Source organism: Pleurodeles waltl, chromosome 1_2 (assembly GCF_031143425.1).
Source record: "Pleurodeles waltl isolate 20211129_DDA chromosome 1_2, aPleWal1.hap1.20221129, whole genome shotgun sequence".
NCBI classification, from domain to species: Eukaryota; Metazoa; Chordata; class Amphibia; order Caudata; family Salamandridae; genus Pleurodeles; species Pleurodeles waltl.
In genome coordinates, this window is record NC_090437.1 from 1,209,826,924 (window position 1) to 1,209,899,012 (window position 72,089).

Below are 72,089 nucleotides of genomic sequence, written 5' to 3' on the forward strand. Positions count from 1 at the left end.
AAACAAAAAAGGTCAATTGATATAAATGAGAAATCAAAAATTCAATCTTAGAGCCCGATTTAGAGTTTGGCGCGTGGTTACTCCATCACAAATGAGATAGATGCCCTGTGCCATAGGATACAAAACACTTGCATTATTGCAGATGGGATAACTTTCACTTTCGTGATGAAGTAGCCCATCCTCCAAACTCTAAACCGGGCTATTAAGTGTGGAGACCAGGACTTGGGCACCCTTTATGGCCAAATCACAATAGACTTTAGTCAGGTAAAAGTGAGTGGTTCTTCTTGGTCAAAAAGTCTACTTCCAGACTTCGAAAAACAGAGGAGCAGATTTATGGAAAGTGGTGCTGCACTTTCCCTGCGCCCCATAGCACCCCCCTAATGCCACCATGTGTGCGTCGTATTTAAAATACAGCGCACCATGGTGCAGGGTAGGGGGCAATAGCGTAATTTCACATGACGCTATTGATGTACTCTGCAGGAGTAGCATCAAAATATTGGAGCTACTCCTGCAGAGTACACAGGGCCCCATTCAAAAGAATGGAAGCCCCCTTTTAATGCCTCCTCTTAAGCAGGCGTTAAAAGTGCCGTATGAAATTATGTCAGGAAATCTCATACATTTCCTTGCGCCATTTTTCCGGCTCCCCTAACAGGGGAACGCCCCCTTTTCCTGCATTATGCCTGGCGCAGGCAATATGTAGCGCAAAGGGTTACAGGGTGGCGCAATGCATGCATTGCACCACCCTGTAAATACGGAGGGGAGATTTCGGCCTCATTGGGCCACATTAACATCATAAATAACGGCGTTAAGGTGGCACAAGGTGGCGCTAGGGAAATATAAATATCCCCCTTAGGTTGTTAAAAAAAATCTGCAGGGAAACGCTTGCAGTTGTATCCAAGAAAGGCCCTACAAGACTGGACATTGGAATAATGTCGCAGTGGTGATAACCTCTTTTCCAGGAAGGTTGTGCACCTTGTCCCAGTCCTTCAAAAATTAATTTTAGAAGGTTCTGTAGCTAGGTTTATAGGTGTCAAAAAACAGCTATAAATCTGTAAATAAAGCAAACAGGAAAGCTCGCATTTCTTCCTAGTTCTTCCTCACTTTATACTGAGACGGAATCAAGCAGAGTAATTTAAAGGGTAAAACTAGTCTGCGATAGGTGATGATCTTTAACAAATCAAAGTTGCAGCAGGGTGACTGAGGTCCTGGTCCTGGGTAGTAGGCATATTGGTTGTTCTAGCCCACCCTCAATCAGTTGTAAACAAACTGTCACTATGCCGCGCTTTTTGGGTGCCTGCCTGAAAATTAAATGAACTCTTTGTTATAGTTAGGTGCACTTAGCTCTAGTGCAGAGCACTGTGCTTCCTTCAGGCTGTCAAAGACCTGACATACAGCTGTTCACTGAACTAGCCCTGGTTCTGTCATTGAAGTCAATTTTATCAAGGGTCCTACAATTCTCTGATCCCTCCTGTAACATCCAATGAGACCTAAGAATTCCCTCACTTGTATGGTACTGGGGAAGCTTACAAGCTGCAATAGCCTGGATCTTTTGCCTGATACGCTTTCCATTTATCCACCGCCAAACTTGGCGCCTATGCCTTTTCTATACTTATTCACCTTTAAAGTCAGATCTTCTTGTGCAAGCTCTGAAGGACAGGAATGCTTTTTCAAGTGATTGCAAATAGCTACGAATAATTCAAATATTTCAAGTATTCGTTCCTTCACCGTTTCGTATTTATTTCTTTCAGCCTCGAGAAAGAAAAGGATACACAACATTTAAATAATGATATAGAAACACGTACCATTGGAGTGAACACAATCCCATAATAATAGATGACCCTTACTGTACTCGTCGAGTCATTCCAATACTGTTAAATATCAATTGACCACTAACTGAACAAATTAAAAACAATAAATGATCTAAATCATTGCTATGGAATTTCCTTTATCTCCAATTCATCATATTTTCTAAATATGGGGCTCCAGTTGCTCCTTTCTGCAGTAGTATTCTGTCTCCCAATAATTATTCCCAGCTCAATAATTGTCTCACATCAATACACCACTAATGACTGTTAGGTTGTTTGCAATTTTACTAACTTCTGCCAATTAGTTTTCTAACTCACAGAATTGGTAAATATACCATATTCCTTCACATGTTCCATTTTCCCTTATAATGGGAAACTTCGGGGGAATTATAAATACTGTTGTCTTTTCTGTTCTCACTCTCTGCTCAAATAAAGATTTTGCACATGGATCCAGATTTCTTCACTGTGTAACATTCCACGTTAAATGTTCCCAACAGCCGGCTTCCATATGTCTTGGAAAGGTTCTCACTGGTGTGTAATACAATTGAATTCATATAAATCATGATAACCACTAATTGTTTGTGCCACAGGTGAGGTTTTAACAGAGAATTGACTGCGTTCTTTTTTTCATCCAAGAGTTAAAATGACATCCTCTCCCATAATTATTGTGTTTAGAAAGGTTATTAGTGTTTTAAAGCTTTCAGTGCATGAGGTTCGTTCATGTTCATGACTGGTTCATAATAGGAGATTAATGTTCAAGATAGCAGCTGAGATTGTAGTGATGTGTAAGGACCCATTAACTTTTATTATCCACCCTATTCCTCTCTAAGCCTCTCCAATTTAGAATGAGGAGGGGCTTAGAGATGGCTACGAGGAACTTTAAGAACAGACAGGTACCCACCCACAAAAGAGTGAATCCATTGCTATCACAGATGGAAGTTCTAAAGTAACTACAACCAAAAAGGAACCAAATCAGTAGTAAATATACTCCATGTCAGACTTTGAGTAAGTCCAGTACCACACATGGCCAACCAGTGGTATTGCAACACCATCCTATAGAAAACAACAGAGGTGGGGGCTTAAAATAGAACCCTGAGGAGCTAATGTTAAAAGAAAATAATGTATTTCAACTTTTTAAAACCATATATGTGTAATTTATTGTTTTTAAAATATATAAATAAAGAATGTAGATATGTTTTATGGGAGATATTTTGATAACCTTTTTAATAAAAACAATGACGTTTATTTGTTAACTAAATAATTAATAATGAAGTTAAATTATTCTATGCATACAGTTTTGTAAATATAAACATTTTAATTTAGGTGGAAATCTGTAATACACCTTTAAATTTTTTAATTTTAATATATTCAAATTAATTCAATATTTAAATACAATTTAAGATTATATTTCTGTAACATTTTTTGTTTAACTTTGTTCTATATTTGAAATAATTCAATCAATAAAGAATTATATACTATTAATTTACAGTAATGTTAATTTAAACATTTTACTACTTTAAAAGAAAATATAAACATCTACATTTTTCCTATAATTTACCTCAGGAAGATCTTTGCCCCAGTGGTAAAGATGGTAGTAACTTTACACTATTAATTTAATTTTGAGCTAAATATTTAATTACTTTAAATATATTAAATACATTTAAATTATGTGTTAAGATGCATTTAGAAATCCCATCCAAAGCATAATATTTTATTTGCTTTTTATGTATTGAAATTACAAAAACGTTATGTACAGAAATTATTTAAATTAATTGAATTATTTGGAAAAAGTTATTTTTGTGTTTACTTAAAAAACAATTATTAAAATATTGAATCATAAAATAATTTGTATTTTTTATTGTAAATATTTATTTAGCATTACATTAAATCTTTATATATATAACTTTAAAAGTCAAAATAAATTGATTTGTTTTAAAATTGTTTGTTATGGGATTCTATTTTAAGTCCCTGTCTCCATTATTTTCAATGGGAGGTTGCAAAATCAGGGTTGGCCGTGTGTGGTGCTTGACTGAGCTACTTCTGTCACTGGGTGTAGTAACTATCAGTAGAAACTTTACACTCATAAATGTAGCACTCCCGTTTCATTGAGATGTGATTCTACATTTTATAGTACATTTATCCATGGAAATAGTGAGTCACCAAAAGTAGTATATTTAGTACAAAGCATAAGACTACATTTACCCATATAGATTTACTTGTGTAAATTTACCTTTGTGAATAAGCTCCAATGTTTAGTCTGTTCACATTCAATGTCACAATCTTAAAATATTTTATTAACACCTGAGTATCATGAAATTATTCTCTCCCGACATTTAGCTCCATTTTCTCTCAAAATCTTGTTCTCTAACCCCTGAACCCATCACTCCACCCAGTATTTCTGCCCAACACTGGAAGTCCCCATGCACTTTTTAATCAGTACAGTTGACAGCATTCAAAGTAGTAGCAGTGTTGTTCTGCAACCAGCAGACTCTGGGCCTCATTTTGAGTTTGGCGGATGGGAAAGCCTGTCTGCCCAACTCCCAACAGGGTGGCCGCCGCTGTAATGGCGACCACCCCGCCAGACCTATTAGGTGTTTCCCGCTTGGCTGATGGGTGAAGACATCTGTTTCTGCCCATCAGCCTAACAGGAAACAGGTGGCAACATTGTCTCCGGCTCGAAATTGAGCCGGCTGTAGTGCTGTCGCCTGCAGGATGGACCAGCACCCTCACAATGTTCACTGTCTGCACAGCAGACAGTGAACATTGCGAGGGTGCTGGGCAGGGGGACCCCAGCACAGTTCCCTTTGTGGCCCCCTGCACCTGTTCTCTGCCTGTGGATAGGCCTCTGTTTTCACACCTTCTGACCTCACAAGCATTCCTCCTGTAAAGAATATTACCTGGCTGGCTGTGGATTTGTGAAAAATAAGTGCCAAAAATCATGATCTCCTTCATAGGGAAGAACAGATTCCATTTTCTGGATGTTGAAAGAGGGGCTAAAGTAATTCAGAGATCCTTATCTGTTGTGTTTGGATGTTGTCTCAGTTGTTCTTCTCATGTCGCAAGCTGCTACAGGCAGTGTCTGGTTTCGGCTGTCCATGTGCAACTGTCCATTATGTTTGTCTGCTCTGCATATGTTTGCGTGCTGTGTGCTTTTATGGGGTGTTTGTATGGCGTGTTTGATATTGCACGATACCTGCATTTTTGCCTCATGATTTGCCATTTTCTGAATGCATATTTGCATGGAACTATGGGGGTCATTATGACCCCGGCGGTCGGTGATAATGTGGTGGTGGTACTGCCAAAAGGATGGCGGTAGATACCGCCACATTATGACATTGGCGCGTTGGTTGCAGCCAACCTGCCAATGTACCATTCCGACCGCCATGGCGGTAGCAGCCGCCGGGCCAGAGAAAACAATCTCCAGCCCGGCGGCCACTATTGTACCGCCGGCGGCATCATGACCCTGCCTACCGCCATGGTTTTTGTAGCGTTTGTAACGTCGCGAAAACCATGATGTTAGCCCTACCAGTGACATGGAATTTCTTCCCTGTCACTGGTAGGAGGCCCTCCCACCCCCCCAAACACTCCCCAGACACCCCCCCACTCCATCCACACTCCCCCTTCTAGTCCACCACCCTCCATTCACACACACTCACAGACACGCACCACGCATACACACACTCACTCACACAGGCATACACGCATTCATTCACGCATACATCCATTCATTCTCGCATCCGTACACACATTAACACTGACATGCAGACATGCATTTACATTACCATTCATACATGCATTCTCATACATGCATACACCCATACAAACAACACTATACACACATCTGCATTCACGCACACATTCATGCACACAACCCCCCCCCACACACACACACACACAACACCCCACACCCCATCCCCTGTCGGAAACCCAACTTACCTGCATCCAGGGGGTCTTCTACAGGGAATGGGGCGCTGCTACCGTCAGCAGCACCCACCAGCAGATCACCGCCAGGCTGTATTATTTGCCATAATACGGCTGGCAGCAGTCTACTGGCGTGGCGCTGCTGGTGGTAGCAGCACCACCTTAACACCATCCGCCAGCATGGTCACAGCCGGATTTCCGCCCTTCTTGTGGCGGAAATCCGGCTGTGGTCATAATTTGGCTGCGGCGATGGTCTTTTGGCCACCGTCGCCACAGCGGTAGGCGACATTTACCGCCAATCTTAAAATGACGGCCTATGTGTCTTTGCACTTTGTATGTGTGATTTCAAATTTGTGGGTGCATGTACCCGGGAATCCTACGACTCGGACGAATGCCACAGCCAGTCTGCTGTATGGTGCCTGCAGACCCCAACAAGATGTAAGACCGCTTGTAAGGTCTCTCAACTCCCCACACATCAGACAAGCTGTACTCATCACTACTTGGCAAGTCTCGCCTGAGGAAGAAAGCCAGGGTGCAAAATTGCAGGGCCATTATTTGCCCAACCTGCCAGTCGTCTTTTAGGCGTGTGTGTGTGTGAGAGTGTGTGTGTGTGTGTGTGTAAAGATGCAGAGCCTGTGAAAAATGGACTAGCAAAGTTATGTTTTTTTATTATAGAGTGAGCTGTGCCAGAACAAGATCATCTGCAGCCTGTATGATTATTATTCTAACATAAACCGCGCATGGAGACCTGTCAACTGGACTCTGTTAGGGCAGGAAGAGAAGAGTCAAGAGTTTGCATGTCATGAACGGTGATGAGACAGAGGTAGAGAAGGGATGAAGGGATGTGCAGAGGAGAGACAATCTAGTCAAATGTGGGCTTGACGGGGAGGGTTGCTGACACACTCCCAGAAAATCTTGATTTACGCTACACCTGTTTGCCAGCCAGCCATTCCTCTTAATGCAGGGGAGTACACATTCGTCCCTGAGAAATGCTTGGAGTGTTAACGTGCCTGAGTTGAAGAATCGAAAAATGTGGGGTGTGATTGTTTAAAAGGAGGCCACAGTTACGTGCTTCCTAAGATTTATGTTAGTCGATGGAAAGAAAAATCAAAATTTCAAAACGTTACCGTCATGTCCTTTCAGTTGTGACAACAAACACACACATGTGGTAACTGGTAATCGGCCATTGAGTCAGGTATGGAAATGCGAGCGAATGCACTTTTCATTCATTTTATTATGTGATTTTCTTAAATCTTCCAAATATGTGCAGATAAAAGAACTGAGCTACAGGATCACACGACGTGCCCATGTGATGGAGCCTGGATTTCATGCAACAACATGGCTATACAAAATATTTACATCGTCGCTAAAGTACCAGGTCGTGCATGGATTTAATAACATACCTGCTCCCCATGTTGGTTAGTTACGAGTTGCCCATTCTGTTAATATGTTGTCTTCTGAAAAGAAAAAATATGGCCAGAGCATTGTCCAGTAATAGTGTTTCTCCCTGATGAGATGGAATAGTCTGATAACCCTGCTCATTCTGAAGACTAATCCTTGCAGTTTCTTTTTCATTTGGGAATTTTAGTTACAAAAGCATTGTTAAGGGGAATGGATTCCACTGTTGAACATTCGAGTTTTCTCCATACTGGCAGAGGCCTCTTGTCACTTGGAACACCTCCAGGCAGGCCTGGCTCTGAAGTCAGTGGCACTTTGCATCCTCAGAGTTTCGAGTGCACGCCTGGCTTTTAAGTCAGTGGCCCTTTGCATCATCGAGTTTCGAGTCAATGTTTGGTTTGCAGTATTAAAACCAGCATAGAAGTCCAAGAGGCATTGTGCTGCTTCCAGGAAAGCCAGGACTGGCTGGAGGTTTCACAACTGTCACGGTGCCACTGGGCACCTGTGAATGATAAGCTCACATAGCGACACCAGCAATTGGATCACCGTGGTTTACATTTTGTTATGTGATGCTGGTAAAAAATGGTAAGAACCGGTTTGATAATACCTATTACTGTAATAATTAATCTTGGAGAAAGAAAGCCCTGCCTTGTCTTTGATGTACACACTGCTCACGTGACTATAGACTTGGCCTATGTGCAGCTTCCATTCTGGTTTTGAGGGTGCTGATGGGAACTGCAGCGCTTACCACAAGCACTCTGAGGCCCAGAATGGAAGTGCGTGGAAAAGATTGTCGCGCCGGGGCCACCAGTGCTACAGCCCGCCCTGGGCGAGTCTATCCAGGGGAGTAGCTTGGCCAGTGAAATTGGGGGGGTTGAGCACACCCCACATAAAATACATTATATGAGAAGCACAGCATGAGGTGGGCTTAAGCGGCAGTGGCAAGGGAGAGGAGTACGGATTGTTAGGGATACTTATAACTCATTCTGAAAAATAACCAACATGTTTTAAGACCTTCAAAACAGAGACGAGAGAGTGTATACTTTTGTCTGTGTGTGTATGTAAGAATTCCAGGTGAAATCTGACAGACACCTCACCATACGAGACTGAAAACAACTGTACCCAACTATTTATGAGACAATACATTTATTTGGGCTGTAATACCCCAAACACCCTCGTTGAGCTATGCCCCTGGGTCGATTACTCTGGCATAAAATGGTGCCTACAGTGGTACTGGAACAATTTTCAGAGTGCGGCTGCTGACTTCAGTGTTTAGTGACTGAAATAAAAGGGATTATAAAAAATCCAAAAATAGCACTAGGATCAAGTGTCGCAAATGAGCTACACTGATTTAGCAGGAAAATGTTAAGTGTGTGATATGTAGCTTACTCTCACAAATATATTACTAAACTGTGGTGCCATAGCACATTGCTGTTTACAGATAGCATAAGACATGGGACAGTTTTTAATGTGTGCCAATACTTTAAGGCTGCACATTTACAATTGCTTGTAATCCTACTTGCTTTCTCAAACTTGCTTTAAAATACATTTGCCCACTCTCTTTTTCAAATTGTATTCGGGGTAGAATCCCTTCTACTAAGCCCTTTTATAGTGGTTGGGGTTGCTCGCTTTGCTTGCAACATAACAGTAATCCCCAACTTTACGCCCCACTAATTTGAAATGTCACCAGCCACCACTGCCCACAGTCATAGAGCTCCAGCGTGCTGCTGGGTTGGCAAAGTGTTATCTGATGTTTCAGACCAATGTTTTTTTACTGTCCTGTGGTGCTGCTTGACCCGACAATAGCTTTGAGTCGGCTCCCACTCTTGATTGTTAAAGCAATGGGCAAGGATAAACTTGTATCGAGTGATGCTTCAGAAATCCACACTTCTTATTTTTACAGAAAAATGTTCAGGCACTTAAACCCAAAGACGCATACTGTTATTTTCTTTTCCTTCATTGCATTTACAGCACTTTTCCTACAGCTCAGACACCGTGCTCCCTCTCAGCATCTTGCACGGTGTCCATCTTCTCTTGACACTGGTCTTTTAGGTATTGGCATTCCTTCCATCGCTTAGTAGTGTGTCATAGAGCCAGAAGCACTCTCCGAAGGTGTACCAGGTGGCCCTTTCAACTAGAATTGTAGACTGTATTGCCATCTGGACATGCCACTGCAGGCTTCTAGCCAACCAAGATCAAGTTGAAAAGCTTCTTGAAAGTGTTGGGCATATTCTTCAGTTCAAACGACTTAATTTAATACTGAAAGTAGCCATGGGAGTTGGGAACGTAGATCACTCTTTTGTTTCGGGGGGATCTTGCAGTACCCTGGAGGTAAATCAAAGGCAAAGAAGAACTTGGCTATTCCTAAATGAGTGCTGGGCTCATCAGCTTTAGGTATGGGATGAGCATCATTCTTCGAGCATGAATTGAAACAATTGTAATCCATACAGAATCAAAGTTTTAGGGACGAGCCTTGCAGGGATGGCATTTGGTCCCACCAGACTTGGGTTACTGGAGGCTTTTATCACTTTCAGGGTCAGGATTTGGGGTACTTCCTCCTTGTTTTTGGCCCTTACCTTATCTGGCAGTCTAGTGTCATTCTTGACAGGTATGTCATGTGTGCTCAACTAACGATATAATACAATGACTGCCACTAGTCTCAACCTACCACTAAAAAGTATAATAAATATTGGGTAGAGTAAACACGTAGCATTATTTTATTAGCATTTCATCACTGCTTGAAAATAATCTGCCAAGAACACTGTAATATTGCCAACCCATGCACACAAATTCCCAACATTCCTCATTTGCCTGGTGACAGGGAGCTAGTGTTGCATCCAGCAAACAAACACATGCACTCTATATTTCCATTACAGCTGCTCTCTGCTTCTAACCTACAAGATTTGCATTCTCTCTACACCATGTGAGGTAGACACTGACATTGGGAAACTAGGTTAAAGACTAAACACTCTCAGAGTTCTGAGCAAACAACTATCAGTCATAACATCTTCAAGGTTCAGAGCCGACTAATTTTCATCACAACTGCTAGCTAAAACATGCTCAGAGCCAAATTTGGGTCAAATATTAAACACCGTCAGAGCAGAGCTCTGTGCAGCCGTTAAAGAACACATTCTTTGAGTGATGAAACTGCACTCAAGACTCTTTTATTGCAAAAGGAGAAAACATTAACAAAAGAACCAAAAAGCACAATGCATATGAAGGTTGAGACGTCAACAAATGTACTAATGCATACTTCATATTAATCTAATTCATGTATGAAGCAAACTATTAATCAATATATGATGAATGAATCGATCACTGTGATAAGTTCCTTTCAAAGGGCAACAAACTAACAAATGAAGCATTTAATAAATAAATGTATAAATTCGAGCATGACAATAACACAGACCAATGTTGATCCCATAATTTTTGTATGGTCATGAAATCTGCGTGGTTCAAGGCATTCCTAAAAAATAGTAGTGATCAGGAATAAAATATGGGAGAAGGGCTGCATCTAACCCGGGTCTTCTACAAAAATGTACTGGAGGAAACAAACTAGTCTTCATGAAAGAAATCTTGGATTTTTACAATGACCTTAATGTGTGCTAGTCAAAGGAGATTTTGATATTGAGAAATCAAGACACAGCTCTTCTTGAATGGCAGAACAAGATAGTCCAAGTATAGATTATCAACAGTCTTGCAATGTTTGAGCCCTGTGAAGAAATGCAATCATGTCTTTAACCCTTGGCACAATAAGAAATGGGATGCCTCTTCACTTGCTAAGTCAGATTTATTGGAGTCAAAACCTTGTGAAAACAAGTGAAGAAAGAAAACATACGTATGTCCACCACTAGGAAAGGGTGACTCAAAAAACTCCCCCATATCTTCTGCTGCTCTCCTTGATGTGGGGATTGAAGAAATGTGTTTGTCGCCCAACTGAATTGTACAATCTAGCCTGTGTTTCCGAATGACCAACAACATGCAAGGAAACACCACTGAAATTCATGGTATATAAATTGCCCTATAAATAGCTTTAAATCCTGCCAAGAGTTTCAAGTTGGGAGTTTACATTTTGCTGGGTAAATTAGCCAGGAGCTTGGAAAGTGTAGATGGTGGCAGTATTATGCTGGTAAAGGTATACGCTTAATCCTGTCTTTTTCAGGATGGTGGTATGAGAGAGAAAGACATTAACTAGAACTTCAGCTTCACCTTACATTTAAAGCACTGCGCTGTGCCTGATGACTCCAAAAAACATATTCAGGACTACATGACTTTAGGTTTCCTAGATTGAAGGCTACTGCAGTAGTTTTGCGTTGTCTACTGGGAAGACAAAGAAGTCAATTACAAACTACATGATATTCAAAGCTGCAGATACAAGTGGGTTAACAGTCCATGTTACAAACAGTAGAAGGAAATAATAGTTTCACATTTTCTAGCAATATCAGAGAAAATCTGGGGTAGAAGGAAGCTGTCCCAGTCAACTGGGAAGAAGCTAATTACACTCCTCTTAAAATCTTGCAAACTACTAAATGAATCAAGCTCCGAAAGGCCGCTGTCACTGATTAATTTTGAATGTAAAATTCTGTAGAAGAGTCTATCCAACAGCTACTCCCTTTGTTGACCATGCTAGTTTTGGTGGCTTTGTTGGATCAGGTAAGATTCATCCTTAGCAAGTCCACCGTGTCTAACCTCAGGGAAATAGTCACAATAATATGCCAAGTAAGCATAAACCTTAAGGTAGTTTTGTTCACACTAGATGCACAGGCAATACAGTGTTCTTTTCTCACTTAACAATTAAGAATAATGGGGTCTGGGCACTAATTATTTCTTTAAACAGGCTGATGTATACTATTCAGTTGGTTAGATATTATCAAAAATAAGTCTATCAGATACAGCTTTGCTGTCTACGGAGAAAATGCAGCAGGGGGACATTCTGCACAGGGTTGTCCATTTTCCCCTTTACTGGGCCCTACCCATAAAGGCTTTGTTCTGCAAGTTGCAAGAGATAAAAGGGATCAAAGGTGTCCGGTGAGAAAGACCCACTGCAAACTGTTTTATATGTTAGTAAATGATATACTGTTGTTTGTCAAAAACCCAAAGTTGAACATTTGGCCATTGGAGGAGGAGTTTGACAAATTTTGTGGTCTGCAGATCAACTAAGAATATGGCAGCCAAAAAGGAGTAAAACTTCGTGTCTGGAGCTCCTTCTAAGCCGGCCATTCTCCTTTGATGATATCTGGCAACATACTCTGTGGAACTTTCATTTCTACTGCTTGTGCTGAGCCGAGAGGAATGGAAGGATTTAGATACAATGTTCACAAGCAGTTATTTTGATGGGAATTGATGGGAATTCGGCTTATGCCTAATAGGAAGCCCACATATGAATGATCTTCCTTCAGAATTTCATTAAAAAAAAAAAAAAAAATTGGTGTGTCTTGTTTGCTGAAGCTGCATAATTTGTTGCTTGAAATTGGTCGTTGTCCTCCTATGACCCACAACCCTGTAGTGGTAATCTGACTGTGCTTTACTGTATAGCTCTTTGTTTCATCCCTCACGTATACGGAATACAGATCATTGCAAGATACTGGCAACAACAAAAGCGACGAGGCTGAGGAGGGTCTTCCCATCTTTAGCCCAGACAGATCAGAGTTGTTTCATCTCAAGCCACCTCACATTGCCTAACTTGGGAAGGGTGTTTTGTGTTGTTCATGGCCTACCAGAGGAGAGCTGGATGACCACAGTGGCTTTGTTATACATCAAAAATACAGAAACAAATGCCTGGTTAGTAGATGCCAAGAAATTTCTAATAGTTGGCAGGTGTAGTGCAGTATCTATCTAGACTGCCCACTCTTCCCTGTGCTATTTGCGTAGGCCATGGAATCTCTTGCCTGTAGAGCGAGCTCGCAAAATTGGTACAATCTTGGCATTATTCCACATTATCCCCCTATATGTGGATGATGCCCTCTGGTACCTGAGTATTTAGCATTAATCTCCCACACTGTTTAAAACATCTGTGAAGGAAAGAGTCATGTCAGGGTTGCAAGAATGCATAGAATTCTGAAGATACGTGTCACTCATGGGTGAAGGGCCCCTAGCACTGTCAAAGATGCTGGTGCACCTGCACTTACTGCACTACTTCACAGACCTTGTGACAGTCCCACACAAGAGCTTCTTTTGAACATTACAATCCCTACTGATTTATTATGGGGCGGTGGCAGGAAAAGAGTCACCTGTGGAGAAAGCTCACAGTGCCAGTCAGGCATGGTAGTCTGAGAGTCTCAACATGAATTATTATTTCCTTGCAGCACTTCTACAGGTTATAGTATGCTTGCCCGACCAAGCCATAGACAAAGAGACAAGATATCTAGATGGGTCACCAGCACAGGTCTCCCTGACGGCCTCCATCGGGGCATAACAAGTATAATGGTGCCACTTCATAAGTTACTATATACAGCATGTTGGACTGGCTGAATCTGGGACTTACAGCAGGCAGAAAAGCATATGCCCTAGCACTTCCTTTGTGGTGTTTTCCAAGATTTAGATTAACAGGACAGATGACTTGTAAGGCACTTTGCTCTGCTGTGGGAATATGGACTGTTGGGAATCTGCTTGAGGCTGGCTCTCTGGTTAGTTTTGGTATACATATACATAGATACCTTGGCTCCATTCCTACTGTATTGTCACTTGACCAGACGAGTGTGCCACACCTGGGGCTGGGAGTACTCACAGCCTCTCATGCACAGAGTCCTGTGAATGTTCCAGGTGCTGGAGGAGTGGGAGAAAAGCTGTGAGGTATACACACCCCAAGTTGCAGTAGATGAGGTGAAGACAATGCTGAAGACTGACCTAGGAAGTGACCTCTCTGATAAGGATTGGGACAATGCCAAGGAACATATTGCCCGAGTTACAGTTTAACAACTTACACCAAACATACCTGACACTTAGCAACTTACACCAAACATACCTAACACTTAAGCAGGTAGGTAGAATACATCGGCATGTGAATTAAAGAGTACCATGAGTTTAAGGTGTACTCTTTGGTAGGCTAGGCTCACTAAGCTTCCTACTGGTTTACAGAAGGAAATAAGGGCCAGATGTAGCAAACTGTTTGCGAGTCGCAAACGGCGAAAATCGCCGTTTGTGAGTCGCAAACCTGTGTTTGATATGCAGAAATGCATTTTGCGAGTCGGAACCGACTCGCAAAATGCATTTCCGACTCACAAATAGGAAGGGGTGTTCCCTTCCTATTTACGACTCGCAGTGGTATGCAATTCCATTTGCGACCGCGTACGCTGTCGCAAATGGAGTCGCAGTTACCATCCACTTGAAGTGGATGGTAACCCACTCGCAAACTGGAAGGGGTCCCCATGGGACCCCTTCCCCTTTGTGAGTGGACCCAAAAATATTTTTTCAGAGCAGGCAGTGGTCCAAGGGACCACTACCTGCCCTGAAAAAATCCGAAACTAAAGGTTTCTTTTTTTTTTTCTAAGTGCAGCTCGTTTTCCTTTAAGGAAAACGGGCTACACTTGGAAAAAAAAAACTGCTTTATTTAAAAGCAGTCACGGACATGGAGGTCTGCTGTTCCCAGCAGGCCTCCATCCCCGTGAGTGTCCATAGTCGCTATGGGGTCGCAAATTGCGACCCACCTCATTAATATTAATGAGGTGGGTCTTTGCAACCCCATAGCGACTCGCAGACGGTGTCTGAGACACCGTTCTGCATAGCAAATTGCGAGTTGCAATTTGCGAGTCGGAAGGACGCGCAAATTGCAACTCGCAATTTCATATCTACCTACATCTGGCCCTAAATCCCTGCAGTTGCACGTGGAGGTGCACTGACTGTACAGACTGTGCAGGAAGTGTCTTTCTTGTGAAAGCCATCAGTGCGTAGTAATAATTAAAACCCCTGGGCTATATGTGGGTAGGCTTTTTTCACACAGTAAAATATGGTCAGTAAATGAGATAATAGGGGCGTGTCCTCCAGTTGATCAAGGTTGGACTGGACCTACGGGCAGACTGGCAGCCTGGATGGCAATAGCTGGATTGGCAAGTTTGAAAGGACCAATGTATGGGTTGTTCTTTGGTCCCATGAACTGTGAGGAGAAAAAAAACACAGCCCACATGCTTGCCATATAAAGCTGGCCCATCTGGCTACGCCAGACTGCTCAAAAGGTCAGTCCACCACTGTTCTTTTTGCCATTGCACCCTGTGCCTGGCTTCGCAAGTTCAATGTAATTAATTGTATTTACAATTGAAAGGAAAGTATTTACAAAACCTTTATTCACCCAAATCATACCGGGCGACTGTACCGTTCCAAGTGAATTTCAAATGTAAAAGGCTTCACAATTCATGTTGCTGGCCTGGTTGCAAGAAGGCGTAGAGAGGGGTTACCATCAGGGGCATGGGAACGCTTGGCAGAGATGCATTGCTGCTCTCTTTATGGAGCTGGACCCTGGCATCAGATCACAAATCACTGCTGTCAGGCTTTCCCTGCTGGTATTTTACTTTAAATATACACATTCTGTGTATTTTTTATTTTCACACTAATTCAAACAACTCATGTGCATCTGCCCCTCCACCCAAAATCACAAAGGTGGCGCTCCTGCCATGCACAGTGTTATCACCAATATGTTATTTCTGGTGTCATCAGTGACATTACCAATGGTTAGAAAGAAAATGTCATGAGCAATGTAATATGCAGTGCATGGCGAGGGTGTGAACTATAGCTCCTCGAGTAACTATAACTGTTGAGATTCAGTGGTTTTTAAAAAAAAGGTAATGTTTTAACTGACATTTTCACTTAACTATGCCATCATTTTAGCCTTTGTTTTTTCAGTGAATTTCTAGAGTTTTTAACGTAATGTAATGAAAGTAATACTTGATTATCATAACCAAATAGGCCTACCCTGTGCCCTATACAGAACCCCCTGTGGGTGGCTAAACCCCCTTTGAGGTCCAACCAGCACAATCACAGAACAACCCATGGACACCGACCCAACTTGTTTTTGTTTTTTTGTCCCACAGTAAACTTGCAGTATTTTTGCTGCACTCCTGCAAATTTCCACACTGAGGGAAATGAGTCTGCAGTGACAGGATTTTTTTTTCCACTTTGACACCAGGGAGTCCCGCAGTGCCCCTCTGCCCTCTTATTTTTTTTGTTTTTATTTGCAGGATATGAATACTGAGTCCTAAAATGGAGGCCACAACATTTCTCTTCATGTTGCGGCCAGCCAAATACACAGCCCTCAGTCCTATTGCTTAAACCTATCATTACATAATATTTTTTTTCACTTTGACCCGAGGGGGTGTTCCCTCATGGACCCCACCCTCCCACCCACGCACACAGGCCAGATGGTCAGAGTAAACCTATAGAATGGGTTTGCACCACATCACAAAAATCAGGCTTTCTGAGTAAACATCTAGCTTTCTGAAAATATGGAGCAATTATGTTTAGTCTGGCTGTATCATCCTTTAGGTTCCTATGGGAAACTGCCTGGGGAAAATGTGTTTTGGGGCCCCACCCCTTTTTCATGGCTCCAACTTGAAGGATTACCCAGTAACGTTTCAGGAAGGTGCTGAGATGGCTTACATTTGTTTTGAAGAAAGTTTTGTGAAGATTTGGTAAATGCTGTCACAGTTATTGGCCCAAAAAAAAAAAAAAAATTCTTATGGAAAAGTGGTCCTAACTATAACTACCCAGCGACAACTGCCATTGGATAGTGTGTAAGGTTATATTAATCACAGACAACAAGGCTGGTAGGATCCAGGATGGGGAGGTTTCCATAATTACATCACCTTTGACAGATGATCAGTGGTTGTACAGGTACAGACAGATGAACACATATCTCTCAACTAAAAGCCAAGCTGCTGCAATTAAAATGCTTACATCAGGAAGACAACATGCCTCAGTAGTTACAATTAATATCGGAGAGAACAGGAGGAGAGAACAGGAAGAGAGGGCAGGCTCCTGGCACTTGGTTTAGCACTGCCCATTCATCCGATTGTGGAGGAAGTGAGGTACACCATTGTTGACACGGGTTGTACAGATGTTCCAAGAGAACATAGAGTGATGCTGGTGGGTGTGACAAGCACCCTTCCTAGGCAAATAGGCAGCTTGTAGACTTGCTGTTATTATTGGCTAAGTGCAGGATTGCGATGAACTGGTGAAAAGTCATCTGGCGACCAGTGAAGGAGTGGCTGCTAACCTTAGGTAAATGCAATAAAGTGCAAAAAGGTTTCTCAATGGGACTGCTGATAGCATAGAGACCTAAGGACATTTGTGCATTGCTCATATGGCTGATGCCAAGAGAAAATAACGTATAAACATTACTGAACTGAAATCACACAGAAGCAGTTTAGTAGCTTCTGGATGTGGTGCAGCGGGAATTAGGGTAATGGTGTTTGGTCAGAGTTGATTTTTACTCATTAAATTATTACTATTTGCAGAACCATGTTTTTATGACAGTAATGTTTGTTTCAGTGTTCCCCTAAGATGAAATCCGTTATACTCTGCCTTTTAGCACCCTCACATAGCCAATGTTTCACCATATGTACATGATATGCCAATATTTTTTTTTTTTTATCACATCAGAGCAGATCAGAAATAGATTTAGAGAGCACGGCTAATCACCCATGAGAGTATCCAGGCCTTGAGAGCAGCTTGTTAGTTCAGTCAAACAGCCAGATCTTATATGTTTTCCTGGATTCCAGATGAGAGGATGAGGTCCACAGGTGAAGGGAGGGGAGAATCGTTCCAGGATTTTGCCACAAGGTAGGAGAAGGAGCATCCTCTCTACTGGTGCGCTGGCAAATGAGGGGGTGAGCGCAAGGGAGATGGAGGCAGAGAACAGGAGTTTGGAGGTTTGGTGGAAGTTCAGGCAGTAGTTGATGTATGCTGGTCCATGATTGAGAAGGGCTTTGTAGGTGTGGACCAGAATCTTGAATTGACATCTCTTCTGAATGGGGAGCCAGTGGAGCTTCTTGAGGTGGTGAATTATGTGTGTCTGTTTTATGAGGTCTAGTATGAGTCTTACCAGTGAGGTCTGAATGGTCTACAGTCACTTCACAAGTTCTGTGGTGATTTCTGGTATTGACGGGAAGCCATTTGAAGATCTTACGGAGCATGTGAAGAGTTAGGAAGCAGTTGAAAGAAACTGTGTTGATCTGGTTTTTCACGGTGAGCTTGCTGGCCAGGATAATGCCAAAGAAGAGTGTGCATGGTATTTTGGGGTGGGTGCTGGTCCAGTTGTGTAGGCCACTAGGAGTTTTTCCATAGGAAGGTGTTGTTCCCAAAGATCAGCACTTCTGTTTTTTCTGTTTTGAGTTTTAGGCAGTTGTTTTCGTCCAGTTGGTGATGCTCGTCATGCTTCTGCAGAAGTTGTCCTTCTAGGTGGAGGGGTCTTCTTATAGTGAGAGGATCAGGTGGGTATTGTCTGCTTAGGATATGATGTTCATTCTGTTTGATCTGACGATGTTAGCCGGGGGTGTCATGTAGATGTTGAACAGTGTGGGGCTGAGGGATGAGCATTTAGGGATGCTGCAGATAATGTCCTTGGGTTCTGAGATGAGAGGTGGTAGGCGGATTCTCTGGGTTCTTTCAGTGAGGAAGAAGGTGATCCACTTGAGGGTGTTTCCTTGGATTCCAATGTGATGCAGACTCTTGATAAGGGTGTGGTGGGATGCGGTGTTGAATACTGCTGTGAGGTTAAGGAGGATCATGGCTGCCGTTTCTCCCCAATCAAGGAGGGTTTTGATGTCAGTGGCAGTGCTGATGGTTATTCCAGTGCTGTGGTTGGTGCGGAATCCGAATTGGGAGGTATCTAAAAGGTTGTTGATCTCCAGTAGTTGTGTGAGTTGGTGGTAGCTGGCCTTTTTGAGGACCTTGGTGGAAAAGGGAGCAGCGAGATAGGGCAGTTGTTCTCGAGTTCACTGGCGTCAGTGGAGGGTTTCTTGAGAAGGCATTTGAGTCCTGCCTGTTTCCATACTTTGGGGAAAGAAGCCTTGGTTATGGATGAGTTGAAAATGGTGGTAAGCTCGTTGCTGATCATCTTGTTCCAGAGATTGAAAATGTGGTGGAGACAGTGGTCTATGAGTGCTCCTTAGTGGACAGAGTTCATGATGGTTGTTGTGTTCTCAGTGATGAGCTGGTCCCAGCCAGTGATAAGCTGGTCAGTTGCTGCATCAGGGTTAGCACCTGTGGGAGCAAGGAGGTTGAGGGTGTCAGGCAGAGGTGGGTTAGGTTTTGAAATTTTTATGGAAGAAGTCCGCCAGGAAGTCGCAGAGTTCCTGAGTAGGAGTGATGGTGCTTCTGATGGCTGAGGGATTAGAGAACTCTCTGATGATGTTGAAGAGTTCTTTACCATAGTTTGAGCTGTTTTCAATGCGGTCGGCTAGGGTGTTCCCCTTTTTGTCTTTTTCAGTATATGCTGGTGCTCCGTTTCCTTTCTAGTTGCTTGCAGTTGAGTGTTACGATTCTTAGTTTTGAGTTATACCAGCTGGCTTGTTTGGTGTGTGTCTTGAGAATGGTGTGCTTGACTGGAGCGACTTTGTCTGCGCAGTTGCTGATCCAGATGGAGAAGTTATTGACAGCCTGGTCTAGGTTGGGTGTGGTGCTTGGGCAAGAGGTAGTGAGAACGCTGGTCCACTGGTCCTCGGATACTTTATTCCAGCTGTGGTGTGAGGTGCTGGGTGGCTTTGAGGCAGTGCCAAAGGATCCTGTGATTGTGAAGTGGATAATGGTGTGGTCTGTCCAGGTGAGCTTGGTGACATGGCTGTATTTGACTCCATCGCTGGCCGTATAGATGGGGTCAAGCGTGTGTCCTGCATAGTGTGTGGGGTCAGTGACTAGTTGGGTGAGCCAAATGCTTTTCATGTTTTTGCGGACTTTGGTGGTGTTGGCATCTTCAGGTCATGTAGGTGAAAATTGAGGTCTTTGAGGAAGATATAGGCCCTCATTACAACATTGGCGGTAAAAGCCGCTTACCGCCGTGCAGAAGACCGCCAACACACCGCCGCGGCAGCGGAAATCCGCCACAGCTATTGTGACCCACATCTCGGAATCCGACAAAATTCAGACACCCACACAAAAGTCTGCCACACCAAAGGTCAGTGATAAACTGGCGAAAACAAAACCAACACCGTCACGGCAACAGAAATACACCCACACTATCACGACACACGAATCCACGCGGCGGTCTTTCAACTGCGGTATTCCATTGGCGGTACACACCGCTGCGCTCAAAATACACACACACTTACAAAACACAGCCACATTGGACAATTCGAAATACACACACCTGATACACATACACACACCACTCCCACAAACCCAATACAATATAAAACACACACCCACATCACCCACAAACCCCTACGACCACGATTACAGAGAGAAGGCCAGAGAGAGACACCACCATCCACAAACTAGCATCCACAGGCACACAACACCGTCACCCACACAACTTCCACGCACAAAACACCACACACCACTACATATCACCACACTTATCACCACACACCCCACCCCACACATCACCTACACAACCCCATGGCACGGCAAAGACACCCCAGGTTCTCGGAGGAGGAGCTCAGGGTCATGGTGGAGGAAATCGTCCGGGTAGAGCCACAGCTATTTGGAGCACAGGTGCAGCACACCTCAATTGCAAGGAAGATGGAGCTATGGCGAAGAATAGTCAACAGGGTCAACGCAGTGGGACAACACCCAAGAAATCGGGAGGACATCAGGAAGAGGTGGAACGACCTACGGGGGAAGCTGCGTTCCGTGGTCTCAAGACACCACCAGGCAGTTCAGCGGACTGGAGGCGGACCCCCACCTCCTCCCCCACAACTAACAACATGGGAGGAGCAGGTATTGGCCTTCTGCATCCTGAGAGCCTCGCAGGAGTCGGTGGAGGAATGGACTCTGGTAAGTCAAAGCTTTAACTACCATATCCCCCACCCTACCTGCATGCTATCACATACCCCCACCCTCACCCCCACCCCTATCACTCCAACTCCTCACAAATGTACCAATCTCACAAACCACACATCCCAACACTAAGACCTGCATGCAACACCAACGCATGGACACCCATCACTAAAGCATGCCCACTGCACATACCCATACACCCCCCTAAACCATCATCACACAAGCCCCCACACAGGAATGCCAGCACTGGGGTACACACTCACCCACCCATTGCACACCATGACACACACAGATGCAATAATCATGCCTTTACAACCCTGCAGGACCACTACCCAATGTCACCAGACAGGAGGGTCCATACATCTCCACTCCACCCACAGAAGAGGCCCACAGTGATGACAGCACCTCTGTCCACCTGGATCTAGATGACCAGCCCGGACCATCGGGGGCCTCGGGACAGTCGGTTCCCCTCACACCGGCACAGGCCACCACAGACCTTCCCCCCTCTGGAAACACCAGCACAACACCCACCCAGCGGGCCCATACCTCCGTCCCCAGGACACGTCAATCAGCTGTGTGTCCACCACTACAGGGAACCCAGGATAACCCACTACCCCAACAACAACAGGGACCTGGGGGCAGTGTCAGTGGGCACACGGTCCAGGGGACGGAGGCCCAGGAACACAGGGGAATTGGGAGGGCTGCTGTGCGACAGGGGGAGGACAGGCCAAGGGAACCCACTCTCCACGAGGCCCTCTCCTCCATCATGGGAGCATACCACCACTCCCAGGAGACGATGTCAACGGTACTGGCCAAGTTTCAGGAGACCCAGCGCATGCAGGAGGAACAGTATTTGGGGTTCAGGGAGGAACTCAGAACCATCAGCTCCGACCTGGGCACTATCGTAGGGGTGCTGAAGGAAGTACTCAACACCAGGAGGGACACTGTGGCACTACAAGGGGCCCCTGACACTAGCATGGACGATGAACCGCCCACCACCTCCGCCGGCGCTAGTAGACAGGAGGCACCGCCACAGGACCACCAAACCAGCACCCCACCCCCTGCAGACGGAGAACCACCCCGCAAACGGTCCCTGAGATCCAGGAACAAGACAGAGCACGATGCCAAGACCCCTGCCAAGAAATGAGACCACCCTGATTGTCATCCCACTGTCCCACTTTGTCACCCTGTCCATATTGAAACTGCCCCAGCTCCACTTCCTATGCCCATATGGGCAATGCACCTGTGAGACTAATAGACTGGACTCTGCCATGGATACTCCTCCACCATCACCCCTCACCATTTCACTACCCCCTCCAATATTGAGCACTAAAATAAGCACCCTTAAAGCACAAAACAATCTGGAGTCTGTCTGTGATTTCGAAATAGTGTATTGGGAATTACAGTGACAAAATGCTCTTTCAATTGTAATGTCAACATACCTATGTCACACAGCTCTAGTCCATGAGGAATCTAAGCAGATGAGACACGTTGGGACCCACACCTGTGAAACCGTAAGGGAAAGTGACAACTCAGTGACCATACACTGGGTGAAAACGACAGACAGTAGAGAGGTAGTAGTGTAAAAGTACATGTAGTAGGCAGGAATGTATTCTCACCTATGTGTCACTGGAAATATTGCTGGATGACTGAGTCCCTGTTCTGCATGTCTTCTTCCTCTGCTTCCTCCTCATCACTGTCCACAGGCTCCACAGCTGCCACAACACCGCCATCTGGACCATCCTCCTGCAGAAAAGGCACCTGTTGTCGCAAAGTTATGAAGCATACAGCAGGCCACGATGATCTGGCACACCTTCTTTGGTGAGTAGAATAGGGATCCACCTGTCATATGGAAGCACCAGAACCTGGCCTTCAGGAGGCCGAAGGTCCGCTCGATCACCCTCCTAGTTCGCCCATGGGCCTCATTGTAGCGTTCCTCTGCCCTTGTCCTGGGATTCCTCACTGGGGTCAGTAGGCATGACAGGTTGGGGTAACCAGAGTCACCTAATAGCCACACACGGTGCCTCTGGAGTTGACCCATCACATAAGGGATGCTGCTATTCCGCAGGATGTAGGCGTCATGCACTGAGCCAGGGAACATGGCATTCACATGGGAGATGTACTGGTCTGCCAAACATACCATCTGTACATTTATGGAATGATAACTCTTCCGGTTTCTGTACACCTGTTCACTCCTCTGGGGGGGACCAAAGCCACATGGGTCCCATCAATGGCACCTATGATGTTGGGGATATGTCCCAGGGCATAGAAGTCACCTTTCACTGTAGGCAAATCCTCCACCTGAGGGAAAACGATGTAGCTCCGCATGTGTTTCAGCAGGGCAGACAACACTCTGGACAACACGTTGGAAAACATAGGCTGGGACATCCCTGATGCCATGGCCACAGTTGTTTGAAATTACCCACTTGCAAGGAAATGGAGCACTGATAGCACCTGCACTTGAGGGGGGATTCCTGTGGGATGGCGGATTGCTGACATCAGGTCTGGCTCCAACTGGGTACACAGTTCCTGGTCTGCCAAACATACCATCTGTACATTTATGGAATGATAACTCTTCCGGTTTCTGTACACCTGTTCACTCCTCTGGGGGGGGACCAAAGCCACATGGGTCCCATCAATGGCACCTATGATGTTGGGGATATGTCCCAGGGCATAGAAGTCACCTTTCACTGTAGGCAAATCCTCCACCTGAGGGAAAACGATGTAGCTCTGCATGTGTTTCAGCAGGGCAGACAACACTCTGGACAACACGTTGGAAAACATAGGCTGGGACATCCCTGATGCCATGGCCACAGTTGTTTGAAATTACCCACTTGCAAGGAAATGGAGCACTGATAGCACCTGCACTTGAGGGGGGATTCCTGTGGGATGGCGGATTGCTGACATCAGGTCTGGCTCCAACTGGGTACACAGTTCCTGGATTGTAGCACGGTCAAACCTGTAGCTAATAATCAAATTTCTTTCCTCCATTGTCGACAGGTCCACCAGCAGTCGGTACACCGGAGGATTCCGCCATCTCCTCACATGTCCCAGCGGACGGTGCCTATGAAGGACAACAGCGAGCACAGGGTCTAACAACTCAGAGGTATGTACCCACAGTCTACACAGAACACCATTCATACACAAAATGTGGCCTGTATGTGTGTTGAGAGTAGGCCTAGGTATGTGTGACGCAGTTGGTAATTAGGCCATGTGGGCCCCTGAAATGGCGGCTGCCTGACCTGTAAAGTGGGACAATGGGATGTGAGGTAACTGCGCTGGCGTTGTACACCGTCTCGGTAGGCGGTCGAAGACCGCGGCGCAATGCTGCATTGGTTAACATTGGACCCTATGGGTCCCAGGAGCCAATGACGATGTACGCCGGTGGTGATGGTACGCACCGCCGCGGACGTGACGGCCGCGGACGTGACCGCCATTTTCTATCTGTTGAATCACTCAATACCTGATCTTCGACAGGAGAGGACCTACACTGCAAGTGCTGCTGTGACCTCGGTCTGGAAGAGACAATGGCTCGTGCTTCTGGGGAAAGGGCCACTGCCTTCACATCGGAGGAGTTGGAGAAGCTCGTGGATGGGGTCCTCCCCCAGTACACGCTACTCTACGGTCCTCCAGACCAACAGGTAAGTACACAGGGAGCATGTTGTATGGGCTATGCCTGTGTGGAGAGGGCTGGTTGTAAGAAGGAAGGGGGCAGAGTTCTAAGTGCATGAAAGACGCTGGGTGCATGTGCCACATGGCAAGGGTAGGGATGGGGGCCACTCACTTTGACGGTGCAGCTGGTAATGACTTCTCTTCTTCCCCTGTACATTTCATGTAGGTCAGCGCCCACCAGAAGAAGGATATTTGGCGTGCCATCGCCAAGGACGCCCGGACCCTGGGGGTCCACCACAGACGGAGCACCCACTGCCGGAAAAGATGGGAGGACATTCGCCGCTGGAGCACGAAGACGGCGGAGGCTCAGCTGGGGATGGCCTCCCAACGTGGGAGGGGTGCCCGTCGAACCATGACCCCCCTGATGTTCCGGATCCTGGCGGTGGCCTACCCGGAGTTGGATGGGCGCTTGAGGGCATCACAGCTGACACAAGGGGGTGAGTACACTCTCCTTCAGCTGACTTTGCGCGCAGTGGAGGTGTCTGGGTGGGGGAGGAGGGCTGTGGGTTTCCCTAGGGCAGGGTGAGTTCTGTAGGGTAGGCCCCTTTGTAAGGCATGGCCCTGTGGCCCCCCACCCCACCTCTGTAGAGTGCCAAGTACAGCTATTCATGCCCCTGTGTCATCTATGTGTGCCGATGTCGCCCATAGCCTTGTAGGCCATTTCCCAGGAACTGCACTGTAGAGCCCAACAGCGTGACGTAGTGCAGGGGGCTTCTGTGTCTGTCTTGTCCGCCAACAGTAGCGGTAAGCCATGCACTCAACATGTCTTCCTTCTGTCTCCCCCCCCTTTTTGTGGTCTCCCTGTTCTTGTGTGCATTAGCATCATCAGGCGGAGGAGCAGTGGCACCGGAGCACGAGGGAGCTGCATCCCACATGGCCCTGGAGGGCCACACTACGGACTCTGAATACACCAGTGGGACGGAGGGCGAGGGGAGCACCACGGCGGTGACAGGAGCTGAAACCAGCGACACGGACTCGTCCTCCGATGGGAGCTCCCTTGTGGTGGCGGCAACATCTGTGCCCCCCACTTCTACAGGTACAGCCGCCACCCCCCTACCAGCACCGCCCTCCCAGCAGCCCCTCGGCCTTCGCCCCGTGCCCGCTCACCCAGGAGTGTGGGCATCACCTTCACCCCAGGCACCTCAGCCCCTGCCCCTGTCACCTCTGCTGCCCTCAGTGAGGAGGCCATTGACCTCCTCAGGTCCCTCACTGTTGAGCAGTCTACCATTTTGAATGCCATCCAGGGTGTAGAAAGGGAGTTGCAACAAACCAATGCATTCCTGGAGGGCATTCATTCTGGTCAGGCTGCCCTTCACCGAACCTTTCAAACTCTGGCCTCAGCACTGATGGCAGCCATTGTCCCTGTGTCTAGCCTCCCCCCTCCAACTTCCTCCACCCAGACCCAGTCCCCTGTACCTCTGCCTATCCCAAGCACACCATCAGACCAGCCTGCACATACCTCACCACACAAGGGAAGCTCAGGCAAACATAAGCACCACACATCCCACAGGCACTCACGCAAGCATCACACACATACAGACACACCAACATCCACTGCCTCCACTGTGTCCCCCTCCTCCTCATCTCCCTCCTCCCTCCCTGTCTCGTCTACACTCACACCTGCATGCACTACCTCTACAGCCACTACGTCCCGCACCAGCACACCCACCAGCACACCCCGCTCACGTGCAGTCACCAACCCCACTACCATTCACACGTCCCCTGTGTCCTCTCCCAGTGTGTCTGTGACGCCCCCTCCGAAGATACACAAACGCAGGCACACACCCACCCAACATACATCCACCTCACAACAGCCTCAAGCGCATGCACCTGCACCCAAAGCCACAAAACTTACACCTCCTACAACCACCACCTCTTCCTCCACTCCCAAACCCCCTCCAGCTACCCGTCCCAGTGTCTCAAACAGCTTTTCCTGTCCACCCTTAACCTATTTCACACCACCCCCCCTGTCCAACTCATAGGTCCCAAACTAGCACCTCAGCCACAAATTCTCCGGGACCAGTGGTGCCTGTTGTCACAGGTATGTGGAGTGCACCGGCCACCAGGACAGCCAGTGTGGCACGGAGCCACAGCACAGCCAGTCCCCCCCCCTGTGAAGCACCAGAATTTGGCCAGTGCCCGGCGGGAGAGGGGGAAGACTCCAGCCACCCAACCCGCTCCCAGGGGTCCCGGTGGGAGTGTGGACTCAGCTGTGACTCCTCCCAAGGTGGGGAAGGGCCATAAGAAAGCCGGCAAGTCTGGGAGGAGCAGCACGGCGGAGAAGACTGCCATCATCCCCGCTGGCCAGGAGGGCCCCGTCAGCCCCATCGTCGCTTCCCAGGAGGGCCCCGCCAGCCACAGCCCAGCTGCCCAGGAGGGCCCGCCAGTCACAGCCCAGCTGACCAATGAAGGACCGCCAGCCCCAGCCCAGCTGGGCAGTGAAGGACCGCCAGCCCCAGCCCAGCTGGGCAGTGAAGGACCGCCAAGTCAAGCACCGCTGAACAGGGCAAGCACCACCAAGTCAAGCACCGCTGAACAGGGCAAGGACCGCCAAGTCAAGCACCGCTGAACAGGGCAAGGACCGCTGAACAGGGCAAGGACCGCCAAGTCAAGCACCGCTGAACAGGGCAAGCACCGCTGAACAGGGCAAGCACCGCCAAGTCAAGCACTGCTGAACAGGGCAAGCACAGCTGAACAGGGCAAGCACCGCCAAGTCAAGCACCGCTGAACAGGGCAAGGACCGCCAAGTCAAGCACCACTGAACAGGGCAAGGACCGCCAAGTCAAGCACCGCTGAACAGGGCAAGGACCGCCGACTCAAGCACCGCTAGCCCATGAGCGGCAGGGGCAATGACGCAACAGGGACCGTCATGGGGTGAGTGATGCACTCTGGGCACCAGTCCCCCTCCAAAACCAGTGGGGACATGCATCCACTACCTCAGTCCTTGGCAGGATGAAGCACTCTGGGCACAAAGCCCCCTCCAGAACCAGTGGAGTAAGGCATCCACTACCTCAGTCCTTGGCAGGATGAAGCACTCTGGGCACCAAGCCCCCTCCAGAACCAGTGGAGACATGCATCCACTACCTCAGTCCTTGGCAGGATGAAGCACTCTGGGCACAAAGCCCCCTCCAGAACCAGTGGAGTAAGGCATCCACTACCTCAGTCCTTGGCAGGATGAAGCACTCTGGGCACAAAGCCCCCTCCAGAACCCGTGGAGTAAGGCATCCACTACCTCAGTCCTTGGCAGGATGAAGCATTCTGGGCACAAAGCCCCCTCCAGAACCAGTGGAGACATGCATCCACTACCTCAGTCCTTGGCAGGATGAAGCACTCTGGGCACAAAGCCCCCTCCAGAACCAGTGGAGACTGTCATCCACTTGTGAGACTGTGGCTTTGCACTCCCCAGGACTGAACAGTGGGCAACCCACCCACTGTAGAGACTTGTGAGACTGTGGCTTTGCACTCCCCAGGATTGAACAGTGGGCAACCCACCCACTGTAGAGACTTGTGAGACTGTGGCTTTGCACTCCCCAGGATACATCAATAGGCATGGAGGCCCCTCGTGGATCTGGCGTTGTGCACTCATCCGGCTGAGGTGCCCCCCCCTTCCCTTTCCCCTGAGGTGCCTGTTGTGTTTCTATCTTATGCCCCTGCAGTGTTCTCTCCGTTTTGATCTGGTATCGTTTGTGGGCCTCGCCCATGCTTTTTGGGCCCAGTGGTCCACGGACTATAATGGTGCAATACCTGGACTACTAATCTTGGTGTATATTTTGTTAATAGTGTATATATGTATATTTTTGCTTACTGAATTTTGATATATTACAATGGTTACATTAATTTCCTTTTGTCTTTGCATTCTTCCGGGGGGGGTTGTAACTGTAATGTATAGATATGCATTGGTGTGTGTGTTGTAGTGGGTGGGGGTGGGGGTGAGGGTGCGGGTGTTGCGTGTGTGTGTGTGTGTCTGTTTTTTCCCTCCCCCCTCCCATGTGTCGTAGGTGCAGTACTCACCGTGGTCTTCGCCGCCGGCGTTGGTGCTCCTGGTACAGGAGCAGGAAGACTATCGCAGGGAGAATATGGAGTTCCGGCTCCATGGTGTCCTCCTTCCTCGTGGAGTGTGTAAAGGTGAGCGTTTTTCCTTCGAAATTCCTGTTTCCGCCGTGTTTTTATCTGCGGTGAATCCGCCCCGGAAAAGGTGGCGGATTGGCCTGTTATAATACTGTGGGCGGTACTTTGTCCTCTGCCTGTCTGTTGGCGGTGACCGCCGAGCTGTTTGTTTGTACCACTGTGGCGGTCTGAGTGTTAAAGTGGCTGTCTTTGTTGGGGTTTCCGCCACGGTCGTAATTCCAAAATTTTTACCGCCGGCCTGTTGGCGGTCTTACTGCCGCTTTAACACCGTCCGCCAGGGTTGTAATGACCACCATAGTCAATGGTGGAGTCAATTGTGAATGAGGTGATGAATTTCGGGATGGTATCACAGAAACTGGGGCATGATTCTGGTGGTCTGTACGTGAGGGCGCCTCTGATGGTAGTTTTGCCATCAATATGGGGTTGGAAGTTGAGGTATTCCATGATCAGGGGGGTGTCATCTGCAGCAGTGGTGCAGTGGATGGTTTCTTTGTGGATAATGGTGATTTCCACTCTGTGTCTGTTGATGGGGTCCCAGTGTGCTATCTTGTAGCCATCTGGTCAAGGCGATGTTGGGAGCGGCTACAGGGTTTATCCAGGTTTCGGTGAGTAAGATGACATTGGGGTTGAGGGAGGTGATCCTAGATCTTGGTGGCGTACTTGCAGAGTGATCGTGCATTGAGTAGGAGGCAGTGAAGTTGTTGTGAAGCAGTCATAGTTGGTGTGGTTGGCATGGTGGTGGTTGTCATGTGTGCAGGTGCTTCATGTGTGAAGGGTCTTACTATGATTGTGGAGAAGTGTGGCACCAGTTGTTGTTGCAGAGTCCAGGGTCCAGTGCTCAGAGCTTGGCAGAGGAGTATTTTCAGGCAGTTGGAGAACCAGGGTTTGTAGCGCTGGGCATGGTACAGGCACTGACAGACACAGATGGACTTGCCTTTGATGTGGCAGCAACATACCCACTGTGTACGTCCGCTGCATGGCCGTGCTGGAGCCTCCATTAAGTAGGTCCTGAGAAGTAGGAAGGGCGCTGAGTGGGGACGGGGCAGGAGGGAATTGGGAGGGAAAACTGCAGGAAGGAGCGGCAAAGCGGGAAAAACAACATACAGGAGTGAAAACAAAAGGCTGACCTAAGGAGGTAAAAACAAACAGCAAAACAGCAACAATCAGGCAGGAATCAGGCAAGAACACCTGCCAGACAAGGCAGAGTCAAGCAGCAACAAGGGGAGCTGGCATGGGGACCTGCTCACATGGTATCAAAAAACTCTATGATCTCTCGGTCAATATCAGCAACATTTTCCCTCTTAGGGTGCTCATCTTGAACTTTTATCTAGTGAAAGGATCAAGCTCACTATAACGAACCTCTTTATACAACTTGAAATATGGAACCCTAAATTATTTCTTTATTTATAGCGTCCTTGGGAGACTGCAGTACTCTAAATCCATGAACTCCATAGCCACTTCTCTTAAGGGGACCATCCAGTATAGAGGTCAAAAAGTTCTCTTTTCCCAGTCCTACATATCTAACAATCACCAGTGATAGGCATTGCAGAAAACTGCTATGTTGTCTCCTTGATATTTGAAATTTATTGTGACATTTTTCACTGAATGGCCCCTTTAACACAAGCTATAGCAAACCACCATTTTTCTCCCCCCTCCTTTGATTCTGTCTTGCACTCTGAGATTTAAATTCCTCTTTTAAATGGAATGCCAATTCATCTTCATCATAAAAGCTTTATTTGATGATTATACGATAATCATAAAAGCAGCACAAATATTGCAAGAATCATCACAAAGATGAAAATATACTAAGATGTAATTAATCAAACAGATATTATTTTCTGTTTAAAAAACAGCAGGTTTTGAAAAATGTCCAACATTAAAACAGACCTTAATGTTAGGCAAGGATCGCATGAAAAGCAAGGCTGACTTGCGTTGTCATAAACCATACATATTTTAAATTGGTTTTAAAAGCGTTGAACGGAGCATAATATTTACAAAAGAAAACAAAGTGGTCAAGTGATTGTCCCGTAAACTCATTGCAAGGGCAAACTAAAACAGAGCCGGAGTCATTCTGCCCTAGGCGGAAACAAATTAAAAATCTTATAGCCCCCTGTCAGGATCTGGCCAAAGGTGCTGGCTTCCGGGAGCTCAGAACCCAGGAGAAATAAGGCTCAAGACATGATGCAGTCTGAATGATTGCATACTCTCGCAGGCTGTGTTTACTTAGCTCTTTCCACTCCCTAGAAGCCCGTGCAAAACTAAAAAAGAGTTGCTTGGTCTTAGAGATGTCAGATTTGGCAAGAGAGGAGGGAGGTGAAATCATGGTTTCCCAACCAGATATCCTTGGGCAAAGACTTCACATAACTCAGCCAAGGAATTTGGAGACCTTTATCATAACCCATGCAATCAAGTATTATCATTCTGATCAGGCAGGTAGATGTGCTAGCCCAAACAGAAACCCAAAGGGTGAGCTGGGCTACCCTGATGAGATCTGACACATAAGTAAGGCCCAGCTCCTCATGGAGAGAATAGTGTGGGGTCAAGGGGGGAAGGGAGAGGAGCCGATGACAAAAACGGTTGTCCTCAACCTGAATAAAAGCAGCATCTCTGTATCGCTACACCACTGCACCATATATTACAATTTGGAAGACATTTACACTGAAAAACCTCCAAGAGGGTCTGTACAGGTTTGTTGCCCACTCTCTGGGCAAAAGCAAACAGGGCTGCTTCTGCTCCATTAACGAACGCCCAAAAGGATTTCTGATTGAATACAATTCCTAAGTAAGAGAAGTCTGAGACCCTTGTGAGAAGCCTCCTTTTAATTAATAAAGATCCTTCCATTCCAGGCGTAGACCCATAGACCACATACTTAATTTTAGCAATGTTGATGTCCAGATCTAACCTGTCCATAAAAATGACAAATCTATTAGGATCTTAAGTTCCTTGAGCGTATGGGATATTACGATATTGTCACCAGTGCTGTGATTGTTGTGGCTTTAATCATGGATGCATAAGCGTCCTTATTGAGGGTGTGGTAATTGTTATAAGACTAACAAGACTATAATGTGTTCCATACGGCAATATCTCAAATCATTTTGGGCAGTCTTTATTGGGAATAATTTCCTCAGTTTAAATAAGAAGTTTTATATGCCCCATATTATATCTTTGAAGTAGCGCCCAAAATATGGTGTAGAACTGGGAAGCTTTATGTACTTTTTTATTATCATTTTGGAGAAGTACCCGTAATGTGGTTTATAAATATAATAGATATTTTACAGACGATTTACCCTATTTGTATATAGCACCCAGAATATGCCTACCACTTGAACTTGACATGTGGCTTGAAAGCCCTGGACAGTCATATGCCTTGTGTTTTAACTGAAAGTCAGGGATATATCATATTGGAGACCAATTCATTTTATTAGGGTTCTGATGAATAGATACATATGCGTTATGGTTTAGAGGATTTGATTGATCTAATTTGGAGCATTTAGGGTGGTGGCATGTACAATGCGGTACAACTGATCGATTGGTAACTTAATATTTTAATAGTTGTTGATTGGGTTTTGGCATAGATAACCCCTTTAATCAGAACATGAGGGTGTGATGTTGCATAAAAAAGGATTTTTTGTTGATTAAATCCAGCTATGGTAATATGGGGATTATATGTTATTCCCTAGAATACCTACTTATACTATGCTTTTGATGGGTGTTCTAACATATAATTGAAGAATTTGAAGAAATCCTACATTCTAGACATGACATGACACCACGGAGGGCATACATGTAGGAGATATGGTCTTATTCAAGTTATAGGTAACATATCTTGCCCGTGTTAGTGTGTAAACATTATATAAAAACTATTTATAGGTGCTGTTGTCCCAACATTTTAGGAATATTGATGCACATATGTTTGCATTTGTAACTCATGCGATATATATCACCCACAATATCTGTAAGCCTGGGTGTGAAATATGAACAGGATAAATTCTAGCATTACAAGTTCTACGGATGAAGGTACCCAAGCCTCCACTGGCTCTATACATCAGCGATCTGCAAGAGGAACACTAAAACACAAACATCCATCCCATAATCTAATTTCGAGGTTACCCCAAGCACGTTGCAACTGATCAACTTCAACCTTCCCTCAAGATAGCCCCCTCTTGAGGAACCAGATAGCACTATGTCTGAGGTTAGAATGTCTTCCTCTGGATTTCATGGTTTCATTCACCATCGAGCCTCAGAGAGTCTGCACATCATACATGCTCTTTTTCTTGATCTTCTCAGTAATCCCATGGGATAACTCTATCTGCAAGATAGGAAATGAATGCATCAGATTCATGAAAGTAGTCTTCTTCAATGTATCAGTTCCACCAGATCCTCAGGAACTGCCCATATGGGAAATTGTCCCTCAAACCTCTTGGGTGGTGACTGGAATACATGAGAAGAGAATTCCTCTATGTGGGTTGTCTATACAGCGTCGTAATTAAAAGCACATTTTCTATTTTGATTGTGAGATCCAGAAAGGAAATGTGCAACCTACTATGCTCCTCCGTGAATTTTCTCATGTATTCCAATCACCACCTGAGAGGTTACAGCGAAGATCAAGAAAAATGCCATGGTACACACACACAGAACAGTTGCTTATCCCAAGGGATAGGGAGATGACAGAGAATGAACTGATCTTTGTAAGTACATATAATACTGAGAGCAATGTCACACTTAAAGTTATTTCCAAACATTGGCATTTAGTAAATGGCATAATTGGCCATGAGGATCTGCTGCTCTGTTAATTTAAAGGAGGCCCAAACTTGCATGACATACTGGTTAGAGCAGCCCTACCCAAAGCAGATGCCCCTATTATCCACTCTCAATGGGGCTTACCAGCGATCCTTGGGCATTATAACTGTGGTCACTGTGCAGTATGTTAGATGTGTAATGAAACCAATGTTTTTTCACATGGTGATCTATCATACGCTCAGGGATCACTGTCCAATTGTAATTCTCAGAATTTTGGGTATGCCATTTGGTGCCAATGTGAGCTAATTTATGTAGCACAAACCACCCAGTTTTTGGTAGCAAATTACGGTTACGTCATTGTTTTGATGATGTCATAATGAAGTTGTGAGGTTTGGGTGCGAGTAAAATTTTTGGGTTTGTTGTTTTCTTTTCTAAATTATTATACGGATTCAGCAAGATGAGTTGCTGGTTGCCTTAAGTGACTTTCCCTGGTTCTTGAAGACCCCCTAGGTTGAAGGGTATGTTCTTAGCGGTGTTTGGTTGAATTGGGTGAAGTGATTGTTTGCACTTGCACAGCTTTAGCTAATTTGCAGATGATTGTGGTATATATGAGTCTAGAGGAGTAGAGATACTCAAATTAGTTAATTAGATGGAGTGGGCATACTCCTATATGTATGAGAGTAGAGAAGCGACGTTCTTCATTTGAGTGTGGCGCTTGATGCGGGAAAAATGATCCACATGGTTGTTGATGACAGACCTAAGGAGAGAGGTCTGGGACTCCGGAGTATATTGATAAGTGTAGAGAGACACGTGGTATATGTTGTAATTTGTTCATTTACTAGACTGATCCGTCGTGATTGGTAAGTCAAGTTTGTGAGGAATTGGTGTGAATGAAATTATACTGAAGACTTGGTGAGTACTAAGTGCACTAGACAATAATCCAAGGAACAGTGGAGAAGTGAAGTTTGCGGGTCGAATTTTACTCACGATTGTGGGAACTGTGAAAAAGAGTAGGTGAAAGCTGAAGGTTACTTTGGAAGGTTCTGAAGCGATTGTATTACCCTACCTGTAGTAAATGAGCGAATTTGCTTTCTTCTTTTTTGGTTTAAGTTAGCTCACAAATTAATATTGTGTTGATTTTGTGTGTGGGTTGTGAAAGAGATTAGTACAACAGACTTTGTTAGCGTCTCAGTGAAGGGGTGAATGCATTGGTGTGATGTAGTTGATGCCTCGCTGAGATTGGTTGATTGGTGAAAGGAGTTGCGCACAGATTCGTCAATCAGTCCGACAATAGAGTTACGCGATTGGAAGGTGAGGGGGTTGAAGAGAATTGTGGGCTTGTGGTCACTTTTCATGATGGGTTGTTCTTTCTTTATCGTTTGTATATGCTTAGTTTAATTGAGTTTGTTAATAATTTTTGTTGTGGACATCAGATTTGAATAAATTCAGTTGGAAATGAAGTATTTCAAAGCTTTGGGAAGTGCGTTAAGGGGTGATGAATACATTCCGAAACTCAAAGGAGAGGCTTGTCCGTCAAAAAAATACTCCGGCATATATTGTGTTTGAAGAGAAAGGTGCAGCAGCATGTCTTTGGTTGAAACATTGGGTCAAGATTACTAAGAAAGAAGGTTGTCTGGCTTTTCCAGAACATGGTACATTTAATTTGAGAATTTTGGATAATCTGAGGTCAAAGATGTAAAGTTTAATACCTTCACCGAGGGCAGCACAATATGAAGCATTAGCGATATGGGAGCTGGTAGCAAAACAGCAACAGGCTTGAAAATTTGAAAAGAAAATGAGAAGAGTAGAAAAGACGTTAGCTAAAGCTATATGGGATGAAGAGCAGAAAAGGTGGAGAGTAGACACATTACATGGGGTTAGATTGTTTCCTGCAAGAACAAAGGAGGATGAAATTGAAACAAAAGATGGAAAGAAAAAGGGTTTAACAGACATCAAAGAACAAAACATGAAAGACTCGAAAAGAGTCATATTTAATGATGATGATGAGATGGAGGAAGACAAGATAGTTACTCAGATTTTAGAGACTTATCCTCCATCAAATGTGAGTCAGCGGAATGATAATAGATCGAATGGGAGTGGAAATAGTAATACGATTCCTACTGCACCATCGATTTCAGAATCAGCGAAGAGTATCCTGGACAATGAGAGAGTTCAGATGCAGAGTAGTTTTAATTATTCATTGAGTAACAGACAACAGTTTGAAATGAACATTTCTGGAATACAGCCAGAGGCTCAGATTGTGAGGACGACTACTAATTTAGTGTTCTCACAAGGTCAGCAAGGGATGAATTTAAGGGAGCCTATTCAAATACAAATTCCGCAGATGCAGAACATGGGTGCAGGACAGATGCAGAGGATAGGATCCTTGATTAATCCAGATGCAATTACTATACCTATTACGGTGGGTCCGGTTACTCCATTATATACTTGTGTAGATAATAGTGGAGTGAATTCCTTAATAAATGTGCAGAATAGACAAGGACCATGTTTGAATGAGACAAATTATTTAATAGATTTGTCGCCTGTTGAGAATTCAGGAACAATATTTTGTAATAATCAAGGTCGGAAACAATGGTTCCACAACAATGTGCGAGTTCAGGACAAGAGCGAGATGCAGAGAGACAAGCTAATGGGGTATCATTGAAAGGCTTGTCTGCACAAGAAATAACAAAATGGTTAGAAGATTTAAACAATTCGAAACAACAAGACAGAAAAGATAAAGAGGAAGAAATGATAAACAGAGTGAGATTGAACATGGAAGAGAGTGAAATCTTAGAAGGAACAATGGGGGTGAATAGACTTGAGTCCCATACGGAAGTTCAGCTGAGATATCTATGTAGAATAATTACAAAGGGAGCAGACAGAGTTTATCAGTAGTTACAAGAAGTAGCAGACAAGTACGATATTGACTTGTCAAATATGAAAACTCTGAAAAGAAGTTACAAATTAAACTCGGAGGAGGAAGATTTTATTCACATGAGATCTGCAGGAAAGAGAACGCATCTTAAGAGAATTACTTGAGAAAGTACAGGGTTGGAAAGCATTAGACAAATGGGAAGGCAGATGGGACAGGAAAAGAGAAAGACCAGAGAAAGACAATGTAACACAGACAGGAGAAGCAGTGAAAATGTTGCCAATGAGAGAAACACCAGGAGGGAATTTTATACATGTACCATAGAATAGGAGTGATATTATAAGTTTTACGAATGACTATCCAAGGTTGAGAGAGAAACCAATGGAGTGGTACCAGCAGACCGATAGGTTTGTGAAACTTTCAAAGTGTCTGTGGGAAGACTTGAATATACTTTTTGATATTGTTGTCCCAGCAGATTTGTGGATTGAATGAAAGAGAAGTGTTGATTGTCCGACAAGTGAACCTCAAAGAGATTTATAAACAGGTGCACCATCTCCAGAAGTAATGAAACATTATTATAAAGTCATTGAGTTTCTGAAAAAGAGAATTTCGCCAAAAAATGTTGATTGGCAGCGGATAGATAGAACATCACAGGAAGGGAAGGAATCAGTTCATGCATATTATGAAAGATTGTTGAAGGCGTTCAAACAATTCAGTGGTGTAGAAACAATTGAGAAAGAGAGCATGAATCATTTGGTGTTCAGATTTGTTGAAGGGTTGAAACCAGAAGTAAGTCAGATGATTAAGAATCATTTGATTTTCTGGCAAGCAAAGCCGAATGACGAAGTGTTGAAGTAATGCTAAATACTGTAGTGATGAAATTGAGTTGAAGCAGAAAAAGCTGAAAGAGAAAGCGATGGTTATGCAGATTAAGGCTGCACAGACAGGATTGCAAGGAAATTTTCAACAACTACCACAGGGAAATGGCTTGTTTCCGAGTCAAGGTCGAGGTAGAGGTCGAGGTGGAATGATGATTCCAGTAGTCAATAGAAATGTGGATTTGAGTTCAGTGGTGATACAGGATGAACAGCAAAGGCAAAAGGTGTTACCTTGTCATATTTGTGGATCAATTGGACATTGGAAAAGACAGTGCCCAATGTTAAATCAGGGAGGAATAGTTTCAGCAGACAAATTGTGTCAATTCATATCAGAGCATGAGAGGACCTAGAATGGGAAGTCAAAATCAAAATTTCCAGAACAATGTGAATAATATGCAATGTTTTCAGCCTTTACAGCCAATGCAACAGATGCAGAATGTACAACCTCAGGTACAACAGGTACAAATACCACAAATACAACAAATGCAGCCACAGGTGCAGATGGTGCCTGTATAGCAAATGCACATGCCGAGACAGGTTCAAATGATACAGAGCCTAATGGAACAGCAACAGGTTATGCTTTCGCAAATGGTCACAAATCAGAGTAAATACAAAAGTGTAAAAACAGTTGAACAATTTCCTTTACACAGTGAGAATGAAATAAAAGCTGAATGGTGGTTGGATAGTTCAGATGAGGAGGAGTGTATGATGGCCGCATCATTAGAAGTGGATCAGAAAGGTCCTTATGTGAAGGGTGAAGTACATGGTCATAAGGTTAATTTTCTGGTTGACACAGGAGCGACACGCTCAACAGTAAGAACAATAGAAGTTCCAGACATACCAGTTTCAGAAAGGACAGTGCAGATAGTAGGAGTTGCAAATAAACCTTTGGTCAACACCCTTATAGAACCAGTTCTTGTGAAAATTGGTAATTTTAGAGATTACCATAGCTTTGTTGTTTGCTATTCCAGTCCAGTATCATTATTGGGAAGAGATTTACTGTGCAAGATAAATTGTTCGATTTTGTGTTCAATGGAAGGAATTAAAATTGAGACAAGCAGTGATGAAGAGAAAGATTTGACAGTTGATGAAGGGAGAAGGACGATGTCATGTGAATTAGCTAAGCTGAATGTTAGGAATGATCGGACAGAAGACAATGAGCAGGCAAATGAAGATTACAATTTGGAAGACTTAATTTCTTTCCAGTCTTTGAAAAGAAAGATTTACCGATTTATTTGCAGGAAAGAGTTCAATGAAAGGTTTGGGACTTTTCAGGCAAGGAAATTGGTTTGAGTAAAGGAGTTGAAGGGGTCAAAGTGGCAGTGAAAGAAAATGTAGTGTTTCCACAGACTGCACAATACCCAATGACAAATGAAATAATTGAAGGGATAAGACCTGTAATAGAACAGTTCCTGGAGCAGGGAGTTTTGAAGGAAGTGATGAGCAGTCTGTGTAATTCACCAATAATGGGTTTGAAAAAGCCGAATGGGAAAATTCGCCTTGTTCATGACTTGAGGAAAATAAATGACATTGTGGTGAAGTGTTGCCCAGTTTTGCAAATCCAGCAGTGATAATGTTTCAGATTCCATGTGATGCAGAATGGTTCACAGTCATTGATTTGTGTCAAGCTTTCTTTTCAGTACCTCTACATGAGGACAGCAGATATCTCTTTTGTTTCAAGTTTCTGACCAGAGTCTACTGTTGGTGTAGAATTCCTCAAGGATTTTCAAAATCACCATTGATTTTCAATCAGATTTTGAAAAAGAACTCGGAGTCATTGGTGATGCCTTACCAATCGACCTTAGTACAGTACATTGATGATTTGTTGATTGCATCAAAGACAAAGGAAGGATGTAGAGAGGATACGATTACATTGTAGAAATTTCTAGGAGACAATGGTCATAAAGTATCTCCTGCTAAATTGCAGTATTGTCAGCAAGAGATAAAACATTGAGGACATTTGATTGAGAAAGGGTGGAGGAGAATTTCAAGAGAAAGAGTAGCGGCAATAATGAAAATGAAACTACCGAGTTCACAAAAAGAGTGGAGTATGTTTTTGGGAATGGTAGGATATTGTCATCAGTGGATTCCAAATTTTTCAGCCATTTCAAAATCGCTGCAGAGACTGACACATAAGGATGTTTCGGATCCCATAATGATGGATGAGGAATGCATGAGAGCATTTACTGAACTGAGAGGGATTTTGTGTCAAGCACCAGCTTTAGGTATGCCTGATTACACAAAACCTTTCTTATTGTTTTTTGTCATGAGAGAGATGGATGTTCTTTGTCTGTCCTGACGCAAACACATGGTGGTGTCAATCGTCCAGTAGCATATTTGTCAGCTACTTTGGATAATGTTGCAGAAGCCTTACCTGGATGCTTAAGAGCAGTTGCAGCTGTTGAGCAGAGTATAACTCAAATGAGAATATTGTGATGGGTTATCCTCTGACAGTGATGGCACCTCATTCAATAGAAATTCTATTGACTAGGTCAAAGACACAATACCTAACAAATGCAAGACTGACACGATATGAGACAGTGATTCTTGGGGCGCCAAATGTAACAATCAAGAGGTGCACAGTGCTTAACATGGCAACGTTATTACCAAATGAGGGAGAAGATCTGAATAGAATAGACGGTGCTGAGCATGATTTTTTAGAGGTAACAGAACTATGCACCAAACCAAGAGACGACATTAAAGATACTTGTTTGGAAGACAATGATCAAATTCTCTTTGATAATGGTTCTTGTTTGAGAGACAAAAAGGGTGCCTTAAAAGCAGGACATGCAGTGTGTACAGTTACTGGCATATTAAAAGCTTCATGGCTTAAAGGAGTAATCTCTGAACAAGTTGCAGAATTGGTGGTTCTTACTAGGGCATGCCTACTATCGGACCAGATCAAAGTAACAATCTACACTGATAGTCAATACAGATTTGGTATTGTACATGATTTGGGGCAAATATGGTCACAAAGAGGGTTCCTGACTTCTTCAGGTTCACCTGTAAGAAATGGGGAAAGAATACATGATTTGTTACAAGCTGTACAGAAACCTGAGAAAATTGCCGTGGTCAAATGCAGTGCACACCAGAGAGGACACGATTATGTAACATTGGGAAATGCTTTTGCAGACCAGGTTGCAAAATGTTGTGCTCTGAATGGGATTTCATTCAAAGGAAATTGGGAATTGATGTCTGAAAATTATGAGATATATGCAAATTTCACTATGCAGATAGTTGAGACATTAGATGAGCTGAAGGCCATACAGAACAATGTTCCAGAAGAGGAGCGTAGGGATTGGATAAAATATTGTTGCATACAAAGAGAAGATTAAATTTGGATAACAGTAGAGGGAAAAGTAGTCTTGCCAAACAGTTTGTTGACGCAAATGGTTAGATACTACCATGGTCAAACGCACACAGGAAGAGATGCAATGATCAGGAGTTTTAAACAGTTCTGGTACAATCCAAAATTCAGAAAAGTGGCGTAGTTGGTTTGCCATAGGTGCGTGATTTGCCAGCAGATGAATGTCGGCAAAGGAACAACTGTCAACATGGGACACATGAGGATGGCGGGAGGTCCATTCAGTAGAATGCAAATGGATTTCATTGAAATGCCTGCATGTGCTGGTTTGAAATACATGTTGGTGATTGTGTGCATTTTCAGTCACCGGATTGAGGCATACCCAACAAGGAGAAGTGATAGCCTTATAGTAGCTAAATTGCTTTTGCGAGAACTAATCCCACGTTTGGTTTTCCGGTTTCAATTGAATCAGATAGGGAAACACACTTCAATAATGAGGTGATAAAGTTGCTTTTTTCTGCATTAAATATTCGGCTGAGACTACATTGTAGTTATCGCCCAGAAGCTTCAGGTCTTGTAGAGCAGATGAATGGAACAATAAAATCACGATTGGACAAAGTGTGTGCATCAACAAATCTAAAGTGGCCAGATGCTATACCACTAGTGTTGGTGTCAATGAGAAGCACCCCTGATAAGAAGACTGGGTTGTCTCCACATGAAATTTTGATAGGGAGAGCGATGAGATTGCAGCAATACCTGCAAATGCACTTGTGAATATTAGAGATGATATGGTGCTAGATTGCTGCAAAAGCCTTTGCTTTGGGAACAAAGAAAAAGAAAGTGAGCAAAATGTTGAATATGACAGAGACGTGCCTACTCCTATAACAGACGAAAGAGAGCAGAATACTGAAGAAATTGATCAAGCTGCAAAAGAAGTGGAAGAATCAGTCCAGGAAGAAAAAGAAAAGACTGATTTCGATCCGAGGAGGGGGTCCTCGAACGAGAGTGAAACACAAGAATCACCGGAACTCAGAAGCAGGTGGTTTGACATACCAAACTGAAGAAAGGACAGACCCCATTTGGAAAGGTATTGAGGATAGTCATGCCCAAGTGGATTATACTCTTCCTGGACCAGTTGCAGGAAAGTCAGAAGAAATAGCTCCAAAGGCAAGTGAAGACTCAATATTGAGAAGACAGTTGACGAAAAAGACATTAAAAGGAGATAATTGGCCAGAGAAAGGTACAAAGAGTGGAAGGGTTGATGTAATTCCACCGATTCAAGAGTAAAATTAATTGAATGAAGGAGAACAAACTAGTGGAGAAGAAAGTGAAAGTGGCAGAAGATCAGAACGGAAAAGAGTTGCAAGCAAGAGATATGCAGGAACAGAATGGGCTTATTTAAACACAAATGACTGGCAGGAAGAATTTTTGGGCTATTGTTTTGACAGAGATATTGAGAATTTTTACTATCGAACGGGAAGACTGCAAGAAAGAGACTTTGGGAAAAGAAAATGAAAAGTCAAGCTTAAAAGTTCATACTAAAGAGACTAATAATAATACTTACTGGATTAGACAGATAAATAACTGGATCAGACAAGCTGCTATACTGAAATTGACAAAGAGACTGTCCAAGAGTGAAGGGATTTTTTGGAAAAAAGAAATGTAGGAGGGATTTTTGAAGTTTTTGGGGGGATTTTGAAATTTGTTTTTTTTTATTTTTTGTTAAATAGAAAATATGAATAACTCATATAACCAAAACAGTAGGATTAGTTATTGTAAAGTGTTTAGTATTGGATTGACGGTAGTGTATATGTTAATATGTTTCTTGTTGTTTGTAGGAGTGTCTGTCTATGAGATGGATGGAGCCAACCAGACTAAGAAAATTGATAGTTCTTTAGATCTGACTGATAAGTCACTAACGAAAGATAAATTTAGAATAGATGTCAAATACATGAAGAGAAAGAGCTTTCTTCTAATGTTTTCTATTGCTTATTGCATTAGTATGTTGAGGTGATGGACACGAAAGATTGTTATACATGTACACAGATTCTGACTTCAGTGGAAGGAGGAACTACCTATCATAGCCTGCCCGTGACTTATGCTATAAATTGCAGTCTTTTGCTAACGCGTTTCTATAATCAAGAATATATTCAGTATTTTTATTCAAACTATGACATGGTATTTTCATTTGTACCTGTCATAGGTTATTTGAATAAAATAGCCAAAGAAAATAACATTGTAATTATGAGAGAATTCTTTGAGCCTACATTAACTTTTGGTATAGCTTTTGCTCATAGGAACAATTTGACCTGTTTTCTAACACCAGTAGAAAAGAAATTCTTAGATAACACAGAAGATAGAAGACGAGAAAAAAAGGCAAAGATAGATAAGGGAATTATAAGTAGAAAGCCTGGAATAGATTATGCTTATTCTGACATTACTAAACAAGGAAAATTAATGATAGATGCTGAGCATGTACGAAAACGCTGTATATATAGACCTTGGAGTAAGAGTCATAGAGTGTCTGTTGGAAAGAGTGAATGTGGAAATGTTTTTATGTTTAGGAGTAAGTGGGATTTTATGATGAATGGACCGGACCCCCCAGTACCTGGGATTTATTACATTTGTGGAAGAAATGCATATTATCGTCTTCCTAGAGGATGGTATGGAACATGTTATTTGGGAAATCTATCAGTTGGAAGACTTGAGTAAGATTCCTGAAACAATGAAATTTCAAATGAGACACAAGCGAGAATCAATTTCTAGCATTGTGGGAGACATTTTGGGGCTATAATTCCTTCAGTGGGAGTAGTCTTGAATTCAATGAAAATACAGAAGTTGTCTACAATAGTAGATAAAACGTTGACAAGATATTCTGAAGCTATCATTCTTCTAGATACAGAATTGGCTGCTACACGAGCTATGGCACTTCAGAATCGCCTTTCGTTAGACATTCTTTTGGCGAAAGAGGGTGGAGTTTGTAAATTACTTGGGTCAAATCATTGTTGTTCTTTCATACCTGATAAGTCAGGTTAAGTTAAAGAGATGATTAAAAATGTAACAAACATTAATAGTGAAGATTTAAAAGAACTAACAGAAACTACGGTTTGGGAGAAAGCTGGCAAAGGGATTAAAACTGTGGGAAATTGGTTTAGTAACGTGGGGAGAAATATTATTTTGACAATAGCAAAAGGGGTGTCAATAATTGTATTTTGTTTAATTGGCATTTGGGGATCATATGAAATGATAAAATGTTTTAAGAGAAAGAAATTGGAAAATAATAGAAGACATTTTGAAATTCAAATGAATAAATTCTACAGAGAAAATAAAAGAAGAAAGAGAAATAATGCAAAAATAAAAGAGTCAACATTTTGAAACTGATGATAATAAATTAATTTATTGTAGATTGATGTGATGACATAAATAGACATCAGAGGAGGGATTGTGAGAGTGTGAATTCTCTAATATGTTTATTAATGATTTTGTATAACTAAATTGTGTAATGAATTAACACGAGTAACTTTTGAATATGATTTTTAATGTTAGTTTTCTGTTCCTCACTGAGCAAACTCTAACTAAATGTTGTGGTTATTTTCCATAATTCAAAGCTTACATAATAGTGTTTTTGAAGTTCAAATAGATGTGTCTACAGCTACCCCTAGTGGGTTGCTGCATCATGTTTTACAAGGTCATTGTTTTAACCAAGCATTGCATAAGTTGAATGTCCTATTGTTTGAGAATGTTACTAATACTTGATCTTTCCTCGAGGATGGAAGAAAAATGAATACTGTAAAAGTTTCTTCCTGAGATGAAGCGCTCAATAGGCGATGAAACAATGGAGTTACAGACGAATCGTAAGAAGAGAAGTTTCTTTTGAAGAAAATGTTTTAGTTAATGTAGAATTGTTGTATTTTCGGTCATCAATTTAGTTGTTGATTGGCTGAAGCGTAACCACCCCATGGATTGACCAGTCATAAGCTTATTAGACTTTAGTATAATAACTGTTTAGGATTCCTCGTAGAGGGGAGATGATTATTGAGAAGAATAGGGTAGATTAAGGAGAATTGAAGAGAATTCAGGAGAAGAGAGGAGAGTGGAGGTTCGAGTCGTATTAGCTGAGTGGGTTTAGCTGTTGTTAGGCCCAGTTCTTCTGATGACATAACTGATGGTGTCCCCTGGCAGAAGCAAGCTGTTAGCTGTTTATTATTGGTAACGTATGTCATTGTAATGTATAATGTGTCTCTTTTGCTTTTCAGGTACCAACTCCAATTATTGATTAAATCGCTGCACATTAATATTTTTATTAACTGAGTTAAAGAGTTTTTATAAATTTGTGTTACTAAATTCTTTTCACATGAAGCCCAACATGTTGATGCTAATTTGCAGTAAGTGAGGGAATTAATTTGAAATGCTCATGACTTATTTTGACATTTTTTGAATGCTGTACTAATGTATTCTTTGCCACTATTACCAATTCTGGTGTTGTTAATAAGTGTGATTCTTTTGGAGATAATTTGTTTGGTTGTCTTAATTAAGTTGTGATATATAAGACGTTCTAACCAATCGTTATTGATCTTATACGCTTACCATTTGTGTTTGAGAGTTATCTTTGTGACCTTAGCATTGTTAATCTAGGGAAATAAATTATATAATTCATTAATAAATCTGTGTGGTTATTGAGTGAGGTTTAATAGCATGGATTATGTTGATTTTTGTTGATACTCATATTACTCATTGATGACATCCCCTCAAACCTATGTCGCTTCAATCCATCGTTCTCTAGTGCAGAATCCACTATTCAGTGCAAATAATAGCTAGGATTCCGTGGCGCTGCAGCAGTTGAAACACCGATTTTACAGCTTAGGAGCTGGATCAATTCTGGGACACCTGGGGCTCCAATGGTTAAACACTATACAACTGTGGGACATTCAGGGAACCAAATTAATTGGCAAGTGATTGAAATGGTACCCCCGGATCCAAGAGGGGGAGACAGCAATGTGAAACTGCTGACATTGGAGTGTCTCTGGATACAGAAGGTGGTCTCCATTGAAAATGGCCTCAACAACCAGGAGGAGTGGTGTCAACTCGTCTCAGAACTTGAAAATTTGAAGGAATTTTTGAGGATTTATGGTGTCCTCATTAATAATAGTTAGTCATCACTGGGACTGGATATTTTGATTTATGTTGATTCAGGTTTTGAACAAATATTACCACTATATGTGCCCCACTGCTTCTCTGTTTCCTCTTTTCTCCTTCCTCAGCTTGCTTACCTCATTTTTTTCTTGTCCATGGTTGTCTTTCCCTCTTTGAGTCATCTACATGAGTTTTGGAAGGCACCTCAGTCACCACAATATGCACTGGGAGCGAGGCTACCCCTATCCTGTAGGAGCATAGCATTGGGTTTCCCTCATTGTCCTAGGTTGGAGTTTGTTACCTTCTTTTCCCCTTGTTTGTGTGTTTGTGGTACCACCTGGTTCCATGACTAGGAAGTGGACCTTGGATGGTGGTTCCTTATATTTGTTAAGGGCACGTTTCTCTTTTGTGGCATTCTTTTATTTTGTCTGTGGTTTTAATACTTTGGTCTAGTTCCGATTCTACTTCCAGGTTGAGGTTCCCATACCTGGAAGTTGTCCTAATTAAGACTGATGCAAGCGCAGACTGTCCCGGTCTTCTGGCTTTGGTGTTGCACACAGATGAGGCCTGCGAGGAGACGGCTTTCCCTGCTTATTGGACGCTATACTTATGCATCTTTCTGTACACATCATCAGTATTTGACAGGATTACACTGATGAGGTCTGCAGGATGAACGCTTGCTCCCTGTTAATCTACCTACAGAAACACGGATGCAATATGAATGCATTTTTCTGTCCATTATTGAAGAATTTCTGTATACCATTGGGCTTTCCCTTCTTCCCACGTGCCACAATGTTTTTTGTCCCTTGCTTTGCCAGGTTTAGTCATCTGGAGGTAAGAAGACATGTTGACTTTGTTGTCTTGTTTGGTCTTTGGTGTTGTGTTGTTTTCTGCAGTTGGTCCAGTATAATGTATGCCCCAATTCTCATGGTTATTTTTTTACAGCCTGAGGTCCCTATTAACAAGCAGTAGGTCAGTGCCAACTTCCTTGTAGGCTGGCCTTCCCTGTGCTGAAGGTAGGACACATGCACCTGCATTGAGTTTCCCTTTCACACTCCCTTTTTGGTCCACAGGGGGATATGAGCCCTTGGGCATTTTGAGAGCACTATCATTGGTTCATGTGGTTTTTTTTGTCTTTGTTGCACAGTTGGCGCTGACCTTGACCACGTGATGACTTCTGTCTTTTTGATACATTCCCCTCTATTCCTTACTTTTTCCCTTTTGTTGGGCTCTATTCCCTTCATTTAATGAGTTTGGTCTATATTTCTTGTTGTCCCTTACAGAAATTATTAAGATTGGAATTCCTCTCAAGGAAGTTGATCTTGATTGTTTCTGGTTGGGTAAGAACTGCCCTTCCTGCTTTTCACCACTGACTGATTAGAATGCTTGGGTGTGATCAGCAATACAGTGTTTCATGTTTTCTTATTATTGGTGTCTACCAACCTCTTTCCTTTAAATGACCCCAGTAGATTCATCCAAGCAGGGGGTCGAAACATCGACTTGTTCATTTTGCCTATCCTCTATATACATTGCAGGATACGTGTCTCTTGATTATAGCGTTGCTGGGCTTGAATCCCAGGGTCTATTAATCCAAGTGGGTGTGGGTATCTGGTGCATTGCGAACTTTTGTTTACTTTGTATATTTTGTATATATTGTACATAACTGTGTTGCGTCACAATTCACCAAACATCACTTGTTCACTGCGCCATTACTTGCAGCACCTTTTTGCAATTTTTAAAATTTGCAATATATAGTGATTTTGCAATGAGTCATATCATTCTTTACTGAAAGGTGTATGTTGACCGAGGTATCATGTCAATTTTGCATCCTAGCTTCTTTTTTAGGAATATAGCTTTTGGTTTTTCCCAGTAGAACATTTTGTTTGAATGATACCTGAAAAGATTGTATTATGTGTTTCCAGCTGTTAAAGTTGTTGACCTCGCCTTGTTCAATCCTACCCCCTACCAAGCCCTCTCTCCCCTCATCTCTTTGCTAGGTGTTATTCGACATACTCATGTAAAATGTTTGGTTCTCTGTAAAGTGCCTTAATACCTCTTTGGTGTCAAGGTGCTATATAAAACATCGAAAAATAAATAAACTAAAACAATGAAATCAAATTGTCCCGGTCTGAACAGACATTTTGAATTATGTACACTTAGCACATTGTTAAAAACGGAATTGGATGATCTGTTCACATCTAACAAGGAGCACCTGACATCTATAACATCTGTATAAAAAAAAGTATGCACATATGCTTCGAACACATGTTTCTTTAATTATAAAGGAATAAAAGTGCGTAAGCCACAAATAAGAAAGTAAGCTGGGACTTTTCCTCAGTCAATTTTAGAGCACCCAACTTGCACCATGTCAGGTATGCGTAGTTTATACAGTTATTTTTCCCTTGCAATCTAGTACCTCTACATTATCTATTTTTTATTATAACCATAGAACTAAAGTTACTGGAATCCGAAGAAAAGACAAGTTGTTTTCCCTGTTTAGATCCTCGAGTTAAGGTATCACTGAAACCGACAATCATAACACATATAAAAGACCTGTGATACTACTATGCTTGAAACTTGCCTTTTTGAAGCACTTGCTCACACTGCAGATGTTGGTATTTCTAGACTATAAAACTGCAGAAGAGGGGGTCATTTTTTTGCATTAATTGGACATTAGAACTTTGTCTTGCTTGCGATATGTGTCATTCATTGTGTCACACGAAAGACATTGAAATGTCATGTCTAAGCAAACGGAGACTATGAGATTGTCACACAAAAGCAGATGGCAAACGTGACAGCTCTTTCAGATACTGAAATAGCATATCAAATGAGCTGCAACCAAAACAAACCATAACCAAAACTGAATTTATATAGTAATGTTATTCACCCAGTAGGGTATCCTGGAGCTTGCAGGTCCCAGAAGGCTTATTCGAACAGCCAGTTCTTGAGTGCTCTTCGGAAATCCGGGATGGAGGTGATAGTCCGGAGCCAAGTGGGGAGACTGTTCTAGGTCTTTGCTGCGATGTTAGAGAAGGAGCGTTCTCTACTTCTGCTTTGGAAGATGCGAGGATTGTGAGCAAGCGAAAGGGAGGGGGATAGTCATTTTCTTGATGGCTGGTGGAAGTTCAGGGGATGCTTCTTGATTGTATAGAGCTTTGTGCGCTTGAATCAGCATCTTGAATTAGCATCTCTTATGTTCAGAGAGCCACTAGAGTTGCCTGAGGTAGGGACGTGAAAGAGTCTGGCTCTGGTGTTCTGTATGCTTTTATGTCTGTGTAGGAGGTGTGCAGTGATTTCTACTTTGCTGTAGTGCAGTTGACTGGTGATGAGGGCCTCTGCTATGGTGCATCTGGTGTGCGGGGGATAGCTACTTGAAGATCTTATGTAGCTTGCGCTGGGTGATGGAGTAGGAGGAGGAGATGGCATTGATCTGTGAATTCATGGTGAGCATGTGATGGTCCGAGGTTTCTGGCATGGTCTATAGGTATGAGCGCGGGTCGCAGATCTGAGGGCCACCCGGTGTCGCTCCATGGGATGTTGTTGTTTCTGAAGATTAGTATCAGCATATGGAAGTTGGGCATCTTCTGCTTAGGATATTATGATCAGGCCGGGATATCCGATGATGTTGGCCAGTGGGGGAATAAAGGCATTGAAGAGCATGTGGCTGAGGGATGAGCCCTGCAGGCCATCACAGATGACATCCTTGAGTACGGAGGTGAAGAGTAGTAGGCGGACCCTTTGAGTTTTTCCAGTGAGGAAGGAGGCAATCCATATGAGTGCATCCTCTTGGATGCAGATGTGGTGGGGTCTCTTGATCAGCGTATGGTGTGATATGGTGTCAAAGGCCCCTGTGAGATAGAAGAGTATTTGAACTGCTGTTTCTCGAGAAGGGTTCAGATGTCATTGGTGGCTGCAATATGGGTGGTCTCAGTGCTGTGATTGCTGCAGAAGCTGGATTAGGAGGCTTCAAAAAGCTGGTCCTGCTTGATGTGTCTAGTGAGTTGCCTGTTGATAGCTTATTCCAGCACTTTGGCCCGAAATGGAAGCAAGGAGATTGGCTGATAGTTTATGAGTTTGCTGGGGTCGGAGGAGGGTTTCTTTGAGAAGTGGTCTGACTTTTGCCTGTTTCCATGCTTTAGGAAATGTTGTGGTGGTGATTGAGGTGTTGAGCAGAAAAGTGAGTTCCTAGCCGAACCTTTGCTTTCCGAGGTTGAAGTTGTGGTGCGGACATGGATCTGTCGAGCTCCCAAGTGGATGGACTTCATGATGGAGGTGGTGTTTTGGATGGAGAGGTGATTCCTGGTGGTTAGTCTTTGGCTCATGTCAGTTGTGATGGGGTGAGTCAGTCAAGGAAGCCCGTGGGTGGGGGCTGTGGTTTGAAGGTTTTGAATATGGTTGCTATCTTGTTATGGAAGAGGTAGGTGAGGTTATCGCACAGCTCTTGTGAGGGTGTTCTGTTATTGTTAGCGGCTGGGTTGGAGAACTCCTTAATGATGTTAAAAAGCACTTTGCTGTTGTTAGTGCTGGTTTTGATGCATGCTGTTAGGTCTGTCATCTTTGTTGCCCCCAGCAGGTGGTTGTAGAGGTTGAGGAAAGTTTAGAAGGCTGCTCTGTCTGAGGTGTCCTTGCTGGCACACCATCTCCTCTCTAGCTATTTGCTGTCATGCTTCACTGTTCTGAGTTCTTGGGTGTACCAGCTGGCCATTTCGGCAGATCTTCTCTGCTTTTTGCTCTTGATGGGACAATGCTGTTGGCGCAGGTGTTGAAGTTATTTAGGGCCAGATGTAGCAATGTCAGAATTTGCGATTCTGAAATTGCGAGTCGGTGCGACTCGCAATTTCCGAATCGCAAATCCTGATGCAGAACGGTGTCTCAGACACCGTCTGCGAATCGCTATGGGGTCGCAAAGACCCACCTCATCAATATTAATGAGGTGGGTCGCATTTTGCGATCCCATAGCGATTCCCTTCACTCACAGGGATGGTGGCCTGCTGAAGACAGCAGACCTCCATGTCTGTGACTGCTTTTTAAATAAAGCAGTTTTTTTATTTATTTTGCAGCCCGTTTTCCTTAAAGGAAAACGAGTTGCAAAATAAATTAAATAACGAAACCATTTGGTTTCGTTTTTTCAGAGCAGGCAATGGTCCATTGGACCACTGCCTGCTCCGAAAAAACCTTTTTGGCAACATTCACAAGAGGGAAGGGGTCCCATGGAGACCCCTTCCATTTTGCGAATGGGTTACCACCAGTGTGACACTGGTGGTAACTGCGAATTGCTTTGCGACTGCATTCGCGGTCACAAAGCAATTTAGCATTGCAATGCGAGTCGCAAATAGGAAGGGGACACCCCTTCCTATTTGCGAGTCGCATTCACAATTTGCGAGTCGGTACCGACTCGCAAATTGTGAATGTGCATCGCGATGAGCATTTTGCATGGCGCAAACTGCGATTTTCGCAGTTTGCACCATGCAAAATGCTTGCTACATCTGGCCCTAAGTCCCTTATCAGGTTGGTGGCAGCAGTTGGGTTGGAGGTGCTGAGGGCGTCCATCAGCCGGTCTTTGAAATTTTACCCCAATTGCAGTGGGGTGCTCTAGCTATCTTGAGTGGGTGCTGGAGATGCTGAAGTGGATGATGGAGTGATTGGTCCATGTGGACTCTGTGACATGGCTGTATTTGACGCATTTGCTGGAGGTGAAAATGGGGTCCATTGTGTGTCCTGCAGTGTGTATGGGGTCATGGACGATATGGATCAGTCCAAGGCCACTCATGCTGTTGAGGAGGAGGGCAGTGTTTGGGACATTGTGGTCGTTGATGTGGAAATTGAGGTTGCTGAGGAAGATATACGGACATATTTAGAAGAAAGTGGTGCATCAGTCTCAATGTGCAACTTTTCTTGCATCACCCCTTCCCAACCTAACAACACCATGGTTGTGTTGTATTTACCACATAGGACAATAACGTCAACATTTTGGACACTATTGTGACTCTAGGGGCTTGTAAATCTGCCCTTAGTCCTTGGAGTCCAGGGCTAGGGGCACAATGATGTCTGGAGTTGCAGAAACTGGTGTGAGGGCCTGGGAGTCAGTATGCAAGGGTACCTCTGATGGTTTCTTGCTATTCCTTGTGGAGTTTGAATTTGAAGTGTGCAATGGGGTGGTGGCATTGTTGGTGGTGGTGGTGCACTGTATGGCTTCTTTGTTGATGATGGCTATTCCTCTTCCTGGTATGTTGGTGTTGCCACAGTGAGTGATTTTTTTATCCATTGGGGATTGCTGTGCCAATCTCGGGGGCAGAAGCTGGGTTGAGTAAGGTCTCTGGCCAGCAAGCACAAAGCTGATTGCTAATTGCTTACATTTTTTAGGTTATTTTCCTACTAGGTCCTGGAAGACAGTTGGAGAATAGACAGTCTTCCTCATGGACATGAACAGAAAGTAAAGTACAATAAATCAGTTTGAGGAAACAAGTCAAATGTTTGCCAATTATAAATCCCGTGGCACACAGTGGTGCTGTGACCACTCCTGTCCCTAGATCTAGGTCGGAAATTCAGCAGAGGGGAAAAGGGAAAACACCTCTCCTTGCTTCGTCTCAGGGCACGGGCAGCACCGAGTGGGAAATACAATTCCTTCCAGTCTGATGTCCCATCCATAGTGTGTGGGAAATCCTGATTCAGGGAAATGAGGCAAGAAAGAGAAACTGGGCGCTGGGCAAAATTACAATGTGCAAACATTCAATGACTTTGCCCAACTAGGTCCTACAGTTTTACTTACCATCCTCTCTCCCTTTCATATCTATATTTACTCACATACGCGTACACACTTACACAAACCCCTCATACTTTCTGGATACAGAATCATAAAAAAACCTCTTATTAGACTCTGCTGGTAATAACAATACCTTGCTGCCCCCTGTAAGATGGACCCTGCAGTAGCACCTGCCAACTTGAAGTAGCTCTTCACACATATGCAATCATGTTAAAATACTCATTCCAGTCCCACTCCCAATTGAAGAAAAGTGTGTCAACTATAACATATGAAACTAATTCTAGATGCACCAGTGCTATGTGGCAGCAAGAAAATGAATTAAACAACCAACAGTTAATGGACAGCATCAGGTAAAGTCACAATAAATAAAACTGTGGCAACAACATAAGCCCCTTGACCTAACCAGGATACCTGCTACGAAAACCAAGACAACCAGCAGTATCTACCAGTGAGACATCAAACCGCATTTGTTTGTGCTACATGCAGGCATAATTTCTGTTGGGTGAAGGGCACAAAGCAAACACAACAGATATAGATATAATAAAAAAATAAACTTACCTCACCTGCCACCCCACTCTTCTGTTTCCACTTGCAGGCACAGGCTCCTAGCTTGGCAGCATGAGAGCAACATTAGGATTGGCCTGAGCACCATGGTTTGGCGCTTCCAGGCAAACTGGGAGCCTGTGCCTGCTCACTCCAATCTGGCAACACAGTGCCAGGTTAGAGAGAGCACAATGCTCATGTGTGTTTGGCTGTCCTGAGGCAGTCGGTCAAACACACATGCACACTGAGAGGAGTGCACACCACTTACCCTCCATCCCTGTCATCACCCATGGCTCCGCCCCTTGAAAAATAAAAACGATAATAAAAACTGTTTATTATTGTTTTTATTTTTCAATTTGCAGCTGCTGCTGCTGGTGGGAGGAGCTGCCGCTGGCCACATGTTTTGCCACATGTTCATACTAATGTGTGGCATTACCATATATGTAACCAGCAATAACAGCTTATGTACCTGTGAGTTAAAACTGATTTCTAACAGAGATGAAAGAGCAAACCGAGGCCCTGATTTATACTTTTTGACACAAACCTGCATTAGCGCAGGTTTGCGTCAAAAAGTTTACCGCTGGCTAGCGCTATTCCTGGATGCCAGACGGGTGTCACATTTAAGGAATGATGCTAGCCAGCGGAAAGGTCCGATTAACGTCAAAATAAATGATGCTAACCGGATGGGGGAGGCGTAGGGGAAACAAGAGTTTGTGCCGATCGGCACCTGCACCAGTGCCCATCCGAATGTAGGACCCCCATGGAGCTGGGGGAGCTGTTCAGGTGCGTTGAGGAAGCATCCAGACTGCTGTCGGAACGGCCGGCCCATGTGAGGGGACGGGAGGTGCGGCCTGCCCCTAAGGCGCTACGCAGCCCGGACTGGTGGCGATTGGACCTGCGCAGCGGTGCCTCCAGACCTGAGGGAGGCAGTAGAGTCGGCGGAAGCAGGGAGTACGCTCAACGCTGCGGATACCGCCGAGTCCAAGCTGGGTGACGAGGTACAGGGGTCGCCTGGTTGAAAGTAAGCAACTGCCTCGCTCGGCCGCACAGAATCTGCTGGACGTTGCTGCGGCCCTGCGGTGGCTTGGCGCGCGGGGCCTGCGATAGTTGGGCTCCCACGGTCCTAAGAGGGACTGGCTAGAGACTTCGCTGCAAAACGCACTTGACCGGATAGGGATCCTGGAGCACCGTGTAGAAGATGCAGAGGGCCACACCAGATGAAACAACATCAGAGTCATAGGCCTACCGGAAGGCGCGGAGGACCCAGGCGCAGTTGCCTTCGCTGAATCCTGGCTTCGGGAGCTGATGCCGGAAGGCTCGTTGATGCCCTTCTTTTCAATTGAACGAGCCCACTGGGTTCCTACCAGGGACTGTCTGCTGGGCGCTGGACCGTGCCCTTTCCTTCTCCGGCTCTTACATTATGCAGAGAGAGATATTATACTGCGAGCAGTAAGAACACTCCCCGCAATCCGAGTGCACAACAATCCGGGTATGATATTTCCGGACTACAACATTGCTGTACAAAGAGAGCGTGCATCCTTCTTGCCAGTTAAGCGCAATCTCCGCGCTCTCAATCTGTCGTATTTCCCTCTCTTCCCGGCCAAGCTGCGCGTAGTAGCTGATGATAAAACGCATTTCTTTAGCACACCAGAGGCAGCTTGAGACTGGCTGCAGTCTTCAGAACTGGTTAGTCAACGAGACCTCAACATAGCCAAGCCAGCTGCCCAGGACCTACAACCCCGTAAATGGAGACATCATAAAAGGCGGGTGGCTGCCTTGGGAGAGGTGCGACACGCTCCAGACCTGGAACAAATTATACAAGAACGCCGATGTGCACTACAAACTGCGGCAGCCATCAGTATCCTTTCAGCTGCCTTGGATGGAGAAGTGGACCTCACTAACTCTAACGGAGATGAAGACGTCCTCTGAACTTGGGTCATCTCACCGTCTAACGGTGACACCTCAGACAGCAGACGAATTACTCTGACTCTACCCAATTGTCATGCAATTCACTGTTAAGCAGTCAGTGGTAAAGTTAAATGTTAAATTCACTACTCGAATAGTCGTGCACTGATGCACCACATATCTCAATCTTGCTTGTGACCACGCGTATGGTCTGCTGCTGCTGACCCTGCTGTTATGGATGGCGGGCCGCGGGCCACTGGGTGTCGCGCTGCCATATGTCCCCTACAATGCATACTACATTTTGCCTCTGTTGACTCCCCCAGCATTTGCTGGTCTAGGGGTTGCGCCCTGGCTCTTACTGCATATAACCCACCTCGCCTACCCCACTCTCCCACTAGAGGGGTCCTTTTCCTTGTATTGGTTACGCTAAATAGGCATGTTGCTTAGTTTGGGCAGACACCATTTGTCCCTCTGCTCTAATGGCATTCACTTACGTTACTATTGGGCCTGTTACTGGTCCTAAGTTGTTTGTTTTTTTCTTTGTCAGGAGCCTGCGTTCGCCCTGCCTGCTGCCCTACTGGGGCCGAGCTGCTAGTCCGGTGGTACTCCCTGTCTCTGGGATGGGGGCTCTGGGGCACTGTCTACCTACTGCTCTACCATGAACCCTTTCAATCTCCTCACATGGACTATGCGAGGCATACATACGCCAGCACGCAGATATGCCATATATTCATATCTTAAAAGGCATTTAATTCATATAGCGTTCCTGCAGGAGACCCACCTCGCGCAACCTGAGGTGGCTGGATTGCAACGGTGCTGGCGCGTACAGCTTTATGCAACAGGTTTCTCCTCTTATGCCACGTGGACACTTATTTGGATTAAACCAGGCACCCCCTTTGTAGCTGAAGATCATATTGTGGTTGCACAAGGGTGATATGTACTGGTGCACAGACGCCTTGCGGGCTGTGCAGTGATGCTGGGGTCTATATATGCTCCGAACACAGATCAAGCCTCTTTCCTACACGTTATCCAACCTCCTTTCTCACTGGAGTGATCTCCCCTGGTTATTAGGGGACGACTTTAATTGCGTCCTAGATGCATCTCACCCTAGTATCCCCACTTGGCGACTCCGCCCGGAGCTCTTCGAGGATGCAGCTTTTAGGGCATCGCTGGACAAGGCAATTCCTGAATACTTTGAACATAATATGGGCACGGCATCCTCCGGACTAGTTGAATGGGAAGCATTTAAGGTCTTCATCAGAGGCCATTGTATTGGCACACAATGGAACTTGCAGAGGTCTATTGAGAGCGACTTGACCAAAGTGGAGAGGTCCCTGATGAGATATGAGCGTTGAAATTCCCACCCCGCATCAGACTTGCAACAGCTAGCAAATGCCAAAGCAGAACGCATTTCCTTAATAGAGAGATTGAGCTGTTTAAACTATGCAGCTCACTCGGCTCGCACACATGCCATGGCCGACCGCTCTGGCAAATTGCTGGCCTGGCTTATTCGCCAAGACCAAGACCAAGACCGAGGTCCTATTATGGAACTCTGTTCAGCAATGGGGAATATCCTCCACACTCCTCAGGAGATTCACTCTGAATTTACTAAGCATTATCAGTCGCTTTACCGTTCCACGGTGACAACAGATCTGGAGGAAAGAGCTGACTTTTTCTCATTACTTACCTTACCCCCAATTGACAGATAACCAGCGAGAAGAGCTGGAGGCGCCCCTAACATTGGCTGAAGTGTATGATAGTATACGAGCCTTATCAGCAGGCAAAACCCCAGGCCCGGACGGTCTCCCGACTGACTTTTACAAGACCTTCTATGCAACACTTGTGCCTCGTCTTCTCTGTCTTTCTGAGCAAGCACTGCAGGATGCATCCCTACCAGTTTCGCAGCATGAGGTGCTACTGGTGTCGCTCCCTGAGCCGAGCAAGGACCCATCCAAGCTGGGCTCCTACAAGCCACTAGCGATGCTGAATACTGACTACAACATCCTGGCCAAGGTTCTGGCAATGCGTTTGGCACCTCTGGTCCCACAACTAGTGCACTCGGACCAGAACGGCTTTGTGCCAGCACAGGACACTTTGCACAATATCAGACGCCTATTCAGAGTCAGGAAATATTCAACGCGGGATTGGCCTCGTGCAGGATGTCTAGTGCTCGACCTGGAGAAGGCCTTTGATTCCTTGGAATGGTCTTATCTGTTCAAGTCGCTGCACCGATTTGGTATCGGCCCACAGTTCCTACGCATGGTCCGGCTGCTGTATACCCAGCCTCGGTCCAGGGTTAAAGTTGGCACAATTGTATCTGATCCAATAGAGGTGGGCAGAGGTACTATACAGGGCTGCCCCCTCTCTCCATTACTGTTTTCTCTGGCAATGGAGCCTCTGGCTGTGGAGTTCCGCAGGGCCGGAGGGGCATGGGGCATCCCATTGGGTGACGGCCTACACACTTAGGGCCAGATGTAGCAAAGACATTGCGACTCGCAAACGGCGAAAATCGCCGTTTGCGAGTCGCAAATGCATCTTTGCTATGTTGAAATGCATTTTGCGAGTCGGAACCGACTCGCAAAATGCATTTCCGAGTCGCAAATAAGAAGGGATGTTCCCTTCCTATTTGCGAGTCGCAATGGTATGCATTTTCATTTGCGACCGCGATTGCGGTCGCAAATGAAAGCGCAGTTACCATCCACTTGAAGTGGATGGTAAACCAGGCGCAAACGGGAAGGGGTCCCCATGGGACCCCTTCCCCTTTGAGTCTGGCACAAAAAATAATTTTTCAGAGCAGGCAGTGGTCCAATGGACCACTACCTGCCCTGAAAAATACCGAAACAAAAGGTTTCGTTTTTTTTTTCAAAGTGCAGCTCGTTTTCCTTTAAGGAAAACGGGTTGCACTTTGAAAAAAAAAACTGCTTTATTTAAAAGCAGTCACGGACATGGTGGTCTGCTGTTCCCAGCAGGCCACCATCCCCGTGAGTGCCCTGAATCGCTATGGGGTCGCAAATTGCGACCCACCTCATTAATATTAATGAGGTGGGTCTTTGCGACCCCATACTGACTCGCAGAAGGTGTCTGAGACACCTTTCTGCATTCCAAATTGCGAGTTGCAATTTGCGAGTCGCTAGGACTCGCAAATTGCAAGTCGCAATTTGGAAGTTTGCTACATCTGGCCCTATATCTTTATATGCAGATGATCTTCTTTTGTATTCTAGAGACATTGGTAACGTCCCTCCCGACATTGCAGTCATCCTTCACCATTTCGCCACACTCTCCAGTCCGCGTGTTAATTGGGCGAAATCGTGCCTCTTCCTCTTTGATCCAGGACTGCCAGATCCAGGACTGCGACTTTCTGGAACTTATGTCCCCTGGCAACCCAGGACATTCCGCTAGCTGGGCATACAAGTATTTCACAAGGAGAGGGACCTTCACGATGGCAATCTTCGCAGAGCAGTGTCATCTATCCGATCTCAGATGACCTTCTGGCAAACACTGCCGCTTTGGGTAGCCGGCAGGATCGCCCTCCTGAAAATGGTGGTGCGTCCTCTCCAATTTGCCCTACTATGTTCCCGCCTGCTTCTTCTGTGAATTGGAACCTAGAATGCAGGAATTTATCTGGAAAAAAAGTTGTTGCAGAGTGGCGTTAAAAAAACTCTACTTACCCCTGACCCAAGGTGGCCTCTTGGTGCCAAATATGGAGCGTTATTACTTGGCCTCTCAGCTTCACTGGGTGGCGCATTGGCTGGCAGGCCTTCAGCTTGCCGACACTGCAACCAATTCCCCACCCTGGACACTGACTCGGATTCTGCACCTCTTCCACCCCCTGGCAACGTTGCGGTCCCCTGCAGAACTATTACTGAATGTGGCTCACTGTTGTTACCATAGGTCTCTGCGCCTCACAGGCCACACCATTCCCTATGCAACAGCTTTGGCCTTGCTGGGTATGCAGCGTGGCACACAGCTCACAACTGCCGCTGAACTGGGGCCTTGGCACGCAGCTGATCTGCACTCTCTGGGTGATCTTTATAGCGAGAGTGGGCTAATTCCATTCAGTGAGCTCTCGGCGGAGATGGGTCTGCCACCGGGGCAGTTTATGCTGTACAATTTATTGGTGATGACGCTATCGCGCAGATGGGGAGATATGTCATCTGAACCCCCCCACACACTTACTAGTGCAATACATACAAGATATGGGGCAAGGTAGACACTTGATATGGTGGTTCACTGATGCGCTTAGAACACATACGCTAAATACCCACACTGCTTTCAGTGCCAACGGGGAGGGTGATCTGGCGGAACCTTTCACTGAAGCCGCATGGTCAATGGCACTATCCAGCCATACTAATGTCCCCCGCAATTCTAGATTCCGCCTTATTCAATTTTATATTCTTCACAGAGCTTATCCCACGCCAGCCTGCATTAACAAATACTTTAATCGTGTGGACGCCGCTTGCCCTCGCTGCAACTTAATAGGGGAAGATTTCCTTCACATGCTCTGGTCTTGTCCTTCCTTAAACATTTACTGGCATGGAGTCACATCATCCCTATCAAAATACACATCACGTCCGTTGCTGTTGGGTTGGGGCTCCTGGGTCTCCTCCCGAGGACCAAAAAGTGAAAAGCATCCACAAGATTCCTGGACTTGGGACTTCTGACAGCCAAGCGACTCATCACTAAATGGTGGAAAGCCACTTAGCCCCTTTCAGTGCTAGCCTGGAAACACTACTTTCTGATATGGGCGTAGGCAGAGGGGGTTGCACTGCGACGCGAAGATGCTATAGGCATGCGTAAATATCCCCTGTGTGCTAGCTGGGATGAGATGTTGACCCATTTGCATAGAGCGGGGCATGGCATAGACGCTGACGATGCAGTTCCACATGATACTGAGCTAGTGCTGGCTTAGTCAATTTATATGCTACAATTGCTACCTGGTCAATTAATGGCATATTGTCTCACATAGGCTCCTAGCGTTTCAGCTAAATTGACATTAGCCCATTTATCTATCGTGTCTTGGACACAGGTGATAATATAGTAACGCAGTCACAATGGGAGGCCTCTGGGCGGTGGAGTTGGGGGACGACGGGAATGGGCTCTAAGTTTAGTTCTTTGTTTCTCTTGTTTTATATTATTCTTTTCTTATCGTTGCTGAATCCACAAGTTTCTGAAAAGTCCTGAATATAGAGTTTTGTGGTGTGTGCGTGCTAACCTTGTGCAAGCACAGTGGGACATGATGTGAAGCAATATAATTGAATATATCACGCTTTTATTTTTGTCTTGACCTTATGACCCTTCAACAATGTCCCCAACATCTGTTCTCTAGAGATCTGAATGCATTTATGGATTTCTCCAAATGTGTTTTTTCTTATCTGAAAAAATGCATCTCAGCTTGGCTGTTGTCAGAATCAGCCCCTCTTTTGCAGCATCATTAAACCATTACCCGAGATATGCATCTTATTTGAGCAATCGGAATGGCCACATACAAGATGGCGGACCATTCGTTAATATAGGATCGGCAGATGCTCCACGGGGAACGTGGAGCTAGAACCAAGGCTGCATGCAGTCAGTAGACCACAAAACACAGAAAAACCAACCTAATGGTGTAAAAACACACTAATTACAAATGGCCTGCCCTCGGCGATCAAATGACGGGATAAGAAGGGATGCTTTTAAAAGCAGTCTTTATTTGTGGTTACAAGCTTAACAGGGTTAGTGCTTTGTTGTCGATAAAGTCATGTGTCTTCCTTCCTAAACAAAAATAAGATGGATCCCACAGAAGGAGGTCGCTAACAGTAAATCAATTTTCTTAAGTAAACAGGATGTTTTTCACTCTGATCGGGTGAGAGACTATCCCGTGGCTTTGGCTTCAGTGACGGCTTGAGAGAGAAGCTTAGGTTTTGTAGACATCATCATAGCTGAACTCTCGACTAATCCCGGGTACCGAAGGGGACTTCCTAACACGCTTTGCTTTCCAGCTATCAACAGTAAGGCTCTCTTTGGAAGGTATGGGTAACACCGGGAGGTTTTACTACCCAGGAAAATGACACTGAGGCGCGTAGAGCTTCCCAGGAGCAGCGTTACCGCCCAATTACTAGCCTAGCCTGTGGAATAATAGATAACGCGATGATAAAACATATTTCCCCTTTTCGAGCTACAGAACCTGGATGTTGCAGTTTTTCCAAACATAATTTTTGCATGATGTTACCCGGGGAATTTATGCAGGGAAAACTGTAGTCAGTATGAAATTTACACACCACTTGCAATTCCCATTTAGGAGCTAACTTCTGTTTGCACTCAAATTCATGATAATTGGGGTCTCGCACTAACGCCATCAAGGAGTAATATTATATTGAAACATTATGAGTAAACGTTGTATCATGCAATGTGCCTTAGATGGCAATGTCATAGCTGACTGCCCACCCCTGACCAGATCACAGCTGTGCTGTAACAAGGGCCTCAATTGAATCAAAGTGATTAGATGTGTTTCCAGGGCAATAGATAGATTGTAATCTCTGACATTGCAAAATAGTTTCTGAGAAGCCATATCAGGGCCTACAAGGATTTGCAAGTACTAGAGCCAAGGAAGTCCAGTCTTTGGGATTCATAATTAGGTTCCATTCACCAAGGCACACTTATCAAAACTTCGACCTAGGATGGGTCGCGTGGAAATAACAGTTTTTGCATTTCCGGTATTTGCATTTTCAAGTATTTTTTCATTTTTGCTCAACAAAATGTAAATATTTACACTTCTAGTAAGCTTTTTTGTTAGACTGGCCCCACCCTTGAAGACATCTTTTATTGAATTTTTATTGAGATGTTCCACTGATTTTGACTATTAGGAGAGAATGACACAACATTTCATAGGTCATTTATGAAAATGAACAATAGGGATGCTGACTTTAGAATTATAACTGGAAATGCAAACGTGTGTCCCATTGTCACTGCTTGCTGCATTGTTGGAGTAAAAGCAGCCTTGAGGTGGTGCTATTAACATGATAATAACGAGATCTTCTGGGCCACCTCAAAAATATTTGTAAGTCTATTGATCTTTCGCATATGGTTAGATAGAACTTCAACGCCACAGAGGGGCCACCATTTCAAATTCAACACAGCCATCCTTTCCAATATTTATATGTCAATGTGGTTGGACCAGGGTTGTCCAATGACAGTTTTGGCAGGACCCATGTCAGATGTTCATGATATCCATGCAAGATAAATCTACGGATGATAGATCTACATGGAAATCACTTATGTAGTCAGTGGTTATCCTGAATTCGGACATTGATACAAGTGTCCTGGACATACTCTGTACATCACTGTTCTTTTGCAGCCTAGAGGTCATTTGGTGCCATATCGTGTGTCACTCCTAATGGCAGATCTGTCATTTCATTTATATATATTGTTTATACAAGTAATAAAGCATAAAACTTTCAAATATAAAGCATTTATTTTGATTATAGATTTGCTTTGTGTTCATTCTTTTCTTTTCCATATGAGTAGAAACCTAACATCTTATGCCAAAAGTTGGACTGTTTTTAATGGATGCCTTGTTGTAAGTGGAAGGGGTGCCTGTTCGCAGGCGAAACTGCCTCTCTCTCTGTGCCAGGAGGGGACGAGCTAAAAAAGCCCTACCCGACTCCCATAGTTCTGGACTAGGCCAAAAGTGGACCCATCTGAGCATGTCACTGCCTGGATGAGGCTGGTCTGGCCCACCCTCTAGGGCCTATCCTGAAGTAAGTAGGAACTTCATATTTTTATAAATGGGTAAGAGAAAAACACCTGCAACAAAAGGGGAGGGGACAAATGACCTGTGCCAGTTATGTCTATTGCATCCTATCTCACCACTGCTATGGGCGTAAGAACTTCAGAAATTGGAAGGGTTGAAGAGCGACTCTCTTCAATTCAGCGAGAGTTGACTGTGGATTTGTGTGAGGACGATTCCTCCACTCTGGCGAAAGGTAAAGCTCTGCCACAAATTTGTGAGCAGTGTTCCCAACTTGTTGCTTTGATGGGCACTGGCTATGAGAGGCGAATGGGGCTGTGTACGTTAAATGAGTCGCAAGTAGACATCAAGGACGTTGACTCTCCTGTTGCTACTTTTAAAACCCCCAACGAAGAAGAAAAAGAAGACTCTCATGAAGGTTGTGGGCACAAATAAGACAGCCTCAACAAATGTTCCAACAAGGAAGGGAAGGACCTCACACTATTTTGGTCCATCCACAATAAAATCGTGCAAAATAAAAAATCTGGACCAAAATTTAATGAGCTTTCTCATAAAAAGATTCCAGAAATAAGAGTGCCTGCTGTCAGATTTGTTGACCCAGATATTGGACAGAGTAGGTCCACTGGAAAACAGGCCCTCAAATTCCTGAAGGGCAGAAAATACGATGGCATTGGGTGAACATACGAATGACTATATATCTCAAGACAATGTAATGTATGGAAAGAATGTACCCACCCATGACACATTACTATCTGCTCATGCAAATCAATACCTAGACACAGTAGTACTTGCAGGAGCCTGTTTGGGGCACCCAGGCAATGTTTTTGACTCTGCGACTAAGGGGAGTGAAGCAGTGAGGCAGGCACACGTCTCATCTGGCCCTCTGCTACTTCAGGTGGCTAGTTTGTCCCGTTTACAACTACCTCCTAGTGTACCCCTCACATGATTGTTTTGCATAACATCTCAGTTCTCCTTAATGAGCAGCATGAAGGGTGGGTGTTATTGGGAAACAAGGCAGCTCACTGGCTTAGAAAGGATTCTGTGGGTTGGCTACGGGTCGAAATCCGTCCCAGGAGATTGCGCTGTAATCAATTTGAAATAGCACATTGCTGGAAAAGCATTTTTTTCGATTACATCTGATGCACAATATGCCAGAAAACATTAGAGCCATGCCACTTTGCTCTTTTCATAACCCACCTTTGACATAATCCAATTGCTTGCAAGTTGATCGGTTGAACTCCTCCAATTCAAGGAATCTACCTGAATGCATTAATATTCCAACTAGAAACGCATTTGGTCTGCTCCAAGTCTTGAAGGAAATTGATTGACTTCCTCTCCCACAAAGGTTCATGTAGAGAACCCATTGTTATGGGCTGGAATTGTTCAGTCATTAGAGAATAATTTTAGTGATAGCTGCTTGCATGTTGTTCAATGCCCAGAAAGCACACCTATAGAAGAGGGCCCTATTTATTGGTATCATGGAATATAGCTGGAGTGCTTGCAAAGATGTAAAAACAAGATTAGCTCTTTCATAAGTAGGTTTGAATTGATATGTTGCCAAGTTACTTGGTCTGAAGAGGACTTCTATGTTAATGTTTTTTGTCAATTTATGCTCATTCTGTACAAACTCGGGGGAAGTTGGCGGTTCTATTGTTGATAAGTTGTACTAACCTTACTCTGAGTTGCTGTTGAAAATTGTGGTGGGGGGAGGAGCGGGGGGATTTTGTTAGTTCATTTTTATTACAATATTTTTGGTCCCTCAAATATTTCTGTAATTAAAGGGTTAGAGCATGACATAGATAAACAGTTGAGGAAGTTCCACATGTCCCTCCTGATATTTTGGGTGGGAGATTTTAATGTTACGGCATGCATATATACTTTCGAGTAGGAGAGTTTGTGGCTTACAAGATACAGATGGAGAGGGTCAGTCCCACTTTAAACATTACTTATATGGGCTTTTTTTAAATAGATTGACTATGAAATATAATTTATCTTTTGCATGCTCAGATCAGAGGGCCACGGATAATTATTTGGTGCCAACCTTCCTAGGAAAAGGGCATGGAGTACCATTGATTTTATTTTCTGCTTTCTTAACCACAGTGTCTAATTTATGTCCAAGTACATCTAAGTTATATCCAAATGTTGTGGTGACCGTAACCCAATTTCAATTCATATATTTGAGGGAGGGAAACGAAATCAGAAGAACAGTCCCCTGATCATATATTCAAAAAGCCCAGGTGTGCATCTAATATGGCACAAATAGACCCCACTGGTTTTCTAACAGATTACGTGTGAGATCACAGCAGACTTATAAAGTTGTGTCTGAACCCTGATGGAGTTCCCAATTAAATTATCTGCATCCTCCAGTCACTCAGTTTGTCTATTAACCAGAGCTGACCAGTAAAACTCAGCCTATTAGTAAACCTTAGTGGGCTGGTTTAACCACGAATGTAAGAGGGCCTGTAAGAAGCTGGCCTGGTGTGTGGTGGGTACCTATGGTACTTACACCTTATACCAAGTCCAGGTATCCCCTATTACTGAAGTGTAGGCAGTGTCTAGAAGCCAGGTTGTCTAGAAATAGCTGTGGATGTGCAGCCAAGGCTTATCTAGAAGACATGCAAAGCTCATGCAAAACCTCTGTAGTCACACAGCACAAGAAAACACACAGTTGTACAAAATAAATGCACTTTATTTTTTGTCACACAATACCACAAAATACTAGAGAGGTAAACCTCCAACAGGGGGGGTAGTAATACACTAAATATATACAATAGTAAACAGTAATAGGCATAGAAAAGGTTAGAAAACAATGTAAATACCAATAAGCAATAGTGACCCTAGGGGGAGCCCAAACCATATACTAAAAAAATAGAATGCAAATACAGGACTCCCACCTAGGTGTGTGGAATGTGTAGAGGGGAGCTGGGGGTACTAGAAAACACCAAAGGTAAGTACCACAATACCCCCCAGCGACCAGGAGAGCAGGAGTAAATCACTGGAATTTCCCCAAAGCACCCAAAAGGACAACAATGAAGAAAAGAAGACACCCAGACAAGACTGCAAGAAACCAGCAGTGTATTCCTGGAGAGGAAGACCAGTGGAGAGAGAGGACCAAATCCAAATGTCACAGTGGAGTCCAGAAGGAGTAGGAGCTACTACCCACCCAGCTGTACTTGCAGGAGTTGTTCGACAGTGATAAAGAAAAGGTCAGCACTGCAGCCCTGGAGCCAGAGAAGAGTTCCTGATGGATGCAGAAGATGTCCCACACTGAAAGGAAGATTGCAGATGGGTGACGGTGCAGGAATTCCACCAACAAGTCTTGGCAAAGGCAAATATTGCGGTTTGCGGAAAGTGGTGCTGCCGGGGACCAGCAAGGCCCAGTAGGACTCAACCCAGGAGGGGGAGTCACAGGAGACCCTCAGTAACCTAGAGGGCCCACAGAAGCAGAGGCAGCACCTACAGGAGTCCCACAGGATAGGGACACAGAAGTCACAGAAGGAGCCCATGCAGCACTACAAAAAGGGATCCCACTCCGCAGGAGAACCACACAGAGGGCTGTGCTTCACAGGAAGAAGTGCTGGGGGCTGGAGCTACATGTCACCATAAGGCCACTTGGAGGAGATGGCAACAAGCCTTGGCAGCTGAAAGAGACGCGGTACACGGGGGTACTGTCCTTTGTGGGAAAGCAAGGGCTTACCACCACCAAAGTTGGACAGCTGGCAGAGAGGACCAAGAGGTCTCCAGCCCACCACCCATGATGCAGGATCCATGCAGCGCAGGATAAGAGGAGATCCAGGCAGCCGGTCGTTGTTGCAATAGGTGCCTGCAGATGTGGAGGAATGAATCCTTCACTCCAAGGGAGATTCCTTCTTTCTTCTAGTGCAGACTGAAGACACACCACTGTCAGTGAATGTACAGCCGGTAGAAATGTTGCAGTTGCTGGTAGGAGCCTGGGAAATAATGTTGCCGAAGAGTCCCTCTTCTTGGAGGTGGATTGTAGGGTCCTGGAGGATCCAGTTGCAGTTCCGGAGGCCAGAAGTCAAAGTGAAGGTTGCAGAGTAATCCTGCTGGAATCTTGCAAGCCGAATCTTCCACCCCAGAGGAAGACCCTAAATAGCCCTGAAAGGGGGATTGGTCACCTAGCCAGGTGACCAGCTATCAGGTGGGGGCTCTGACGTCACCTGACTGTCCTGGCCACTCAGATACTCCCAGAGGTCCCTGACAACTTTGGATTCAAGATGGCAGGACCTAGGGACCCTCTGGAAGAGCTCTTGGCACCACCTCTAGGGTGGTGATGGACAGGGGGGTGACCACTCTCCTTTCCATTGTCCAGTTTTGCTCTAGAGCAGGGACTGGGGGTCCCTGAACCAGTGTGGACTGGTTTATGCATGGAGGGCACCAACTGTGCCCTTCAAAGCACAACCAGTGGCTTGGAGAGGCTACCCCTCCCAAGCCAGTCACACCTTTTTCCAAAGGGAGAGGGTGTTACCTCCCTCTCCCAAAGGAAATACTTTGTTCTGCCTTCCTGAGCTTCAGCAGATCAAGCAGCAGGAGGGCAGAAATCTGTCTGCGGGGTGGCAGCAGCTTAGGCTGCCCGAAAAAAAACCAAAGACTGGTGGTAGCAATGCTGGAGGTCCTCTAAGGAGCCCCAAGAGTGCATGGAATCATACTTCCAATACTTGCATGAGTATTGCTGTATGATTCCGACATGTTTGATACCAAACATGCCCAGGTTCGGAGTTACCATTATGTAGCTGGGCATAGGTAGGGATGACATCTCCGCACTCACGAAGTCCAGGAAAATGGAGCTGGAGTTTGTGGGGCACCTCTGCTAGTGCAGGGGTGCCCTCAGACACAGGTACCTGCATCCTGCCCTCTGGGCTGAGAAGGCCTTCCACAGGGTTGACTTACAGTGACCTGGTGCAGTGACCTGTAGTGAAAATTGGTGCATGCACCCATTTCACGAAGACTGCAATGGCAGGCCTGCAGAACGCTTTGAATGGGCTCCCATGGGTGGCATAATAACTGCTGCAGCCCATAGGGATCCCCTGGTACCCCAATGCCCTGGTTACCATATACTAGGGACTTATATGGGGGGATCAGTATGCCAAATGTGGGAATAAAAAGGTACAGTTACCAAGTTTTAAGGGAGAGAGCATAACAACTGGGGTCTTGGTTAGAATCCCAGTGGACACAGTCAAACACACTGACAACAGGCAGAAAATGGGGCTAACCATGCCAAGAAAAAGGACATTTTCCTATAGGGCCCATAAACAACTTTTAATGCCCCTCGAAGATGTTCCACCATCGAGGGTAGAAATTAGACTTTCCAGAATTAATTACAAGCAGGTTTTAGAAGAACTGGAAGAAGAAATTAAATTAAAAGCCTGGGATGACTAGGAGGCAGCTGATAAACACAAAGATATTGGAGGATTTTGGTGGTTGGTGAACACACCTTATTTTAGTTCTACCAGTCTTTCTTCCCGAGAAAGAATAATATCGTCAGATGAGTGGGTTAAACACTTTTCAGAAGTTTTCAGATCTGATGGCGGTTTTGATGAGGTAGAATGTCCTGACCTTAACCCAGAGATCACTGCAGTTTTCTCATCCTATCCAGGAGCTGACATTTGCTCTCATAGTTTCTCTGTCAGTCAAAGCCCCGGGCCGGGGTGGCGTACTAGTATTTTTTTTTTTAAGTGACATCTGTCTGTGGACACTATTGTTGACTAACGTGATTTGGGCCACTATGATTGGAGCTTTTCCATCCTCCTGGTCTAAAGCAATCATAGACCCAATTTTGGAAAAAGGAGATAGGAACCTCTCTGCGTGCTATCGCCTGCTTTTGTTGCTTGACTCTAGAGTGAAAGTCTTTGATAGAGTCCTGCTCACAAGGTTGGAGAGTTCGGCTGAGGAAAATGGGGTTGTACCAAAGGTACAGTATGGCCTTTGTCCAGGTTTGGGCACAGTACAGCAATGCTGAAGTCTCTTTTTGACAGCAGGGAAATGCACTTGGGTTTTATGGATCTTACGTTCTTTTAACTCGCTGAATCGTTCTAGACTATGGCTGCTGATGGAATCTCTGGGGAGGGAGAAGCCCTTAATTTCTAGTTTATATTTCTATTTTAAGAAGGTTACACCTGGAAATGTATGTGAGGGTATGCCATGCTGCTAATAGGGACTGTGCAGGAAAAGTAGATTTGTGGAGAGGGATAAGACAGGTGCGTGTTCTGGTATCTTTTTTTATTTTATTTTTATATTAATGTCTAGAAACAATTTGATTAACAGGTGGAAGGACTGCCCACAGCTGGGGAGACCACCGGCTCCAGTATTGTTATATGCAGACGATGCTGTGTGGCTATCAACGACGGCAAATGGTCTAAAATCATTGATTGCTTCTTCTACTCCCGTTATGGAGAGTTTGGACCTGAACATTAATTATTCTAAGTCTTATTTTATGACTTGTGGGCCTAGGGGAACAAAGACTAGACTTCATTTGATCGACAACGTAAAACTTGAAAGAGCATCCCACTTCACTTATCTAGGCTTACGTCTTGCTGTGTCCTTAGATTGGAGACATATCAGAATGAAACAACTGTTAAGATCAACTGATGCAGTTCACAGATTCGCCGCCAAGTTAGGTGAAAAACGAATTAAGCCCATTATAGAGCTTTACAAGGCAAAATGTACTTCTGTGGGTTGATATGTGCCAGGAGTTTGGGGGTGCATTGATCTCATGGCGGGGCCACAGACTGTTATGACCGTCTCAGACCGGCCAAACACACATGTGCGGTAGGCTCTCTCCAGCCCGGCAACAGAGCAGGCACTGGCTCCCAGGCTGCCTGGGAGCACCCTGGCTGATCACTCCCAGCCAATCCTAATGCTGCTCTGAGCAGCGTCAGGATTGGCCGCAGGGCAGGCTTGGAGCCAGTGCCTGCAGCTTGTCTGCAGGAGAGGAGCCTATGCTGTGGTGATGGCAGTGGCGACAAATCAATTTTTTTAATTAATTCCATCCCCCACTCACGTGTGCGCTACCCCGCCCCTCGTTAGCACCGCAAGTCACCCCTGGAAACAACCTTCTCGAAACCTGTTATTATGGATTGGTCAACATTGGACAATGTTCCAGCCTTTCCCTTGTTGAAGTATGTGAAACAATCCTTTATTGACTTGGGGGTCCTGGAGCTATTTGAGTACCCTGAACATATTGATGGGACAGTTGAATGCAAAATAAAGGCTATGTTGCATGATTATTATGAGGCAAAACGGGTGGAGAAAGTATTGACTAGTCCAACAGTAAGGAATGACCCTGCTATGGTTTGATCAAGAGGAATTGAACGTTTCTACTGTATGTCTGAAATGAACCGTTCAGATGTTATCTTACTCGCCTGAGCCTGAACATACTGCACTTTATGTTTGTATTCACATAGCAGGCACCTGGTGGTTTTCTTTACCCTCTTGCCCATGTGACTATGTATTTATACAAAGCTCTGTTTATTTATTGTTATTTTGTACATTATACAGAACCCCACGGAAACATTCTCTTCTCCCTGTTTTAAAAACAATTATTACCAGGAGCCATGAGGAGGCAATAATCTCATTGCAGCAGCTCCCCTCTGAGGTTATATATATGGCTGTAATTTATTTTATTCGGGTAGTTTTAAATCCGAAGAAGGTATGGAAATAAAAGTTAGCTATGTATTTATTCAATAGAGAACGTATTTCAGTTGGAATTTTTTGTTGTTAATATTTATATTTTAAAGCGTGCATAATGTATTGATTGTTGCACTTTTATGGCTCTTTCTTAGCCGAATGAAGCTTTTTGAGGAAGAATATTAATTGTATTCAGTTGTTTGTGGTAATGTAAGCACATTATACTAGCAGGGTAAGACAATTACTTTCATGTGAAAGTTCATGTTTGCATTCATCTTCGCGAAAAACGCTATGAACTGCAGAAACCCACTGACACTGTTTGGATGACTGATGTTTCGCTCCTAGGACCATACTTTTGTAGGGGGGTGTTTCCAGCGTGTTTTTACAAGCTACTGTAACAGTTGCAATTCTAGAATAGTTTTGAAGCTGCTTTGCATACTAACGGCCAAGGATAAAACCTATTTTGTATATTGTTTCACCTGTCCCTTTTTGCAGGGGTATCCCCAAACTTCTTGCATTGGTCCTTCTATTTTTTCTGACCTGTTTTTGTTGGCTTTAGAACTCTGGGCACTTTACCACTGCTAACCAGTGCTAAAGTGCATATGCTCTCTGTCTAAAATGTATTGGCGATTGGTTTCTTCATGAGCGGCATATCTGATTTACTAGTAAGTTTCTAGTACAGTGCACTACGTGTGCCCAGGGCCTGTAAGACAAATACTACTAGTGGGTCTGCAGCACTGATTGTGCCACCCACATGATTTGCCCTGTAAACATGTCTCAGACCTACCACTGCAGTGTCTGTGTGTGCTGTTTTAAACTGCCAGTTCAAACTGGCAAGTGCACCCACTAGCCAGGCCCAAACCTTCCCTTTTATTACATATGTCAGCCCTAAGGTAGACCCATGGCAGCCCCATCTTGAACTGAGCTTGCCTCCGGTTAAGAAGTCTCATGGCCATCAAGGACTTCACCTACCAATGCCTGGACTCTCTTGCTGAGAGTCCTGACTTGGCAAGTGGTGCCGAATTCAGTTCCTGGGCCCTTGGAAGTGAGCTCTGGTTCAACTAAGAAGAAACTAAGCACATTGACTCCAGAGTGACTATGGAACCGGATCCGATCTCCGACTCCGTGCCGCCGCCTGCACCTGAGCCGTCGTCCCTTCTGAGTGCAACAACCACGACCTGCAACACAGGCCTGATGCCACCGCAGCACCTCCGAAATCCCGCCACAGCATGAGTCTCGAGTGCTGTGTCAATGACGTCCGGACTATGCTGCAGCACCTATGGCCCTGTGGTGTGATCACGACACATCGAAGTGGACTCCTCACGTCTTGACCTGCTGGTTTCATCGACCCCACCTTGTTGTAAGAAACTGACGCCTCATCACTGGTGCACATCACCTCCCCTCCAACCGTAAGGAACCGACGCCTCATCTCCTGTGCCTAGCAGTAAGGAACCGACACCTCACCTCCCCAGAATTGATGAAGCAGGTGTATTAATAAAAATATTAATGAGTATTCATGTATTCTGAGTAATGGATTTGTGCAGAAAATGTAATAATAGAGAGAAAAATAATACACACATTTGAAAATGTGATCACGATGAGTGGCCGCCAATGTTCACGAACTGTACTTATTAATGGCTTATAATATGAAAATGGAGCTTTTTCTTTGATTAATGTAGTAGTACATCATATTAAGGGTTATGCATTGTGTATTAGCTTTATTAA